Source organism: Nicotiana attenuata, chromosome 1, assembly GCF_001879085.1.
Source record: "Nicotiana attenuata strain UT chromosome 1, NIATTr2, whole genome shotgun sequence".
Taxonomy (NCBI): domain Eukaryota; kingdom Viridiplantae; phylum Streptophyta; class Magnoliopsida; order Solanales; family Solanaceae; genus Nicotiana; species Nicotiana attenuata.
The window spans coordinates 78,997,150-79,050,975 of NC_031989.1; the positions used below are offsets into that span (position 1 = coordinate 78,997,150).

The 53,826-nt window shown below is 39.6% G+C and overlaps 5 protein-coding genes across 9 annotated transcripts in view; 3 read left to right on the forward strand and 2 right to left on the reverse strand.

Annotated features, from left to right (window-relative positions):
* Positions 1-998, reverse strand: part of LOC109229319 (phospholipid--sterol O-acyltransferase) — a 17,685-nt gene extending 16,687 nt beyond the window's left edge. For all 3 annotated transcript variants that reach the window (XR_002068545.1, XM_019394720.1, XM_019394729.1), the window contains exon 1: positions 631-998. Coding sequence is in view for 2 of the 3 variants with exons in the window: in XM_019394720.1 (XP_019250265.1) it covers positions 631-840 (210 nt within the window). In the remaining variant the exon portion in view is untranslated. The remainder of the gene's footprint in view (positions 1-630) is intronic.
* On the forward strand, positions 17,603-22,612 carry LOC109229335 (exocyst complex component EXO84A-like). Its single transcript, XM_019394745.1, has 7 exons — positions 17,603-17,989; positions 18,389-18,486; positions 18,579-19,626; positions 19,990-20,418; positions 20,583-20,756; positions 21,533-21,669; positions 22,020-22,612. The coding sequence occupies exons 1-7, from the start codon at positions 17,819-17,821 to the stop codon at positions 22,303-22,305; spliced, it is 2,343 nt and encodes a 780-aa protein (XP_019250290.1). The 5' UTR covers positions 17,603-17,818; the 3' UTR covers positions 22,306-22,612.
* Positions 24,095-29,699, forward strand: LOC109229352 (BRCA1-associated RING domain protein 1-like). 3 transcript variants are annotated; one of them, XM_019394766.1, is made up of 9 exons: positions 24,095-24,289; positions 25,088-25,422; positions 25,653-25,753; positions 26,234-26,420; positions 26,520-26,638; positions 27,545-27,635; positions 28,327-28,492; positions 28,832-28,950; positions 29,113-29,699. In XM_019394766.1, the coding sequence occupies exons 2-9, from the start codon at positions 25,150-25,152 to the stop codon at positions 29,455-29,457; spliced, it is 1,401 nt and encodes a 466-aa protein (XP_019250311.1). In that variant the 5' UTR covers positions 24,095-24,289; positions 25,088-25,149; the 3' UTR covers positions 29,458-29,699. The 3 variants fall into 3 exon arrangements, with proteins under 3 accessions (XP_019250311.1, XP_019250326.1, XP_019250320.1); XM_019394781.1 differs by having other exon boundaries at positions 29,195-29,374; XM_019394775.1 differs by lacking the exon at positions 24,095-24,289 and adding an exon at positions 24,328-24,394.
* LOC109229343 (protein NRT1/ PTR FAMILY 5.2-like) lies at positions 29,800-44,537 on the reverse strand. The gene is made up of 4 exons (XM_019394753.1): positions 44,405-44,537; positions 31,861-32,078; positions 31,117-31,691; positions 29,800-30,686 (listed from the first exon to the last, which is right to left on the reverse strand). The coding sequence occupies exons 1-4, from the start codon at positions 44,535-44,537 to the stop codon at positions 29,816-29,818; spliced, it is 1,797 nt and encodes a 598-aa protein (XP_019250298.1). The 3' UTR covers positions 29,800-29,815.
* LOC109237634 (flocculation protein FLO11-like) lies at positions 49,076-50,836 on the forward strand. The gene is made up of 5 exons (XM_019403959.1): positions 49,076-49,115; positions 49,218-49,648; positions 49,868-49,984; positions 50,066-50,306; positions 50,571-50,836. The coding sequence occupies exons 1-5, from the start codon at positions 49,076-49,078 to the stop codon at positions 50,834-50,836; spliced, it is 1,095 nt and encodes a 364-aa protein (XP_019259504.1).

Consider the following 53,826-nt stretch of genomic DNA (forward strand, 5'->3'; position numbering starts at 1 on the left):
TGCTTATTTTCTTCTACCCATACCCCCCCCACCCCCCCCCCCCCCAAAATAGTGTTTGGCTAGATTATATATAAACACTTTAGGGACAATATTTTCTGCTTACTAACCAAAAACCAAAAATAAGAAAGAAACCCACTCCTTTTTTTTCAGGAAACATTTTCCTTCATACCAAACACACCCTAAATATCAATCCCAATTTAATTGGTATTACCTTTAAGAATTATTTGCTTCTATAGTGTTATGTTCTTAACTAAATGTGCATTGATCAATATTTTTATTGAGTTTAAGTTCTATGCACCAATAGTATAACAATTATCAGGTCACATAAAAAGGTAATTGCAGGTAAAGTTATTACCTAAGCATTGATTGATAACCTACAACAAATGGTAAGTAACCTCCTATAACAGCAGGTAAAATCACACTGATCGTATGAAATTTTTAACACTCACAGTGTGTAAAACTTAAATCCTTTTACTTAATGCATGAAACTTCCGATTGTACGGAGTACTTATAAACTTTTTACAAAGTGAAACTCAAATACTAAGCTTGCATAAATTAACAGTGAACAATATCATTATCTCCACACAACCAATTAAAGCAACACAATGTCTAGAACTTTTGATTACTTACTTTGGTGGTGTCAAGCCAGACTAAATCGAGAGGATTGAAATCGAGAGGAGAATAAGGGCAGTCCAATATTGACCATGCTCTCAGTTGGGTGGACGCGAACCCCGGGATGATAATTCCCGACAGCTTCGAGTAATCGCCAGCGAACTCCCCGCTAACGGAAGCTAGGAGGAGGAGGAAACTGACGACGATGCACACGTGTCCTCCTCTCATTGTTTAGAAGAGAATTTGTTTTCCGTTTTTTCACATGAAAACAACCACAGGTGTCTGGAAAATTGGAAAGTTTGGGGCCAGAGACTGACTTTTGCCGTTGGGAGTTGGAAACTTTTCAATGTTGCCTTTTTCTTTGCATCTAAAAATGAATTCAAAAGTTGATTTTTCTGAATAAAATAATCATATTTAAAATTATATTAGAAGTATTATACATTAGTATAATTCTATAGTTTGACGTTTTTTTAAATGTCTTAAAAATTAGTCACGAAAAGTTGCTAACTTGTATAATACTGACGTATATTGTATATAATAAAAATAATCATGTGTGTGTATTTTGAACGAAATGATTTGTTAACAAAGTTGTACTATAATGATAATGGTTGACTAGTTAGAAAAATATCATTGTGCAAGACTGCAAGTATTAAGAATATTTTTAGTGCAACTAGTCACGGATATAAAAAATATAATCATGTAAGTTGCAAATGACTATTTAGAATAAATAATAGTCTGATATATATATATATATGTTTGACCTTTTCTTTTTTCCTTTTCAACCAGTCTTTTGACTTTTAAAACCAGCTTTGAGCTGATGTCCAGAAAATTTTTATTCGGGAAAAACAAAAAACAATAACAAAAACTACATCTAATCTTGTCCAATGCTACCCATGATCACAAGGTTAAAATCCTAAGCACAATACACTTTGCGGCTTTTTTTGCTTTTCAAAAATATTTTCAAGAAAGTATACCTCTAACTTGAGACAAGGGGTAGTTGGCGAGGTGGCCTCTTTTCAAACTTGAATTGGCCAAGTGATCTTCAGGTTTTAATTATTGTAGGATTGACCTTCATGTTTAATTAATGGTTAAGTGAAATTATAAAGTGAAGGGGGAAGTTCAGTCTTTATCCCTAAAGTTTCAGTAATTATACTTTGGCTCCAACCTATATAATTGTAATATTACCAGATTTTAAAAAAAAAAAAAAAAAACCATCCTTTCCCGCCTCATCTGCCGCCCCAATCCCTATTTCCCACGGCTGATTCCTCCATTGCACCTTGTTTTTCTTGCATTCAACACACAGAGGTCGTCTCCCTTCTTCCTCATTCCTCTCAATGCTTCATTATTTTGATTTATCATTTACTTAGAAGAAATCGAAAAATTGGGGATTTTTCGGATCCATCAAATTTGGGGAAGAAATTGGTGGTACATTGGATTGATAATTCGTTCCAGGTGGTATATTGTGTACCTCCTTCATCTGGTAAGTGTTCTCATCTCATCTTTTTCGTCATTGTTAATTTGGGTTTCTGCAAAAAGTTTCTGCACAGTTCGACCACTAGTGTATAATAGACCACTGTTAGAATAGACCACTGGTTCACAATAGACTGATGGGAGATTATATATTAGTATGCGGTCTATATTTTGGTGAATGAGTTGAGGGGTCAACTAGTTGGAATTAGAATTCCTATACAAAGGTTACAGTACCTATAATTATACCTAGCAATTATACATTTGACGAATTTGTTGATGTCATCATTAAACGTGAAAAACTAACATGTTCCCCGAGGAATTTGAATATTACATATATGCTTAGCTCTACACCAAAGAGGGACAAGATTCCTCCTTCCTTCATTAAGAATGACAATGATTTGCAATCGTACCTTCTTGATGTTACAATTGATGGTATGAGGCCTTGTTTGAAGATATTTGTAGCTGAAAATGACTTTGAAGAAGGGGCTGAAGTTCCTGTTGAAAGGTCTCATCAAGGTTCAAATGCCGCAGCTACACCACCATCACCAACACAGCCATCAATTTTAAAAGTAGAGGAGGAAAGAATGGTGAAAGATGGCTTCAGTGGATTTAGTGAAGACTTGCATGATTTTGGTGACAATGAAATAAAATCGTACGGTCCAGAAGATACAGATGGAGCGAAAGAGCTCCCAGATATATTCAGTCGGGCAGCTGGAGATGAAGGCTTAATGGACTCGTTAGCTACACAACACAGCCACTCTGATGGTACAGGTTTTTTCCTTGGGAAATATTTTGACAACAAATTGGATCTAATGAAATAGTTGGAGATTGCTTCTGTGAAAATGCATTTTACGTTTCGTATGAGGAAGAGTAGCAGTAAATTAACTTAAGTGGCATGTCGAGATGTGAGTTGCCCGTGGAAGTTACGTGCTTTAAAGTATGAGAGTTCTGATAGGCTTTATATTACCAAGTACATGGCGAGCACACATGCGGGGTCCAGCACATATCAAGTCGCCATCCTAACGCGTCGTCGAAGACTTTGGGTGCATATTACCGGGAACGGTATGTTAATGGAAAAGGCCCATCCCCGTTAGATTTGAAGGATGCTATTTTTGCAGATTTTAATCGAAATCTTACTTAGTGGAAGAGCTTGAAGGTAGGTGAAATAGCTAAGGCTATGATTAGGGGTACTCAGGAAGAGGGGTATGTTTTTTTAGAAGCGTATCGCCATGTTATGTTTTCCTATAATGAAGGAAGTATTGTTAATTTGAAGGTTGATGATAAATTGCATTTTTGATATTTTTTTTTTATCTGTTGGAGCTTTCATTAAGAGATTCGCGCATATGAGAAAGATTACTGATGTTGATGGGACATTTTTGAGTGGCAAGTTTGGAGGCTGCTTGTTGTCTGTTGTGGCACAAGATACAGAGCCAATGCGAGAGGTAAGCTAAGGGTACCCTCCCAGGATTGATAACTAAGTGGGAATAAACACTTGATACATAAGGAGCCAGTACGAGAGGTAAGTTAAGACAAAGGAAACAACCCAAGAGAGATTACGCGGAATATAGATATGAGAATGGACCAACGAGTAGTTAGTAGTTGATTCTGGAAGAGCCTATTTATGGCTACACAAGAGGATACAGATAAATCAGTAGATCATGCAATATAAACCTAGTGAACCCCAGCATATTTAGTCTCGCAGATACGACATCATAATCCTTGAGAAATATTCAGATAGGAGTTGAAGTAGTTATAGTTGTCGTATAAGTGTTACGGAAATAAAAGAGAGTTCCACTAGGGAGACAATTGAAATTTCAATTCAGAATCAACCCTACGAGCACAAGGGCGTGGAGGTAAGTAACTAAGGATAATGATAGGCGAGTAAGAACATCAGAAATTTCGTGGGGTATACAATGTAATAAGCTCGCAACTTTACAAGAGCCAGAGGGTCTTCCCTAAAAGCTACAACGAAAGACTAGCTAAGGAAATAAGGAAGAAGGCTTCAACATAAGTATAGTGACCTAAAGAAGAAATGATCTTGTAACAACATTCTCACTACAATATTGTATGCACTCTATAACAAAGTGGCACTTGTCGTGACTAAGGAACAGGAAGTAAAATCAAAAGTAATATTCGAGATCATATGAGTTGCATGAAATTCCATTAAGTGTCGGCACCAAGATAAGCCAAGTATTCATGCAACAAGTGGCAAAACGACCGGGAAAAGTAGTTGCTTACTTTTAAAGAAAGCTGAGAAGGCACGAAAGGAATTATTCGATCAATGACCCAGAGTTAGTTACATTATGAACGCACTTAAGATTTTGAAGTGTTATCCATACAACATATATGTTGACAATGATACAGCTATAGGAGACTCCAGTATAAGTTAAAAGAAAGAATTGAGTCCACGTCATAGGCAAAAGCTTGAATTGCTAGAAGATTATATCATAGATGTTCCATAGCGTCCACAAGGGGCTAAAGTAATAACTATTACCCTGAGCCGTAGATCAGAAGATAAAGTAAGTCTACTTAAAGCCTGAGATAGAAGAGGAAACTAAAGAGCTACATTAGCTAAGTGAATTAGGAGTCTGAATATTAGACCCCGATGAGTATAGAAATCGTGATTCAGAACATTGTAGAATCACTCTAAATATTAGAGGTACAAAAGAGATAGTACAACGGCCATATTCTATAACGGCTTTACAATAAAGCAAGTTAGAAGATACCAGCCTCATAAGAAGTTACTATGAAGCTCCCGCCGGAATGTGTATGCATCAGAGGTGCAAGTACTATAGTTGGCTTTAAGGTGTGGACGTGAATTCCACCTATGTGGAAGGAAGGTTATGAAAGCGACAGAAGATACAATGCAAGATTTAAAGATAAGAAAGGTAAAGAAGGTAGAGATACTCAAGTGCAGAAGGTTGTGAATAGTCCAAACTTCAAATAGAGGGTTAGAAGCGTTGTGATTCAGTATCCATAAATGATAGTTGTATCGTCAGCGGCATATCTTCTAGCCTATGGTTTCCAGGTACCGAAGCTAGTTAAGAGAGTAAAGAAGAGCTAGAGATGGTGTGATATCTCGCTTGAGCCCCATAATAACATAAGAAAATTTGTGGTGCTATCAAGTTAAAGGAAGTTTGCGAGTAGTATAAACAGATATGTGTAGGTCGCAAGCTAAAATATGGTAGAGCGACAAGGTTTTAGGTAGACGGGAGTAAGGATAAGAAAAGGTAAGTGAGAAGGTGACGGGAATAGGTAAGTCCTCGGGAATAAACACATCAAAACAAGAGAGGTGATGGTTCCTGTAAGTTATAGAAACCCTTGTATAATCTGAATAAACTTGGAGGAGTTTAAGACTAGGAGCATTTGGAAAAGAGGGAATGTTGCCGTGGTAGTAGAATAGGGTGTAATTGTGATAAATGGTAAGAGGATGACATTTAGGCTTTTGATTGAGCAATTATTCAAAGAGAAGGGATTTCATGAATTACATGAGATTAGAATACCCCCATAAGATGAATCACGTTAGGATGCAATGAAATATGGTTATTGAAGTATAGTATCGTCCCTAGGTGGATCAGGCAAATAACTTCAGATATTCCCCTATGAGACGTGAGCCTTAGTGACAATGTATTATGTAAGAGGTTTCAAGTTATCAGTGGTAGATTATAGATCAACATTAAGGTGAATCAACAATAGATGGATGAATGTTCCAAAGTATGAGATGAGATTAGGCCGTCATTCTTAAGATGAACAGTAATGAGGAAGAATTAAAGGACTTAGATTTATACATATAGAATAAACAGCGAGAGAGTAACCTGGAGTTGGGTAGCAAACCTCGGTAATAATAAACTGAAGTAAGTATTATTGTAAAGTATGACCTACCTAGATGTAGCAAATCCATAAGCATAACTAACCGAGGCTATGAAACAAGATATAGCAATAGTCGTGAGTTCGACAAGTACGGAGCGAAGAACTTCACTACACCTATACATGCCTAGAGGGACAGCTTATCATAGCTCTGTATATTTTCATAAAGTGAGGCCTAGAGATTGGCTAAAAGCTAAAAAGAAAAGGAGATAAGAGTCGCAAAGGTGCACATACAAGGTCAGAACCGTACATGCTACATGAAAGAAGGTAGAAACAGTTACGATATTGGAAGAATTTCGACCATAATTCGTGGTGTGAGAAAGAGGCCTAAAGGGGGGAATGCCCTAGCCTTTGGATTTATTCACAGAACAGTTGACTAGATGGAAAGGACATCAGTAAGGTATTTCTAAGAGTTATAGGTTATGAGACTGATAAACTCATCAGTCAACATGCGAGGATGAATGTTCCAAAGGGGGAAATGATATTACACCCCATGTTTCGTATGCAAAAGTATGTCGTAAGTCAATTGATGTAAGCTCAGAAATGAGATCATCCTTGAAAGTATATAACGTAAGTTAATCATGTTATCTTGTGGGCTAAAAATATTTAATATCATTGATAACAAGTACCAAGAGGGTTGAAAGGCTTAGAAGCAAAAAAAATTGAAGAAAAATAAGTTTCGTCGAAAGTCGATAAGTTTGGAATGTTATTACATGCCATTTATGGTGAGACTAGGGTTATTAAAATGATAAGGAGATTATTCTATGATTTATTTTAGGCTTATGATAGCCGTGTGTTACGTTTTGAAGTCAAGCGAGTTGTGGAACAAAAGTTGGCAAAGGTCATCACAAGTTACATTTATAAATGTGCTGAAAATTAGGTCAAACGTAGCAGAGCTTTTCTCCAAACATACTTGGTATTATGGGATTAACCATATATCAAATTGAATATCTATGAGTTTAGTTTCTAACGCATTAAATCGTTTTTCGATACGACATCGGAGTAGAGAGATATTTGCAGTTTTGCAAGACTGCACAGACTGCATAGGTGACAAGTAGGTGGGTCGCTGAAGCTATTTTAGCAATACATTTCATGTATTATATGAAGTCTTTCTGGGACATATTATATACTAAATTGAAGGTCTTTGAATTTAGTTTCCAACACTCTTAACCGTTCGTTTGTACGACATCCGGATAAAAAGATATAAGCGTCTGAAGAGAGCCAATAATAGGGTGCCAAGCTAGCACCTCTTTGACTTTTCAAAAATGGATATATATAGGCCTTATGTCGTCTCTTTCTTCACTTTTACACATACCACGACCAGAATAAGACCCCTAAACTTATCCTCAAGCTCTCCATAAGGGTTTCCAAGAATATTAACATCCCGGGTACGAAATCATGAAGCGATAACACTAGAACGATCCCTACAACGTAAGTATTGCTATATTGCCTCTCTTTTTCTTTGTAGTTTGAGTTTTGAAGGTAATTCATATTTTAAAAAACGTCTAATTTCTGTATTTAAGCTTTAAATACCAATGAATGTTGATAAATTCGTTTCCTAATAGTTAGAACTCGCGGGCGGTGATCGGAAGCCGTGAGTTCGAGTTATTCGACTTGTAGTGGATTGTTTCGTGTTGCTTTTGGGATGTCTATTTTGCTGTTGTTTAATGGAGTTTTGGAGGAGAAATTGTATGGAGAAACATCACATAATGGCAAAATGGTGGATTAATCGTTCTTTGTAACATTTTCAGGGTGTTTAACACTACTATAATTGTCGTTTTGGGTATGAAGTGATTGGAGTGTGTTGGGATGTTGTATGATAAATATAATATGGATTTCGATTTTCATACACTGTAGGAGGTAATTATATCGTGTTCTTTCATGTGCTTAAGGTTATCTTGATATTGATGGATGGACTAGATATGAACTAGTGAATAAAGTTGCTAATTGAGGATAATTGGAGTTGTGGATTATTTTCTTTGTTATAAGCATATGGTATAAGGCTGGAATCATTGATGAATGGATTCATTATTATGTTAATGATACTATTGAGTTAAAGTAAGAAGTCTATAAGGGGTGATATGGGGTATACGAATTCCAATTGGAGCTTGCCGTTTGTCGTGAAGTACTTGTGACTTGTTGTTGTTTTTTGGTGTCTTGTTATTGATAATTTTGTATTGCTGGATTTCTCTGGTCATTGTTGTTGGTATATGGTATCGGAGGAGGCTCTTGTTACAGGAGAGATGCTGCCCAAATTTACATAAACGAGCTACTAGCTTAAGCTACAGACTTAGCCTTTACTCAACACTAATTTTGAATCTCCTTATGGTATTGTAGACTGAGTTGGGTTGTTTGAAGAGTTTCTTGGAAGCTATTAAGAACTCAACGAGGTTAAGGTATGTTAAGTCTAAACCTTTCCTTCATTTTGTCATGATCCAGTAACTACATGTTTTTGATAACGAGACACAAAGAGAAGTTCATATTCCTGAATTTATGTACATTTTCCTAGTCTCATAAGTTACAACATTCTCCCTTATCGGGACTTCATAATCAGTTTAGTTTTATCTTCTTTCAGCCAAGAGAGTAGAGTGTGTGTGTGTGTGTGTATACAATATTATAGTATTTCCACTACCATCGAGCTATAATCGATGGGCAGGCCCCTATTGGGCAACCTCTGATCAGATGGTGCGTTATATACCGAGCCTACACTGGCCGAGCCCAAAATGGCCGAGATACAAAGCCTAGTATGGCCGAGCGCCTATGAACGAGCCTACTACGGTAGAGCAGTTACACATACCGAGCCTTAAAAGGCCGGACAACTATTTTACTTACTATATTGAGAGAGTTGAGTCAGTATCAGCAGGTAAGCATATCTTCAGATTATCTTCGACTCCCAGTTACTTTCAGTTATTATATTATCAGTTCAGTTTCAGCTTTCAGTTATTTTGTTGCCTTACATACTCGATACATTATTTTGTACTAACGTCCCTTTTGCTAGGGACGCTGCATTTCATGCCTGCAGGTCCTCATTGGCAGTTGGACAGACCCTCCCAGCAGACAGATTCAAACATCAGCTTGGTTGGTAAGCTCCACTTCTTCGGAGTTACCAGGTCTAGACCTTGGAGTCCATTTTATATATACAGATTTGATGGGTAGGTCGAGGCCCTGTCCCGACCATGGTACAATCCAGTTATCTCTGGAGGCGTGTAGACGAGTCCTGCATATTATTATATCAGTAGATGTTCATAGCGGCTTCATCGGCCTACATAGTTATATATATCAACTTTTGGGTATGTTTACCCCATAGAAGAGAGAGACGTTATTTTAAGACGATTCAGAATATGGCCTCATCGGCCTAAGTTGAGGGTTACCCCTCCATAGTTTACAGTTACAGAGTGGTACGCTCGGACCTATTACGGCACCGGGTGCCGGCCACGCCTCTTAAAGTTTGGGGCATGACACTGTTGCTCGCCTCCCTGCATTAGAAGCACAAGATTGCCGAGGCCGTTGAGTTGGAGGCGTGGTTGCAGAAAAGCGAGCAAGAGGTGGTGACCCTCAGCCAAGAGGCCGCCCTGTTAAGGGTACAATTTGAAGAGGCCAAGGCAAAGTGGGCCGAGGTCCAAAATGATGCTCTTGCTGTTGTCGATCGCGAGGTTGCCTCTACTGAAAGACTGAATAATTTGGAGGCAACCTTGAACTCCAAAACTGAAGAGGCTGATGCTTTTGAGGAAAATCATGCCCGGATGTAAGAGAGGTGTAGGAAGGACATGGAGCATAATAAAGTTTATAACTCTACTATCCGTGACCTTGACGTTAGCCTCCAGGCCGCTAGATCTGAGCGAAATAACCTTTTGAGCGAGGTTGACCAGCTTAAGGAAGAACTTCAGCACCGAGCGGCTTCCCCCATTGTTGAAAAACATATCATATGTATAGCATGAGGAGAAAAACCTCGGAAAAGGCCAAAGCGGGTGTCATTGACTCTGATGCCGAGACTGCCAAGGCCCATGAGCTGGAGTCAACTGCCCGAATGGGTCTCGCGGTCCAACCTGATGCGATTGACTCTTCAGGTTCCGGTTCCGAGTTTTTGGGAGCTAAGGAGGAACTTGAATGGGATGGTGATGAAGGTCAAGATCTTGAGCCGGCAGCTGATCCACCTACTTCCAGGAGGCGCAAATGCTTTTCTCCCCCCGGGTTCAGGAGATGCAGTAATTTAGCTTTTCTGCTTTCTTTCCTTTTTGTTTTCCACTTCATACTTTTGTACTTGTGCTGCTTGGCATGTTCATTATATAAAAGTACTTTTTCGTTTAAGTATTGCGCAAATTTTTCTTTTTGCGTCGAGTTATGCAAGGTTTCGAGTGTGTTTTTTCCCCGATAGTATTTGGATCCCGGGCATGAATTCTTCCGAAACCAACCCTTTACTGTGAGGGTTTCTTAAGAGAGGGCCCTCTAATGTTTACGATGTTTTTGAAGAGGACGTCTCATGTTCATTCCGGCACTAGCATTTGAAGTACTTGATTAACTTTCAAATGATAACATTAATTCATCGTTCGGACAAGAAACAAGATAAAGATAAAAGGACATTACTTTATTCCTTCCATTTTCAAAAGTACATAAGCATTCGTTGTGCTAAAAAAGAAATTGCCATTACTTGTGGCTAATTTGTACAACTTGTTTCTACGGGGCTAGCCACGCAGTTCCCGATCCCGATGATACATATTTGTTCCCCGATTTTGTAATCCCGGTATATGAGGCGGTCATCTTGCCGTATTCTCGTATCATTCCCCCCAGTGTTCAAATGCGAAGAATGCGAATTTGAACACTGGAAGTCTTGCTTCTTTGAAGATCCCACTAGTGAATGGTTGGATAATCTTTGGTCCGATAGCAAGCTTCACTTCCCATTAGGAACTTTGCTATAGAACCAAAGATTACCTAACCACCCCTCAGTGACTTGCACTCGTGAAAGGTCGGGTAACCTTTGGCTCGATAGCAAGCTTTATTTCCCGGTAGGAACTTTGCTATCGAGCAAAAGACTATCTAGCCGTCCCATAGTGTCTTATTGTTTCCATGCCTTATCTTTTAAAGGTCTTACTTCTGCTGAATCTGCTTTCTCCGTAGTATGCTTTCCGTTGTTTCCTCGTTAAAAACCTTGCCAGAAAAACCCAATTGGGACAAAAACTAGACGAAGGAAAAAAGAGTGCAGCACATACTTTCAGCATAGGCGGTGCTCATCGGCAATAGTGTCTTTTGAGGTGTGCCACTAGGCAATTTTACTCCGTCTTGATTTTCTAATTCGTATGATCATTTTTCTGTGACAACTGAAACCCGGTAAGGACCTTCCCACGTTGGACCCAGCTTTCCTGCGTTGAGCTCTCGGGTATTTTGACTTACTTTCCTTAAAACCAAGTCTCCCACTTTGAAAAAACGGAGATTGGCTCTTCGGTTGTAATATCTTTCCATTCTTTGTTTTTGAGCCGCCATCTTTATATGCCAAGTCCCTGCGTCCGTCGAGCAGCTCCAATATGACAAATACTGCTTCCTTGTTTGCTTCTTCATTCGCCCGGAAGTATCTCATGGTAGGTTCTCCTACTTCCACCGGGATCAGGGCTTCTGCTCCGTATACGAGAGAGAAAGGTGTCTCCGTCGTGCTTGATTTAGCCGAAGGTGTCTCCCCTGTGCTTGATTTAGCCGTTTTACGGTATGCCCATAGCATTCCCGATAGCTCTTCGGGCCATTTGCCTTTGGGTGCTTCCAATCTCTTTTTGAGATTTTGAATGATTACTTTGTTCGTTGATTCCGCCTGTCCGTTTGGCTCGGGTGGTACGGCGATGATGTGATTCTTTTGATTTTCAGGTCTTCAATTTTGTGACATTTGCGCCTATAAATTATGGCCCGTTGTCGCAGGCTATCTCTCTTGGTATCTCGAACGTGCAAATTATGTTCTCCCACAGGAAATCGATTACCTCGTGCTCACAAATTTTCTAGTACGGACCTTCTTCAATCCACTTAGAAAATTAGTCAGTTAAAATCAAAAGAAATCTTACCTTACCAGGAGTCAGCGACAGCGGAAAGACTATGTCCATCCCCATTTCATGAATGGCTAGGGAGATAAAATTGAGTGCAATAGCTCTGCCGGTTGATGCACCAACACTGCATGGCGTTGACACTTATTGCATTTCCGAACATAAGCCTTAGCGTTTTGTTCCATCCAGGGCCAGTAGTATCCTGCCCTAATTAATTTTAATACCAAGGAATCCGCGCTCAAATAATTTCTAAAGATTCCTTTGTGAACTTCTCTCATAACGTAATTAGCTTCGGAGGCTCCTAAACACCGGGCCAACGGGCCTTGGAAAGATCTTCTATACAATTGACCTCCCCTGAAGCAGTATCAGACTGCTTTAGTGCGTAGCGCCCGGTACGCCTTGGGATCGTCGAGTGGTTTTCCATGATCGAGACAGTCAATAATCTTATTACTCCAGTCCCAGACCAAATTGGTTGCATTTACTTCATAATAGTCGTCCACATCCAATAGCGAATGCATAAGCTGTACGACCGCACCGGAGTCTGACCCCTTCATTTTCGTAGACGAGCCCATTGGCTAGCGCGTCTGCTTCCGCATTTTCCTCCCTCGGAGTATGGGTTATTGACCATTCCTTGAATCGTGCAAGCAGAGCCTGGACGTTCATTACATATTGTTGCATGCGTTCCTCTTTGGTGTCGAAGATACCGTAGACCTGATTCACTACCAGTTGGGATTCACAACTCGAGTCCTGCAATCAAGGCCTCATACTCTGCTTCATTGTTAATCAAGGGAACAGTTCTTACGGCATGCCTCAAGGTTTCTCCCGAAGGCGTTATTAGTACTACACCGATCCCGGACTCTTTCACATTGGAAGCTCCGTCTGTGAACAAGGTCTAGACTCCCGACGTCGATTCCGACACCATCACTACTTCTTTGGTGGCCAGAGGCAGCAGTCCAAGACTGAAATCGGTCATAAAGTCGGCCAAAACTTGTGACTTGATCGCAGTCCTAGGTTTATACTCTATGTCAAATTCACTCATTTTGACCGCCCACTTGGCTAGTCGATATGAAAGTTCAGGTTTGTGAAGGATATTCCGCAGGGAAAAGGTTATCACCACGGCTATCAGGTGACATTGGAAATAAGGCCTAAGCTTTCGAGCTACGACTACGAGAGCTAAGGCCAATTTTTCGAGATGTGGGTAGCGGGTCTCCGCTCCCGTTAAAATTTTACTAACGTAATAAATAGGAGATTGCGTACCTTTATCCTCGCGGAATAAGACGGCACTTACCGCTACCTCCGAGACCGCTAAGTAAATCAGCAACTGTTCACTTTCCTTCGGTGTCGATAGTAATGGAGGGCTCGATAAATACCTTTTCAAATCTTTCAGAGCCTGCTAGCATTCCGGAGTTCATTCGAAGTTCTTCTTCTTCTTCTTCAGAAGTGAGAAGAAGTGATGGCACTTTTCTGAAGACCGGGAAATGAACTTGCTTAAAGCGGCTAGCCTTCCTATTAACCTCTAAACCTCTTTCACATTTGACTACTGGTCGGGAATGTCTTCGATGGCTTTAATTTTATCGAGATTGACTTTGATCCCCCTTTGTGACACCAGGAACCCTAAGAACTTACCGGTGCTGACTCCGAATGCACATTTCTCGGGATTAAGCTTCATGTTATGCTTCCTTAGGATGTCAAAGGTTTCTTGGAGGTGTTTCAGATGATCACCTGCGTTCAAAGACTTAACCAGCATGTCATCTATATAAACCTCCATCGTTTTCCCTATTTGCTTTTCAAACATTTTGTTTATGAGCCTCTAATAAGTGGCTCCGGCGTTCTTAAGCCCGAAAGGCATCACATTATAACAATATGTGCCAAAGTTTGTTATGAATGAAGTTTTTTCCTGATCCTCCGGGTTCATTTTGATTTGGTTGTATCCATAATAGGCATCGAAAACTCATCAACTCGTGCCCGGCCGTCACATCAATCATTTGATCAATATTTGGCAATGGGAACGAGTCTTTTGGGCACGCCTTATTCAGATCCTTATAATCTACACGCATATGAAGTTATTATTCTTTTTTGGAACTACCTTTACATTAGCTAGCAAGTCAGGATAGGTTACCTCCGGATTGAACTGATATCAAGCAATCGAGTTACCTCTTCTTTGACAAATTTGTTCCTGACATCAGCAATAGGACGTTTCTTCTGCCTTACTGGAGCGATGTTAGGATTCAGGCTTAACTTATGCACGGCCACCTCCGATGGGATACCTTTCATATCCACTTGCAACCACGCAAAACAGTCAATGTTAAATTTAAGAAATTCTATAAATCTAGATTTGAGCTCGAGGTTTAATCCTGCCCCTAAGTGGAACTTCCTCTCCAAGAACTTTTTGAACAATGCGACTTGCTCGAGTTCTTCAGCTGTGGACTTTGTTGCGTACGTTTTTTCTAGTACCTAGAAATATCTTGGTACCTAATAGGATTCCGAAGACTCCTCCCCTTTTTTGACTTCGTTCAGCTCGGGAGCAAGTGTCGGTTCCTGTAATTGCTATGCCACATGCTCCTTCCCTTCGCTACTAGAAATTGAGATCGCGTTCATCTCCCTTGATGCCGGTTGGTCTCCTCTTATTTGTTTAATTTCCTCCGGAGTTGGGAATTTCAAAAGTTGATGGTATGTTGATGGCACAACCTTCATTTCGTGTAGCCATGGTCTTCCAAGAATAATATTGTAGCCCATATTGCGGTCTACTACTTCAAAAAGGGCCGTCTTTATTACCCCTTCGACATTCGTAGGCAGTAGAATCTCCCCTCAGATTGTCACGCTTGCTAAATTGAACCCGGGGAGGAGCTTTGTGGCCGGAATGATACTTCCGGTCAACTTGGCTTGTTCCAGCACTCTCCATTGGATAATATTGGCTGAACTTCCCAGGTCCACCAAAACACATTTAATTTTAAAATCTAAAACATTAAGAGAGATTACCAGGGCATCGTTGTACGGTAGTAGGAGTCCATTTGCGTCTTCCTCCGTGAAGGTGATGTTGTCCTCGGCGACTTCCCGGAGTGCTATGGATCACCGATACCTTTGTCTTTTTTGCTGCCGAAAAGGTTACACCATTAATCTCGTTCCCCTCGAAAATCATGTTGATTGTTAGACGAGGGGGATCTTCTCCTACTTTTGAGAGTTCTGTGTTATCCCGGTTGCGACCGTAGTTGTTCTTAGACCGGTCGCTTAAGAATTCTCTGAGATGGTCGTTCTTCAGCAATGTCTCCATCTCCTCGCGCAGGTGAAAACAGTCCCTTGTCCGATGGCCATTAGTCCCATGGTACTCGCACCATAGATTAGGATCCCTTTGACTGGGATCGGATCTTATTGGCCTTGGGAACCAAACTTCTTTAATGTTCCTCATAGTTGACACTAGTTCCACTACACTGACGTTAAAATTGTATTCGGACAGCCTGGGGTAAGTAGAGTCCCGAGGGCCCGATACCTCTTTGTCTTGCAACGACCTGTTATTCCGGCAGCGATCAGCTCTCCTATCGGTAGCGAACCTATCCGCCGACCGAAAACCTCTATCTTATCCTTCGGCCCTTTCGTAGGGCAAAAATCGACCTCTGGAAGACCGTCGGTCTGCGTCAAAATCATTCTTCAACTTTTCCTTATTCTTTTCTCTGTCCTGACCCTTAGTTGATGCCGGGAAACAAAGCTGGTCATCCTCAATTCTTATCTTCGACTCGTAGCGGTTATGAACATCTGCCCATGTTGTTGCCTGAATTCGAGCATTCTTTCTTTCAATTTCCAAGAAGCGTCAGAACTCCTCGGATTCAGCCCTTTAGTAAATGCCTCAGCTGCCCATTCATCCCGCGCGTCCGGTAGCAGCATACTTTCCTTCTGAAATCGGGTCACAAACTTCCGTAGCAATTCAAAATCTCCTTGCGCAATCCTAAATATGTCGGCCATTTGGGCCTATATCTTTCTGGCCCGGCATGGGCCTTGATAAAGGAATCCGCGAGCATCTCGAAGGAATCTATTGGGTGCTCGGGCTAACGTGAATACCATATCAGGGCCCTTTTGTGATGGTCTCCCCGAACTTCTTCAACAATACTGATTCAATTTCGTGCGGAGCTAAGTTGTTTCCTTTCACCATCGTTGTATAAGTGGTGATATGCTCCTGAGGTTCCGAAGTCTCATCATATTTGGCACGTCCGGCATTTTGAACCGCTTCGGGATCAACTCCAGTGTCGCGCTTAGTTTGAACGGAAACTGGTGTACTTCTTTGAGTCCGGTCCTTTCAACACTGGTGGTGCGCCCGGGATTTGATCCATTCGAGCGCTTATTTTCCTCATAAATCGCATAAGTTAGATTTTTAAGGGATCATTCTCGTTGTTGTTACTGGATCCACTGCCATTCCTCCCGGCTCTGTCGAAATTTACCTCACCCCTCTGGGTGTTGTTATCAACCCTTTGTGCTGTTTGATTTGCAGGAGCACTAGGAGGAACTAGACCTCTTCCATTTACATTGTTAGAGGCACCCGACAACGCTTGCTTCAACTCTATCATGACCTGATCTTGTCGTGAGAGATGGCCCATAATAGCCCTTTGTTGCTCCCTTAAGATTTTTGTTGTTTCCACAACGTTCTCGTCTTCAACATCATGAGGAGTTGCCTCTCGAACGTGCTGTGGATACTGTCCGCCATCGACTGGCGTGGCTACGCCCTCCTTGTTGCGGGTATTGCTGATCGAATCTTCATGTTGAGGCTGATTTCTTTGGGCCTCTACGTAGTGCGTGTTGTTGACACCGTTATCTGCCTTTTTTTAATTTTTTTTTGCTAAGAGACAAATAATTTAAATAGGTTAGTAATAGATGCAAGCATCAACCCAATTACGCAACTATCTAGGCCCCTACGGTGGGCGCCAAACTGTTTACCCGTAAAACGGTATAGTTGAATTTATAAGCAAATCGATTTGATCCCAAAATAATAAATAAATTAAATAAAAATGTAAGACATAGCATTGAAATCGAGATAAGATTGCAGATAGCTTGGTTCCGGGAGTAGAGCTTCCGAAGGCAACAGTAAACCAATGAACAATAATTAAAGTATTATTGAGCTTAGAATAATGTGCAGCATAAGTTTGTTAGAAAATTCCTGTCCTTACAATGGTTGTTGAAACCCTTATTTATAGTGACACCTAGGGAACAAGATCCTAGGATCAAATCCCTCTTAAATGACAATTATGGGGGCCATTGAAGAATGTGTAACAGCATGCTATGAATGCCATATTCTGTATAACGTACTACGTATTTAATACTGCAGAATATTCTTCATTGAATACTATCGGGTGACAGCATTCATTTGTCTTCATGAGCAACATTCCCTTAGGGGGCTTTCCGGTGCCAACCGAGACTGTTGTCTCCAGTCTTGACTTCCACCTGTCTTGTTTTTCATCTGTGTCTGTTTTTACGTATCGCTCTATTATAGAAGCAATTAATATGAACCCTATACAATGGAATCAATACATATGGTTTATAGATTCTTTTGCACTAATAATTTGAGCCAAAGAATTTGGGTTGGGGGGTTGGGGGGGGGGGGGTTAATTATGACCAAAAGATGCCGGCAGGCCACAAGCACAAGGAAACGAAAAGAGAAAAACAATATAAGAGACATTCCTTTGTCCCGCCAACTAGTCTCCGTCTGTCTTCATTCGGCAGTTTCTAACGTCAAAATCAAAGTTCGCCCATTTACAGAAATTTACAACAAATTACAAGCATGTTTTTCACTCAACACCTCAAACAATATTCCCTTCTACAATTCCCGGCCACCATCATCCTTATAATTGACACCAACAATCCACATGGACGCGGTTACTGCTACTTCAACATCAAGAAGGTTTCGGTTCAGGGATCACAGTCAAGATATCCTCGCCGATCAAGATTATTCAACCGATGCTCATTCCAGCGCTGACTCTTCCTCTGTTTCCAGCGAATTTGATGCTGATCCTGAGCTCCAGTCCATGACTGCTAAGGTCTAGATTTCCTTAAGCTGTTGATATGCTTATTTACTCGGGAAATAGTGTAGAGTATATTTATCCTATCAGTATTAATAACATATTGTAGCAGACTAACAAGTTACTTCTCTTATTTTTCAGGTTAATCGTTCAGCTTATTATGGACTGTGTAGAAATCATTTTAGTGTCAATACATCCAAGTTAAACTCATTTGCTTAAGGATTTAAGATATATACATATGTAATACATTAGTACTGGGAAGAACTTTTACGCTATCTTTGAAATGTAACCGGTTATAACAATTTTTCAATTTATAAAAGTTTCTTGTTATTGTAGGTCACCTTAACCTGATAATGTAAACAATCTATATTCTGCTTGTTGCTGATAAATTCTGTCTAATGATGTTTGATTTTGCAGGGCATTACTCATCTTTGTTCAGAACTCCTTGAGTTGAAAAGAGAGTCTGGGGAAGATTTTCAGAAAATTGTCTTTACCAATTATTCAGCATTTATAGGGTTAGTTAATAGCTATATAAACCGATGTGAAAAGTTATTTTTGATGAATTTCAGTGACTTCTTCTGTTAGCTGACATTGTCTTTCTTAGCAGGATATTTGAAGGGACTAAAAATCTAGAGAGTGATCTATTGCAACTGAAGTACCAGGTTTCAAAGCAGAAAAGGATCATAAAAGACCTTGCAAATGGCGATTTTCTAAAGTTTCTTGCAGAGGAGACAATAGAATCAAAGCTTGAAGAAAGTTTACCAGATTACACATCTTTGTCCAGCATTATTGCTGCTCACACCAAAGAGGTCTCTGAAATCTTGGATGATCTTCTTTCAGAACAGCGATTGGACGAAGCTATTTCTTTCTTGGAGAAGGAAGCTAAGTTCTTCAAAGATATCAAGTTGGCAGAGACTTCATCAGATGAAGTGATGGGCTATAACTCTACGATATCAGAGAAGAGGTCTATGATTGCAGATCAGTTGACACTGGTTGCACAAAATCCTCGAGTTTCTGCACCTGAACTGCAGAAAACATTGGTTTGGCTTTGCAGAATTGGTGATAATAATCTTGCAACTCAATTATTGCTTAAATATTACCATTCACGTATTGCATCTGGCACACATGATTTGTTTTCTTCAAAGGCATATCCACATGGACTATATCTTCGAGATGTCTCCAAGTTTTCGTTTTCCATGATGTCCCAAGCAGCTAAAAGTTTCACTCTCTTGCATGGCGAGAATTCTCCTCACAAGTCAGAATTACATCGGTGGGTGATGGAACAAACTGTGACTTTTGCTTTCTATTTCAATAATTATGTCAAATCCATGGTAGAGCCAAGTAGTGGCCTATCGACAGCAGTGGAAGCTGTGCAATCCACAATGTCTTATTGCTCTTTGTTAGAGGCACAGGGAATTGAATTGCGATCATCTTTGATAGAGCATATCCGTCCCAGTATACAAAAAGTTTTTCAGATCCATATAGAACACTTAAAGAAAGTGATTGGTATCATTACCTCATCTGATACTTGGGTACTTGGAAGATATCTAGTATCAGGAATTCTATCGCCTGATAGTTATTCCGCTAACAGTGGCCAGCTATCGGAGTATTGTCTGCTTGCAAACAGTGGTCGGAAGTTCATAACACTAAGTCAGGTTTTTCCTATTTCTACCTATGATGTATATATTAGCATATAAGGTATCGGAATAGTTCAAAGTGACTTGAGAAAGATCTAGGGTGCTAGCAGTATAAAAATCTGGTTAATACTTGCCTATATTGCTCCTCTACGTTAATCATTTTTAAGACTAAATTGAAGCCATATCTATTGCTACAACTCATTTTACTTGTTTCCACTACTAGATTGCGTCCCGTCATCACTTGCTTGAGAGGAAAACAGCTTTAATTGTTTATCTCAGAGTTGCCTGATTATAAGTTTATTTCCTACTCAAACTGCAGACAGTTTTTAAGTAATTAAGATGTAAAGCAAGAAGCTTATGGCCCTTTGTCATATTTTGTAGGCTATACTTGAAGAAGTTTCTCCTCTAATCGAAATGCATATTGAAGGCTCACTTCTGAGAGGGCTTTTGGATCTTTTCACAGTGTACACTGCTATTCTCGAAAGTGCACTGCTGAATCCGACAGAAACCGAGGAAGTTGATTCAAGAATCAATATTGCAGAGTCAGTGGAACAACAAATTTCCCTTATTGCTAACTTATCAATAATAGCACAAATATTCTCCAGCATGATTAGGAAGGCTTTCAATGACACCTACCACTTGCAGTTTGAGATTGATGATTATGAGCTCTTCATTCATCGAAACTGTGATCGACTAAGATCTCAATTCTGCAAGAAATTAATTCTTAAATCCTTGCCACTTGAAAGTGATTATAGATGTAATCCTTCTCCAGCATGTTGCACTGATCTAGAGCCCTCTTCTTCTTACCAGGTATACCATTTAGAACAGAAGTATTAACACAGTTATGATACATGTCTTATTTAAATCTTTTCACTCACAGGAAGGCCGCTTGTTGGATAATATAATGATAAAAGTATATTATTTGTCCACTTTTATGGATTAAAACTTTTTTGTTTGGGACATCAAACTACCAGGAACTGTATTTCGCGTTAAGGAAACTAAAAGAGCATGCCGAGGACACTGTTATCAAAATGAATTGGTTAAAGGATCTATTCGGTGAGCTGATGGAGATGATTTTGGATAAAGAAGATATTTCGAACATCACTGAAGAGAATTTGCCAAACGAAAGGTGTCGCAAGTTTATACAGGTATATGCATTTTCTTTCTCTAGATTAAGCTTTGATTCCACAACCCTTGCCTTGGCTTTTCTAATTCACAATTGTGGCAGTCAGTCTGCAATCAAGAAAAATTTCAGGTGAATAAGTTCCAATATAGATACAAAATTGACGTTGTACCGACAAAATAATTGTAAATAAGAAAACAAATATAGACGGAATAGGTGAATGTTGGAAATATTGGAATGAAATCACGGAAATTCTCTAATTGCTTGAGGCGTGTCATGGATGACACTGTCCTTGATATTTCACCCGGTTTTGGTATATCCTAGAATTCAACAAGCTCTTCTAGTATAAAACTAGGAGCAGAAACTAACAAAGATTTATTCTTGCTAGAAAATTCAGCAGAAGGAAGGAGAGTTTTTCTGTATACTTGGTTTCACTCACAAAAGGAAAGAATGTATGTATATATAGGTGAATAGAATCAAGAAGTTATAATGGGTGAGTAATGGTGCAACGGCTACAATTATGGAATAATGACCCGTTATTGTGTGAAACAATAAAGATAATAAATGTCCAATAAAATGAATCTAGACACTTTCAGAAAATATGAATCCTGACGCTTCCTTTTGAAATATCATATTCAGTATTTTTTTAACAGTGAATGCAGTGGCCCTATTCTGTTGAAAATAAGAGAAGAATTTAGTTTCTGTTTGTGTAGGGATCATGTGATAGATGGATTTATCTGCTTTCGTGCTTCGCCTTCTTTCACAGTTTTTGAGTGAATACTCATTTTGTATTTTAAACAGCTTAGTCTTGACATCCACTTTCTCCTTGAAATTGCTAAATGGGGAGGATACTTGTCTGATACTGTCATGAATGCCTATTCGGATTATGAATCTCGTACAAAATCTGCATTCCTCTCAGCTGGGATGGATCCTGAAAGGTAACTTTTCTTTCATGATGGCGATCAAAAACTTTTCATCTCCTATGGACAGAATATATTGTTGAGTTTGGTTTCTAGACACGGGCAACGCACAAATATGTTCACACGAACATGTCAACTAAAAGACGAGCACAAGTAACTGTCCATAATAAGTAAAATTAGTAGCATGGAAAAAAAAAGTGGCATTAGCCTGGTGTAATAGGTTAAATTTACACTAATTAGTGTAAACATTCTTTATTTAGATTGTGTTGGCTGAGAACTGGTTGATCCAGTTTGGGAAAAGAGCAGAAAAGGATAGACTTCCTTCGAAAATATTCAGTTTTCCAGCATATTGTCTTGTTATTTTGCAGGCGCATGAGCTATACTGGATGGGCGACAAGGACTGCTATTGAAACACTACAGAAGCTGCATGAAGTTGATAAAAGGGAAATTCATAGCAATGAGATTATTGATGCTACTGAAGAAGAAACAAATGAATCTAATTTACACAACTCTACTGAATCATTTGGGAGCAATGATGCTACTAACTCGGTAGAGGTATTAAGACCCCTGGATGCACCAGAGGTTACATCTTGTACCAAGATTCTGGAAACATGTGTTGTACCTAAGGAAGGTGATGAAGATGTTGAAGAATAAAATGGCCTTTATCATAGTAATATTGTGAATTTTGTTGCTGAGACAGAAAGGTACTTCTGTTGAAGTAGAAGGAAATGAAAGCAAGCCATTATCTCTGGATAATGAACTTTTAAAAAACGGGTTGAATATGGATAAGAACTATATTATCCATTTAGATAATCAATGGATAACTAATGGATTTAACTTTTACATGTGTAAAACCTCAAATTGGGGGTTCCTTAAGTTTGGGATACTATGAATTCTCCCAAAAGTGATCATATTCAATGAGTCATGGATAATGTGGATATCCATATTTTGAGTCGGTTAATCCATTTTTATCTGTATTAAATATGGGTTGGGTCGGATAATTTATCTATTTTTGCATTACCCGTTTTTTGACCCGTCCCATATCCGACCCGACCTGCCTTTTTGCTATCCCTAGTCGTACTTGACAACCAAAGATAAAACAACACATGCAAGATTTATTCTTTCGGTAAGACTTGTGTATTTAACAAGACATGTAGAATGAAGATAGTGCAAATTTATGTCCGTTTGGCAAAACTTGCCAATACTGCGCATTCGACAAGACTTGTGAACAATTTAACAAGATACGTAGAATGAAAATAGTACCAATTGTGCATGTCTGGCAAAACTTGAGAATAATTGAACAACACCTGCAAGATTTGCTCGTCAGATGACTTGTGAATAATTTGACAAGATAGGTAGAATGTAGATAATATCAAGTTATATCCGTCCAACAATTTTTTTGAACAATTAAATGACACAGGTTTGCCCATCCCGCAAGACTTCTGAATAATTTAACAAGATATATTGAATGGAGATAATACCAAAGCTATGTCTCGCCTTACATAATTTGTGAACGAAGCAAGATTCTTATATCCATCAAAATATGAGAACAATTTTACAATAAATGTGGAATGAAGATAGTACCAAAGTTGCGTCCCCGTCCGACATAATTTTGAACAATTGAACAAGCATAATTATTCCATGGTGTAGGATAAAGGCTATTTTTGCAAATCTTTGTTAAAGGGGATAAAATATAAATAGTGACCTCAAGTGGTAAAAATGACACCAAATAGCCGCTTCGAGTACCCCTATCTTAAACCTGTCCAATTTTTAAAAACTATTTAAAGTTTAGCCTGTTTGGCAAATTTCAAGCACACTCATTTCAAATTTGGATCATTGTGTCCGAAGCTATGCTTTGACGGAACCTTGGTCTTATTGAACTGCATGCAACTCAGACTTTAGACCCACAAATTTAACTTCAGACTCGACGTTTTGGAGTTGATTTTGAAATGGCTAAGTTTTAAACAATTTTATAAATATCAACTAAATAGGGGTCTTCAAAACGGCTATTTGTGCACTTTCCCCCCTCAAATCAGGTCAAAATAGCACGGGCTAGCCAGTTTTCGGACTGGTCATTCAAAAATAGCCAGCGTTTGCCAAGTCATTGAAAAATAGCCACTATTTTGCTGCAATAGAGACTGGTCCAGCATAATATACTAGAGTTCGGTGCACCTGTGTATGAACTTCCAGTATATTATGCTGGACCGGTATACTTTGCTGGCTCCAGTATAATATATTGGAGTTCCAGTATACTTTGACGACGGAAATCTCCAGTATATTATGCTGGAGTATTTTTCGGATTTTGAACAGTATTTTCGTTCAGATTTATCTTTACGCGAAAAGTGACTAAATTTCGATGACTTTTGAAACTGTGGCTATTTTTGAATGACCACTTGTAAATTTGGCTATTTGTTCACTTCCCCCCTCAAATCACACTAGAGGGATGAACGAAGCCCATAGTGGAAATGCAAAGAAGCGGGAGACAATTCCTGGAAACAATCAAGCGTCAACTTCCAACGCTGTACCGCTCAAAGAATCTGCAAGTAAAACGGTATTCACCGTTGAATTATCAGCTGCCACAAGAAATCATCAGATCCTGACCGTCCAACAACATTGACCCTAACGAGTATATGTAAAGGTACACTGCAAAATTCCCCTTTTGATTTCTCGTTTGTCCTTTCAACTGACAATTTGCTTCTGTTCTGTAATTTCGTTATATTATGGCAATTAACATCTGCTCAAGGTTGTAATATCGTGGGGGGCATTTGTAGCTTGATTTCTTTTAGTTTCTTGATTTTTGCTGTTGTTGTTTAGAAAATTTCTAGTGTCTATTGCAGACTAACAGTAGATGCTTGCTAACTAATGGTTTGTGATTCTTGGGTTGTGATAATTTTTAGTACTTCTGTCCCATTTTATGTGGTGTAGCTTGACTTGACACGTAGTTTAACAAAGAAAGATTTCTAAAACTTGTGTTCTAAAACAAGCCGTAGACATTTGTATGACTATACAACATCTCATTAAAGGTAAAATGGTAAGTTTTAAGTTAAACTAGATATAAGAACTTGTTACTCGTTTTGGAACGAACTAAAAAGGAAAGTGTGCACGTAAAATGGGACAGAGGGCGTAAATGATTTGTTAGATTAAACGAAGGATGGAACCAGTGGCGAAGCTAGGAATTTTCTCGAGGGTGTTCAAATTTAAAAGAAGTGAAAAAAATTTCCGATAAAGGGTGTTCAATATATGTTATATACCTCTAAAACGTAATATTTTACCTATGTACAGAGTGCAATTTTTCGACAAAGGGTGGTCGGTTGACCACCCTTATATACATGTGGCTTCGCCACTGGATGGAACAAAGTGTTAGTGTTAAATTGTTCTCTCCTATATGTTTTCTTCTTTTTGATTATTTAAACACATGCGATCCTTTCATTTTCAGATTATAGAGAACATTACAGTAAAGAGGTCAGTAGAGGATGATTCAAATGTGGTGGACGTCGAATGCGCTGCATAGTTGGGCATGAAGATATATTTCGTGAAAGGGATGTGAAGAGGCAAAAGAAACTAAGTTCTGGTTCGTCACAAATGAGCTTAGGAAGTCATGGTCATATTCAACTAAGATGTCCTAGTTCTGAAATTGTTGCTAACTCCGACTGCAATATGGAGTATAAAAATAGTGAATCTCCTTCTGTCGGTGAGCCAAAATCAGTTTCAGATCAACATCCTCTGAAAGGAAGTGTTTGTGGTTTCTGTCATTCGCCTAAGACCACAAAGGTGAGTTTATCTGTGCTGTATATGATAGGAGAAACTTCAAACTATCAGCTGCTATTATTTTGTTGTTTTAAGAAATTTTTAACACCCTCTTCCACTGCTATCACTTGGAAAATATCCACTTATTTTGTGTTCCACATCCTTTGCTCATGTACACATGTTTATCTGGACATATTCTGCTACATTTAAGTAATTCTTATTATTAATCTCTCCAGTCTGTTAAATATTTGCAGGGAACTGGACAGTTCTTGTACTATGCTAATGGAAAGGAAGTGGTGGAAAATGTCACTTCTCCTTCCAAAGTCATATGTGTGCACAGTAAATGCATTGAATGGTATGTGGATTTAATCATTTAGCTGTATATTCCAATATAATATTGTTTTATGATTGCGCAACTGATAAGGGAGAGCTTTAGGTATGTAGTTAAGTGGCAGCTCTAGACTGTGCTTCATCTTTATGCTTGAGTTGTTTAGGTAGATGGTTATGAACAATTGGAGCTGAAGAAAAAAAGGGAACTTTTGGAACTTTAGCAACCTTCGACGCAATTGAATAGTATAATCTGTAGTCAAATTAGAATTATCCAGATAGGGCTTGAAATTATAGGGAGCCAACCAGGCAATGTCTGTAGGCTGTTTCCGCTACAATACTTGTACATCCACTACTAAAGCATAATCTCGATTCTTATATTACATCATATTCTTGTTGACCCTTTAGCATTCTGCAGTACTTCGTAAAACTGCATAATTGTTTAATAGTCGATACCACTTAAGTTTTGATTGGGTACCTTTTCGGTACTTAATTTCATTGGTTACAGGACACCTCGAGTATTTTATGATGGAGATACTATAAAGAATTTGAATATTGAACTGGCAAGAGCTGCAAAACTCAGATGTAGTAGTTGTGGCGTGAAAGGTGCAGCACTTGGCTGCTACGTAAAATCATGCCGGAGGAGTTATCACGTTCCCTGTGCATTTGAAATCCAGGATTGTCGATGGGATATGGTAAGTAAATACAGCTAGTTAATAAATTGATCAGATTGAGCACTGTAAAGTTTTTGTCTTCATGTTTTCCATAAAAGTTCACATCTATTTTAATTACAGGACAACTATCTCATGTTGTGCCCAATTCATAAATCTACTAAATTTCCAACTGAGAAGTCAAATTCCAGGAAGCACGTTAGGAGGGAAGTGCATCGAGCGACTTCAGATATTCCTCCTCTGTAAGAAGAGTGTATATAGTGGCACTTCTGTGCTGTTTCTTTACCTCTTAAATTATAGGTGGTTGATGAGAATGAGAAAAACATCATTATAGGAATCTAAATATCTGCGTGTTATCAATTGAATCCAGTCACTCCTCTCAAGCTCCTTGGTTTAAGGCTGATAAGTTAGAAATTGGTGATACCTTCCTAATACCGTCAATATTTTATGCTGATTCTCTAGATATGTAGACTACTATTTTTCCTACATAAATGGTTGTCTTGATATAGAGAAGTGGATGATGATTGAATGACAAAAGTGTTGGTGTCACTTGTCATAAACATGTTGTGGATCTACCTTTGTTGATAGTTGGAAAGTTGGCGCGGTAAAGAACTGCTTGAATTGCTGGTATAATTAGGTTTCAGAATGCTTTTGCTAAGCAAGTGTATCTCATTTGATTGTCATGTAAGCTGAGGCCTGTTAGCATTATTATATCTAATAGGAGTATCTTTACATACAGATGTACATAGAAGCTTTGCTTATTATTTTAAGTTATTGGTCCAGTTATATTAGTCATTGGAATTTACTTGGTAGTCTAATAGGGTTGATCCATTAATGTAAAATGGGGATACTTCTAGTGAAGTAATATCCTTGTCAAGAAGTTGGCTAGATTATCTGTTGGAATTAATTGGATCGGGATGCTCTGTTACAGGAAGGTAGCCACATTTCTTAATTGAAAAACATCATATTGATTCATGAAATACATAACAAACATGCTGTTTGTATTGTCTTACATTTGATTTTAATTCTTTTAAATAAATCAAAGAGCAATTTAGATATGTATATTCATTAGAATGTGCAGGATAGTTGTCCTCATCTGTAAGCAATTCCATAACTATTTTTTTCCCTTTTGACCATTGTGAATGTAGAACCGCTGAGCAATTGAGTTTTTGGGCAAGATCATCAGGTGGACCCAAAGAATGGGTTCTTTGTGGGTCTGCTCTATCCTCAGAAGAGAAGGTTGGTTTATCCTTTCTGCATTGACAATATGCTTTGCTAGTTCTTTAATATGTCCCATGTATCTGTTTTAAGACTGTTTGATCAGTCTCACAACAATGAATGTTGTTACGAGTGAGATGGTCCTTTTTATGGGCAAGCTTTGCCTCTGGCATATTTCGAGGCAGAAGCTGTTTGTTTATTTCAGCTCTCTCTGGTACACTAGAGGAGTCAACTTATTATGGTCATGCATAGACGGTTTAGCTTGGTGTCTGTCAACATTAAGTTAAATTGTCTCAGTCCTGGTTGATGCATGTCCTGGAAAAAGCAGTGTATGAAAGATCCGCTAATTTTGGTGTCTTTACTTTTATTTATTTAATTGTACAGTATTTGTACTTTGACCCACGTCTGAGGCCAACCATTAGGTCCAACTGCAGCCTTCGAAACTTGGGATAATGGCCCTTCTCCACTTAAATACGAGGCTTAGTTCTCACAACGCAGGGCACGACTATGACTTAAGTCACAAGTCCCTCAACCTTTGCCACTTGAACTGAGCCCTGGAGGCATTTGCACATTGTCCCACTTAAATGTCCTTTTATTTTGAGAGAAACCTTTGAAGTAGAAAAAATGGTAGCTTCTTTCTATTTGAGATTTGTTAGTTGAAATATTCTAACATTATTAATTCATCTTAGTGTATTTTTTGATATTTTTGCAGTATGTGTTGGTGACATTTGCTAATATGTGCGGTGCGACTGTGTGCAAGTTTTGGAAACCAAATGTCACACATGTTGTTGCAGCAACAGATGAAAAGGGTGCATGCACCAGAACATTTAAAGTTCTCATGGCAATTTTGAGTGGAAAATGGATCCTAACGATGGACTGTAAGCGCTTTTCCTTTTATCTAAAAGTACTTTTGAAATAGAACGTTCATTTAGTTCTCCATGTAATGAGGGGCATGTTGAATTGCCATAGAAGCAAGAAATGCAATAGGTAGAATGCGTGGTGACATAAGAATAAAGTTTCTTTGGTGTTGAGCGGAGTGAAATATGAGAGAAACACCTGGGTACATGTGCAACTTCTCCAAAGCCACTTGAGGGCATGGGCTTCTTTTGGAAATAGTTTGCTTGGCCTTGGTCAATAATTATCTAGTTGCCTAATGGAAAAGTATGATTATTTTATTTAAATTCCATTCTCCTATCAATGGACTTATTTGTTTGCAGGGGTAAAAGCTTGTATTGCAGCAAATGGTCCAATAAAGGAAGAACTTTATGAAATAAGTCTAGACAATCACGGCTGTTCGGGGGGCCCCAAAGCTGGAAGGCTCAGGGCCTCAACTAATGTAAGTGTCTGGTAATTGCAAGATATTGAGAAGCTAGTTTATTATATTCCTTGTGAATACAATTCAAGGCTAAAGATCTTTTCTTTTTCTGGTTCCAAACTGATGTAGCACATGTTAAAAGCTTTTATGTATACAGTAAACCCTTCTTCCTTTATACTGCAGGCTCCAAAGCTTTTTGATGGTTTCAAGTTTTATTTGAGTGGGGATTTTGTGCCAACTTACAAAGTTGACTTGTTAAATCTAGTTGAGAAGGCTGGAGGCGCTAGCATTCAGAGCAAGGAACAGTTGGTGGAACAGACTCATGCTGCACAGGAAACTCACCCACTTTATCTAGTTGTATACAACTGTGATCCCCCACGGGGTTGCATGTTTGAAGAAGAAAGCGTTATTTTGAAGCAAAGATTAGCTGAAGCTGAGGATCTCGCCAAGCAAATTGGTTGTCAGGTCATTCAGCATACTTGGATTCTGGAGTGTGTTGCTGCATGTAAACTGGTACCTTTTTGCTGATGAGGGATTGTCACGGGTAAAAAGGGTCCTGCTAGATGACTGTATATCTGTGATAGATGAGGGTAAAGCATCTCTGATGTTTGTATGACGTTATACATATTTCGTACCAGGGCAACCTAGTTGAATCTTAACGCCAGATGTCCTTCCAATATTTTGTGTATAGTATGCGAAACAAAAATAAACTTTGATCTTATGTACTGAACATACTGAAAAGAAATCCATTATGAAATAGAGTTATAACAGGCTTGGCTCTACCTATAGTTTTGGAAATGTGTAAGTTACACAAGTTTGTATTACACATTTCTGTAAAGTATGTAGCTGAAGGAGGTTTGCAAACTGGCTATTTAACCGGTGCCTTCTATTCTCCAATTATGGGCTTGCTAAGTGAGGGTTGCATGGCCTCCTGCAACTCTTTGTTGGTTTTGTTGGTCTCGGTGTTATAAACGAAGAATTTTGCTACAACCAGGAAGAAAAGAAGGTTGAGAAAGCTCAAGACAGCATAAAATGCATAATAATAGTCCAAATGAGAGATATTGAGGTTGTCCAAAATCCACCCATGGTGTCCATTTTTCTTGGTAACATCTGCCACAGTTGACAGCAGAAAGCTGCTGAGGAAGTAGCCAACACCCAAGCTTGTTGTAGCATATGCAGTCCCAAGGCTTTTCATGCTCTCTGGTGCTTGGTCATAGAAAAACTCAAGTTTTGCAACTTCCACAAAGTTATCAGCAACTCCCATCAAGGCAAACTGGGGAAGCAGAAAGAAAATAGATAGAGGAACAATCTGTTTTTTCCCAGTAATTCCATGTTCTCTAGCTACACTGAGCCTCTTCCTTTCAACGAACGAGGCAATGAGCATGACTATGATATGCAAGACAAGGCCAATCCCGAGTCTCTGCAACAATGTGATCCCCCTCGGGTTCTTTGTGTATTTTCGAAGAATAGGTACCATGACGCGGTCATAGACAACAAGGGTGACCAACATGGAGATTGTTATGAAGACAGTAAGAGATGCTGGAGGAATTTCAAAATTCGGACCGATTCCTCTCTTCAAGGTTGTCCCTTGCTTAATGAAGAGGGTATGTGTCTGTGCTAGCATTGTGCTTGGTATGAACATTGCTATAAGTATTGGAAGCATTTTTATCATTTGCTTAGCTTCTTCAACTTGGGTTACTGGACAAAGTTTCCAGGGTGAACTAGGCCCTGTTTTCACTGCTGCCTTGTCAAGAGGTCTGCATTCAACATGATCTCAATCACATATAATCCAAGTAAAGAAATTAAAAACCAGCATTAATATGGTCCTAATAATATGGTTAAATCAACTAATCCAAAGTGTAGCTTTTGTACACCTACATTATAAAAGAATTTTTATACTATCCGGTCACCCTAAAAGTAACTGTCCGTAACCTCAAAAATAAAGCACGTTATATGCTACAACAAGTTAAAATACACTAAAGTGCAGCCCGATACATTAAGCGCCCGCTATACGCGGGGTCCAAAGAAGGGCCGGACCACATTAGGTCTATTGGACGCAACCTTATCTTGCGTTTCTCCAAGAGGTTCTTTTCGCGGCTTGAACCCTTGACTTCCTGGCCACAAGCGGAAACGTTGACCAAGTGTAAATTGTCTGTGTAAATGAATTAAATATCACAAGATTTTCACCTTAAAGAAATGGTATGATCAATTCTGAAGAGCCCTGCAGAGGTAGCGTACTCTTCCAAGCTCAGCTCATGAAGCTCCTTTGGGTCATTAGGGACAACAACCTTCCACTTCCTAGCTGCAGCAACAACAACTTGAGCAATCCTAGTGAATGGACTTCCTGTAGGTTTTTTATGCCTATAGTAACGAGTCCCTAACAAGAAAACCATCACTGAAACAGCAAGTCCAGCAGTTGGAAGACCATAACCAGCACCCCATCCCACATTATCTTGCAAGTAAACTAGGAAACTGTTGGAGAAGAGAGTTCCAAGAAAGATACTAAACATCCACCAGTTGAAAAAGGAGAGCTTTTGAAATCTCTCTTTAGGCTCAAAATCATCAAACTGGTCTGCACCCATTGTTGAGATATTAGGCTTTGTTCCACCTGTTCCAATAGCAACTATGTACAAAGCACAATAGAAGATGCCAATTTGGAAAGCAGAAGCCCTTTTAGTACAGTCTATATCTTTGATTCCTTTGCCACAACTTGGAGGTCTCAAGCCTTCCAATGAAACAGCCATTGTCAATAAGCACATTCCCTATTTTTATGTGTGCCAAAGAACAAGACACAGGGACAGGATTAAGCAGGCAAAAGAGTGTATGATGTGAATGAAGAACTAGTAAATGTCAGGTGATTGAATTTTTAATTTGTTATTGTGCAGAAGTTAATTAAACTCAACTCAAAATAAAAAATAAGTTAGTAATTACCAGAATGTAAATAGCAGAAGAGATGAGAAAAGTCGAGAAACGACCAAGATGAGCATCAGCAATGTAAGCACCAAGAATGGGAGTCAACCAAACAGTACCAACCCAGTTGGTCACATTGTTTGAGGATTTCACTGTGCCTTCATGCAGTTCATCTGTTAGATATATCACTAGATTTGTTGCTATCCCGTAGAATGCCATCCTCTCAAATACTTCATATCCTGTACGTATGTGCATAAATATATATTCAAGCATTTAATTTCATCAACATTTTTCACTTAGTACCATACTATATACATATGGGGCACCTCATAATATATCCTAGTATACTACGTTACACACGTGCATGACATGCAACAATATAAGTTGTTCTATATTGGTCGAGCACACGAATTGTTATGTCTCGATCATATTTTTTTTGACAATTCTTACTTCATAAGTTAGTTTTTACGGTTGAATTATACATGTAATCCATTTTCTTAACTGATTTAATCTAGAGCGGACTTTACTTGATCGATCATATATTAGTTATTACACTTAGTTCAGGTCTTTTTGTATGAGAGATCTCGTTCCAACAGTTTTTCCGTGAAGGCTCTCTTTTATTTTCAGGATGATTTTAAGTATCATGAGTTTCCTAATAATCTGACCTTAATGTGAGATGTTTTACAATTTTAAGGAGAAGAAAGTGGGGAAGACACGAATTGTTTTGATTGTTGAGACTTTGAGATTATTTAATTACACCTTTAATTTGAGGCTATCAAGAGATGTTTAGTACCTCACTTAAAAGGTTGTCTAGCTTGTTGTATACGGTCGAAATCAGGTATGCCCGGTTTCATGGGCTCGAAGATTCACTTTAAGCCCGAGTTCAGGATAGACCGAGTTCAAGCCCGATGGACCAAGCTCGAGCCCGATGACAGAGTACAAGGCTCGAAGATCGAAGTACGCAATGAGCACCGAAGACGAGTATGACCAGCCCCGAGATAATGCCGTTATGGATTTGTAACAGAAAAGAGCAAGATTCCCGCCACATCCCCAAGATCATAGCGTAAATTCCGGAATAGATTTATACGAATTAGTACGAATCCGTACTAGGCGGTTAGACAACTGCCCCAGTGAGATTCCTTACTGTAAATAGAAATGTACCTTATTTTAGGATTCCCCTACTATATAAAGGGGACCCCAATCATTTGTAACCCATCATCAATCAATGACAAAAGAATATATTCTCTTACTTTCTTGCTCATTATTCATCATAATTGTCTCTTAACTTTATTGTCTTTACTTTACTGTTCTTGCTGACCTACCTCGAGGCCATCTAGCTCGAGGTCAAGACTTGCTTAAGCACTGGTTTGATTCAACTTTCTTCTCTAGTTTATACGTTTGATTTCTTAGTTATTAATTAGTATTGAACTAAATCACGTATCTTTAAAACCACAAACAAGTTTAATTGTTACTCGTATTTTAGAGGTAAACAGTTTGGCGCCCACCGTGGGGCTGAAGATAATAGTGATTATTTCAGTACTGATTCAGGTAACACACGTTATTTTCACACTTGTTCTTGTCAAGAATTTTTGTTCTCAGGTTAAAACATGTCAAAATCACAAAACGCACCCGTACACGGCAATGATGGTCTTGGATTTCATGGGGAAAACAACAATTTGGCTGCTCCGGGAGCCGGTGTACCACCGATTAACCCTGGGGAAGTGCCAAATGTGGAACCAGTCGATGTTAGTTCACACATTGCTTTGAATGCGTATTTACGCGCAGACCCTGGAGGAAGTATACGCAGGGAAGTCCGATCTGGTGGCCAAGGAACGCAGGGTATAGGAGATAGGGGAGTTAGCCTCCAAGTAATATTCGAGATGCTACAAGCTTTACAGGTTGCTATCGCTCAGCTTCAAAGTCAGTATAAAACTCCAAGTGTGGTCGAACTAGAAATCACTCGCCGTACTAAGTCGGTGCCTGAAAGACCAAACGGTAATGGCTTGGGGAATGACCCCACGATTATGAGGATGCTCGAAGAACTCACCAAAAGAATCGAGTCGGGGGAGAAAAAGATTGAGGATAGTGACAAAAAGGTAGAGACGTATAACTCCCGTATTGATCAAATACCGGGAGCACCCCCAGTCTTGAAAGGTTTGGATGCCAAGAAATTCGTACAAAAACCATTCCCTCCGAGTGCGGCTCCGAAGCCTATTCCTAAAAAGTTCCGTATGCCCGATATACCTAAGTACAACGGGACGAGCGATCCTAATGAACACGTTACCTCGTACATTTGCGGGATTAAAGGAAATGACTTAAATGATGATGAGATCGAGTCGGTTTTGTTGAAATTTTTTGGGAAAACTTTGTCAAAAGGAGCAATGATTTGGTATCATAACTTGCCACCAAATTCTATCGATTCGTTTGCTATGTTAACAGACGCCTTCATAAAGGCGCACGCCAGGGCCATAAAGGTTGCGACAAGGAAATCGGACGTTTTTAAGATAAGACAGAGGAATGATGAGATTCTAAGGGAGTTCGTATCCCGATTTCAAATGGATCGAATGGAATTACCACCGGTCATAGACGATTGGGCCGTGCAAGCTTTTACACAGGGGTTGAACGAGCGGAGTTCGATCACGTCGCGACAGTTGAAGCAAAATCTGATCGAGTATCCAGCTATAACTTGGGCAGATGTGCATAATCGCTACCAATCGAAGATCAGGGTCGAGGACGACCAGCTGAGATCCCCCTCGGGTTCGGTTCATCCAAATAGATTGGCAGTTAAGGCCCCGAGGGATACGGACAGGGAACCAAGATCAAACAGGGAAGGGTATCAGCCATATGTCGCCGATCGGAGAAACAACGCTTCGGGGCGTAACCCTCGTCGGAACGATCGAAGAAATGATCGAGGTCAAAACTCTCGGGGACTTATGAGTAAGAGCCGTTTTGATAAACATCCGATCCAGCGGAAGCACCTCGGTTATCGGAGTATAATTTCAGTGTCGATGCATCGGGTATCGTATCAGCCATCGGAAGGATCAAAGACACCAGGTGGCCTAGACCTATACAAACCGATCCTTCTCAAAGAAATCCAAACTTGAAGTGTAAATATCATGGCACACATGGCCATAGGACCGAAGACTGCAGACAACTGAGGGAGGAGGTAGCTCGATTGTTCAACGAAGGTCATCTTGGAGAGTTTCTCAGTGATCGAGATACGAACCACTTCAGAGAAAGAGACGCCAACAAAAAGAATGAGTAGGAAGAGCCGCAGCATGTAATACATATGATCGTTCGTGGGGCCGATGTTCCATAAAGGCCTATATTCAAACATACCAAGGTGTCGATTACCAGAGAAAAACAAACCCGGAGTTATGTGCCCGAGGGCATCCTATCATTCAATGACGAGGAAGCGAAAGGCATTTCTCAGACGCACAATGACGCCCTGGTAATTTCTATTTTGTTAAATAAAATTCAAGTTAAACGTGTTCTAGTGGATCCAGGTAGTTCAGCAAACATAATCAGATCGAGGGTCGTAGAGCAGCTCGTCCTACAGGACCAAATTGTTCCTGTATCTCGAATCTTAAATGGCTTCAACATGGCGAGTGAAACAATGAAGGGGGAGATAATCCTGCCAGTGAACGTGGCCGGGACCATCCAAGATACAAAATTCCATGTCATTGAAGGCGACATGAGATATAACGCTCTACTCAGGAGGCCATGGATCCACAACATGAGGGCAGTACCTTCAACCCTTCATCAGATGATGAAATTCCCAACAGTGGATGGTGTGAAAACAGTTTACGGAGAACAACAAGCTGCAAAGGAAATGTTTGCAGTTGATGGGGTGACACTGATACCAGAGTCTTCGGCCTCAGAAAAATCGAGCACCAAAGATAAGCAGACGGCCAAATAGCAATCACCGTCCCCAGCTTTGATCGAATCGGAGAAACAGGTAATTGAAGAAGAAGAGGAGGATTTCCTTACTCCTCGAACTTTCGTTGTTCCCGAAGACTCAGATGCAACCAAGTCAACGATCGAGGAGCTGGAACAGGTCATAGTGATCGAGTATATGCCCGAGAGAAAGGTATACCTGGGAACGGGGTTAACCCCCGAACTCAGGAAAAAACTCATTCAATTTCTTATTGATAATATGGATTGTTTTGCTTGGTCCCATTTAGATATGACAGGGATCCCACCAGAAATAACAACACACCGGCTGAGCCTCGACCCCAGGTTCAAGCCAGTAAAGCAAAAAAAAAAAAGGCCCCAGTCCGAGGTGAAGCATGCATTTATAAAGGATGAGGTAACTAAACTTCTTAAAATAGGGTCCATTTGGGAGATTATAAGGATTTGAACACGGCATGTCCTAAAGACTCCTTTCCACTGCCCAACATCGATTGCATGATCGAAGCCATGGCTGGCCACGAGATCCTTACCTTTCTCGATGCCTACTCCGGGTACAACCAAATTCAAATGAACCCGGAGGACCAGGAGAAGACCTCGTTTATCACTAAGTTTGGAATGTACTATTACAATTTAATGCCCTTCGGGCTAGAAATGCTGGAGCCACGTACCAACGCCTAGTTAAAGAAATGTTCGAGGAACAGATAGGTAAATCAATGGAAGTTTATATAGACGATATGTTGGTTAAGTCCCTGCGCGCAGAGGACCATTTAACTCATGGCAGGAAACATTCAAAATCTTGAGGAAGTACAACATGAAGCTTAACCCAGAAAAATGTGCCTTCGGAGTCGGCTCGGGCAAGTTCCTCTGCTTCATGGTATCAAATCGGGGAATCAGAATCAACCCTGACAAAATCAAGGCCATCGAAGATATCAGTATCATAGATAGTGTGAAAGCCGTGCAAAGGCTAATAGGACGAGTAGCCGCCTTGGGTCGATTCATTTCGAGGTCATCGGATCGAAGCCACAGGTTCTTTTCCTTACTCAAAAAGAAAAATGATTTCGCATGGACCCCGGAATGCCAACAAGCATTGGAGGAATTGAAGCGATACTTGTCGAGCCCACCTCTGTTTCACACTCCGAAGGTAGATGAAAAGCTTTACTAATATTTGGCAGTGTCTGAGATAGCGGTAAGTAGGGCGCTAGTTTGGGAAGAGCAAGGTACGCAGTTCCCTGTCTATTACGTGAGTCGAACTCTAGGAGATGCTGAAACTAGATATCCACACTTAGAAAAAATGGCACCTGCATTAATAAGCACATCTAGAAAGTTAAAGCCATGTTTCTAGTGTCACCCCATATGTGTGTTAACCACTTACCCTCTTCGAAATGTTTTGCATAAGCCCGAGCTATCAGGCCGATTGGCCAAATCGGCCATCGAACTTGGCGGGTACGATATCGAATATCAACCCCGAACGGCCATCAAGTCTCAAATCCTACCTGACTTCGTGGCCGGTTTTACGCCGACCCTCGTACCCGAAGTGGAGAAAGAGCTTCTGCTAAAATCGGGTACGTCATCAGGGGGTATGGAACCTTTTCACGGACGATGCCTCAAATGTGAAAGGGTCCGGGCTAGGCATTGTTTTGAAGCCATCTACAGGTAGTACTATTAGACAATCTATCAAAACTTCTAGGTTGACTAATAATGAGGGCGAGTATGAGGCCATGATTGCAGGTCTCGAGCTAGCTAAAAGCTTGGGGGTAGAAGTCATTGAAGCCAAGTACGATTCTCTGTTGGTGGTGAACCAAGTAAACAAAAGCTTCGAAGTTCGAGAGGATAGGATGCAAAGATATTTGGACAAACTGCAGGTAACCTTGCACCGGTTCAAGGAGTGGACTCTAGATCATGTGCCTCGAGAACAAAATAGTGAGGCCGATGCACTTGCTAACTTGGGGTCATCAGTTGAAGAAGATGATATCGTCCCAGGGACTATCGTCCAATTATCGAGATCTGTGGTCGAGGAGGGTCATGCCGAGATAAATTCTACAAATTTGACTTGGGATTGGAGGAATAAGTATATCGAATATTTAAAAAGTGGAAATCTCCCATCGGATCATAAAGAGTCGAGGGCTCTACGAACCAAGGCTGCTAGGTTCACATTGGATGAAGATGGAACATTGTACAAGAGGACGTTCGATGGACCATTGGCGGTATGTTTAGGGCCGGGGGACACCGATTATGTTTTACGGGAGATCTACGAAGGCACTTGTGGAAACCACTCCGGCGTCGAGTCTTTGATTTGCAAAATTATTAGAGCAGGGTATTACTGGGATAGCATGGAAAAAGATACTAAGGAGTTTGTTAGAAAGTGTGATTAATGTCAAAGGTTCGCACCGATGATTTATCAGCCCGGGGAGCAACTTCACTCAGTCCTGTCCCCGTGGCCTTTCATGAAATGGGGAATGGACATTGTCGACCCTCTACCAACGGCCCCAGGTAAAGCTAAATTTATTTTGTTTATGACTGACTACTTTTCTAAATGGGTGGAAGCACAGGCCTTCGAGAAGGTCAGGGAAAAAGAAGTTATTGACTTCATCTGGGATCATATCGTGTGTCGATTCGGGATACCTGCCGAAATCATATGCGACAACGGGAAGCAATTCGTCGGCAACAAGGTAACGGAGTTCCTCGAAGCACATAAAATAAAGAGGATCTTATCAACACCGTACCACCCGAGCGGGAACGGACAGGCCGAATCAACAAACAAAACTATCATTCAAAACTTAAAGAAAAGGTTGAACGACGCAAAAGGAAAATGAAGAGAAGTTCTACCTGAGGTTCTTTGGGCATATCGAACGACATCAAAGTCCAGAACGGGGGAAACCCCGTTCTCTTTAGTATACGGCTCCGAGGCCTTGATTCCAGTCGAGTTCGGGGAACCCAGTGCCAGATTTCAAAATGCATCGGAGGAATCAAATCACGAGACTATGAATACTAGCCTCGAGCTATTAGATGAAAAACGAGAAGCTGCACTTGTTCGGATGGCCGCGCAGAAGCAAAGAATCGAGAGATATTATAATAGAAGGACCAACCTTCGACACTTCGGAACGGAGACTAGTTCTACGGAAAGTCACCCTCAACACTCGAGACCCTAATGAAGAGAAATTAGGCCCGAATTGGGAAGGACCGTACCGAGTCATCGGAGTTATCGGAAAAGGGTCTTACAAACTCGGCACGATGGAAGGCGAATAATTGCCAAACAATTGGAATATATCACTACTCAAACGGTATTATTGCTAAGGTATGACCTTCTCCTTTTCCATTTGTATTTAAGTCTAACTCGTTGCAGATGTTGATCGAAGACGACGAGGGAACCCTTATACACGAAGACCTTAGGTTTTAAAGCACGCGTCGCACTCTTTTTCCCTTAGATCGAGTTTTATCCCAAATGGGTTTTTCCGGCAAGGTTTTTAACGAGGCAACAACTATGTGCACCTAAGGAGAATTCAACAGTATCCAAGGCTTCTTTTTAATCAACCTCTAATACAGGGGGACATCACCCTCAGAGGTTATATTTTCGAGAAAAATACTTCACGCCAAAGAGGGCCTCGATAGGAAAATTTCGTAATGGGCCAAGCGGTCAGATGAACCGTGTCCATATAGAATAGTCGAGCCCCAACGGCAAAACATGTACGCATGCATGAATTATTCAAAGAAGCATTCTTTCTATATCAAACACTTTGTGTCTCAAAGAAATTTGCTAGTATACGAACTCCATACTTGTGATTCTGTGAGAAACGACTCAAGGGCCAAAACGCAAATACATATCGAATACTCGGGGACCGTCATCAACAGTCAACACATCTAAACTCGAATTCGTAAGACCTCAAAGAGGCATCCCTCGACGTAAAGGCCAAGGCCATCAAACTTGGGGACTGACGTTTCGAACAAGTTCGAAATGTTATCGGGAAATAAGTCCAAAAGACATACCCGAAGGCTACGGCCATATTAAAGGCTACGACCGAAATAACGCGGCTCGGAGACGTCCGAATTCCGCAATTAAAAACAGGCCTTCAAATTCTCAAAAAACCGGTGAAATAAAGGCTGCCCTCGGCAAAATAATCAAAGGGCTTCGATAAAATCAGCCCTAAAGAAACCTTAAGAGGTATCAAATTATCCAAAACAAACTTGTGCCAAGGCACTAAAAACAAAGGGTTCCGATCGATATCAAACCCTTAGAAAACCCAATGGCTAAAAAATGCATGCCAAGGCATAAATAAATTTTACTAAGTCTTCTAAGCCGAAAAGGGGAAATAATAGCCATCTCTTAGAGGCCATAATGACCCGATCTAAAGGATCCTAAGGGCTGATACATTTAGGGTTTGAGACCTTGTTCTCACTCGACTCGGACCTAAGGGTCCCGAGCTCGCATCAAATCAACTTAAGCTCAGCTCGAGGATTCATAAAAAAATCTTAAAAGGTATTCCATTATAAGTTCAAAGATCACCCATTGATTACTAGAAAACCTAAGGGTTTATTCTACTCTGAGTTCGAGCCAGAGCTCACTCGATCATTGAAGTTATAACATCAAAAATTTTCACAAAATAAAGAAAAAACAGAATTCGAAAGAAATCGGAGATGGAGCGAAAAGAAAAGGAATTCCTTATATTCATAAAGGGTATTTACAGTGCCCACAAAGGGCCTTACACAAAACAAAAAAAAAAAATCCTAAGAGCCTAGTCTACTTTGGGAGCCACATCCTCGGGAGCTGTATCCTCGGGAGCGACATCTTCGGGAACTTCCTCCTCGAGGACTTCTTCCTCATCTCTTCCACTCTTGGAACCACTAGCAGAATCTTCATCATCAGAGAGTAAAGCGGCAACTTCGTCTTCCAAAGTTTTTGCCTTTTCAATATCAGCTGAGAGGTCAAAGCCTCGGGCGTGCACTTCCTCGAGAGTTTCCCTTCGAGATTGTCGCCTGGCGTGATCGAGAGCATATGACAATTTGACCTCAGTAGCAGTGGAGATTTCCTATACCCGAACATTAGCAGCCTCGGCGTTAGCTCGATAAGAGGCCACAAACGCCTCTGCCTCAGATTTGGCCTTCGCAAGCTCGGCGGCCGATTTAGCTTCGAGCTCCTCAATCTTTCGGCTCCAGGCCAAGCTTTCCCCCTTTACATTTTGAAGCTGGCGTTCGATCGAAAGCAGCTGGGCCCGAAGCGTATCTTTTTTCGAGGCGAGACAATCCATATGTTGCTTCCACCCCAAGGTCTCGGCCTCTTTCACCTTGAGCTCTTCTCGAAGCTGCTCCACCAGCTCGCCCTTCTGCTGAGCCTGCAGAGTTGAAATGTTAATCGCTAAATTAAATGAGCACATAACAAACTCCCAAAGGGTACATTACTTGCTCAATGAGCTCAGTCTGTTCTTGACGAGCCTTCGTTAGTTCAACTCGGAGATCTCTGACCTTCTCCTCTTTCTGTTCATAGAGGCGTTTAAGTCCGTCCCTCTCTTCCACAAGTTTCTTGAGTTCGGCCTCGCATCGGGCAAGCTCGGCTCGAGATTTAGAAAATGCTTTTCAATGAAGCGTCACGGCCTTCGCACAAAGAAAAGGAGTCAGATTTAGAAAAACGAGAATAAAACTCGAGAAAAATTATGGAGGCAGAAACTTACTTGTTTTAGAAGCCGCTGAACCTCATCGAAGATAAACGAAGCGTCAGGGTCGGGACCATCTTCGACCCCCACAAGACATTCCCGAAAAATATCATTCCCTTCATGGGTCGTCCCCACGTCGGGAGTCTTCATGGCCTGGGCATCTCGGAATTGCCCTTCAGAGAACACAGGACCAGGCGGTGATTCATCTACATTAATTATCCCAAGTGATTCACTTGGAACATTATCTTCTCTTTGAAGGGCATAGAAATTAGGCCCCTCGGGCTCGTCCGCCGAATGCCCTCCAAGACGAGGTGCTTTTTTGCCGCCCGATGGCTCGGGGACTCTGCTCGAGCTCCCCTCCGAGATTTCTTCGGTTCGAGATTGAACCGCATCAGCCATCACTGGTTCAGCGGCCTTCAAAGCTTCAGTGCTCCCCTTATTCCGAGCTACCAACAGGCAGTCGTCATCTTCTCCCTCTTTCTCGTCATCCCAAAGGTGTTGGACCGCTTCTGCAGATAGGGCCGCGGGATCGGCCCTAGGCTTTCGAGCCCTATTTTTCTTGGGCTTCGGGGAGCTTGGTGGCGAAGCTCTTTTCCTTTTCTTCTCTTTGGTAGGTTTTGGGATTTCCTCCTCACTGGGAAGGGGCGGCCTCATAGCAACATTATCTCCGAGGCCTGTGTAAGGAGAAAGTAAGTATTTTACAAGAGAAATACCAATATATAAACAAGTGAGCTTACCATGGTTTTTAGCCTCCCACCGACCCTTGGCCAAATCACGCCAACATCGTTTTGCATGTGAAGAAGTGGAAGCCAATTGTCGAACCCAACCTGCGAGGTCCGGAATCGCACCAGGAAACCAAGGGACAACTGCATCATCGAAAGAGAATTAGATCGAGGAAGAATAAGGAATGCAGAGCAATAATCTTCGCCGATAGGTTTTTGCTTACGATTCATGTTCCATTCCTCGGGGAATGGTATCCTTTCAGCAGGAATTAAATCGGAAGTCTTGATTCGGACAAACCGGCTCATCCACCCTCGGTCCTTGTCCTCATCGATGCTAGAGAATAGCGACTTCGTGGATCGATGCTGGAGCTTTATCAGACCGCCTCGATAAAGGAGAGGGCTGTATAGCTTGATGAAATAGTCGAGGGTAAAAGGCATCCCCTCGACCTTGCACAAAAAATACCTGGGCAAATTGACGATGCGCCAGAAAGAAGGGTAGACCTGGCCAAGGCTCACCCGGTATTGATGATAGAAATCGAGAATGATTGGATCTATGGGACCCAATGCTGGATCTACGGGACCCAATGTGAAAGGATAAGTATACATGCTTAAGTACCCTTTCACATAAGTGGTGATGTCCTCTTCAGGGGAAGGAATCATGACGTCTTTATCCTCCCAATTACAATCCTCTATCACCTACTCAAGTTCATCTTCAGTTATCAAGCAGATGTATCGAGACATAGGGCTCGCATCGGCCTGGAACTGACGCCGGCTTATAGATTTTAAAATCGGAAGAAGCTCGCATGGCTCGGGAATGCACTCCTCGATACGAGGTGGCACTGTCGTTCTACTCCCGGTCGGACGTGATGACTAGGAGGCTTTTTCTTTCTGAGGAACGGTTTTAGATGTTTTGGCCATTGCTGCTGAGAAATTCAAAAGAAGAGAAAAAATTGATGCTGTAGCGAGAGTAAGAAAGGATGAACTCGGGAAAGATGAAGAAGCTAGTGAGGTTTTGAGAAAGATTTGAGAAGTAAAGATTGTAAAAGTTGTAAAATTGACCTATTTATAGTGGTCGCTTTAACGGTTTGGGGAAACCAATGGCCGACCATCAGCCGCCTTCAATTAATGGCCTTGCGAACTATGCAGACGCGAACTTTCAATCACTTCAGTCGCTGACGTCACGAGATTGACATCATGATCGAGGCATCGGAGGATCGAGGATCAAATCGTTTCTTATCGTCTTACTCTAAGAAACGCGGGGACTATCTGTATACGGTCGAAATAAGGTATGCCCGATTTCACGGGCTCGAAGATTCGCTTCAAGCCCGAGTTCAGGATAGACCTAGTTCAAGCCCGATGGATCAAGATCGAGCCCGATGACAGAGTACAAGGCTCGAAGATCGAAGTACGCAATGAGCACCGAAGTCGAGTATGACCAGCCCCGAGATAATGCCGTTATGGGCTTGTAACAGAAAAGAGCAAGATTCCCTTCACATCCCCAAGATCATGGCGTAAATTTCGGAATATATTTGTACGAGTTAGTACGAATCCGTACTAGGCGGTTAGATAGCTGTCCCAGTAAGATTCCTTACTATAAATGAAATGTACCTTATTTTAGGATTCCCCTACTATATAAAGGGGACCCCAATCATTTGTAACCCATCATCAATCATTGGCAAAAGAATATACTCTCTTACTTTCTTGCTCATTATTCATCAGAATTGTCTCTTAACTTTATTGTCTTTGCTTTACTATTCTTGCTGACCTACTTGAGGCCATCTAGCTCGAGGTCAAGACTTGCTTAAGCATTGGTTTGATTCAACTTTCTTCTCTGGTTTATACGTTTGATTTCTTAGTTATTAATTAGTATTGAACTAAATCACGTATCTTTAAAACCACAAACAAGTTTAATTGTTACTCGTATTTTCGAGGTAAACACTTGTGTTGAAATTAGTGCATAAGAACCATAATGTCTCAGAAATCAAAAACAAAAATCATAACCATGCATAAAGTAGCAAGTGGATGGATAAATTTCTAAGAATTTAACTATATACACTGAAAGCTAAGTGTAAAGAACTTCTATATATATATATATATATATATATTGTAATTCAACATATTATTGTAGAAATTTAATAGTAAGGTCTGCCAAAAGCAAGCACGTTTTTGTTTTATTTCTTCATTTCTCTTTAAACTTAAATTATAACTTCTGCTCTCACTCTCTATATATATATGTAAAGAAGATGTTATATATATCGATATATGGAGAGAGTATATAAAACATACCAACAATGAAATAACAAGCTCTCCATCTGCCAGTTTTGGATCTGAGAAGAGGTTTGCCTTTGAGGTCCACAGTCCCATCTTGTGTATAATCCTTACTCCCATTAGTAGCTCCTTTCTCTAATTCTTCACTCATCTTGATACACAAATTAACAAGATATCAGATTTTAGTTTGTGCTACATATATATATTTCCAAGTCTACGATATATATAATTTGTGCCAGCTTTTATATATATACATTGAAGGTTTCTATGCGTATCCTCATAATTCCAAATGTTGCTTTCACTTTGCATCTAAAATATACTAATAGCCTATAACTAAAGCAAAACAGTTTTATATTCCAAGTTATGCTAATTTTGTTTTAATTTGAAAATGTGTGTCTTGTCCATATATATATATATATATATATATATATATATATATATATATATATATATATATATATATATATATATATATATATATTGTTGGATGTTGGAAGGTGCAGCATCAATTTTATCGACCAATATTGTAGTATTCTGAAGAGGAGACAAGTTAATGTTATACTCCCTTTTTTCTTTTTTCTTTTTCATATTATCTGTTTTTTAATATTCTTGCATACCTTAGTACTAGCTTTTAATCGTTAGAGTATGTGTTTAAACTATATATCCTTCTATCTCTTCTTTAAACGTCTTACTTAATTATTACTCCGCCAAATATAACAGAAAGTGTGTTAATTAATTAGGAACAATAATCAATATATAAAGCCTTCTTATTTGTCTAAAACATCAAATATTTTAAAACCAATTCAATTTGCCAATACAATTGATAATTTTTCGGACCAAATATAGTGTAAAATATCATTATTTAGTTGATTAATGTATTTTTTAATATTATGTAATATAATGAGTCTTGTCATGTATGTCAGCCTCGTCGTCTTTACGTATGATATGATCATGTTGCATGGAAGATTTCGAAAGCTACAAAATGCATACGATATAAGTAAGACAAAGTTAAAATTTGCCAGGAAACAACACCCATTAATTATTTTATAAATATATTGGGTTTAAAGTATTACTATATACGTTGATATCAATGAAACAAAATGATACGAAAATCTTACTTAAAATAGAGTGCTAGTGACATATTTAGCAATTAGTCATACAACCCAATAACCTTGGAATTAGGACCATTTCCTTAAACAATAAAAAACTGATGTCATTGTGAAGCACAGGGCTTTGCCGGCTTATATTTTTATTTTATTTTATATAGAAAAGGAAAGATGGTTGACCAAGGTCATATATGTCATTTCATAAAAATTTCATGTTTGTATTTCTTAAATGCAAAATACAATTGGACCCCACGTTCCTCTAGCCACAACTCTCCTTTAAATGCACTATGCATGTGTTGATTACACTATTTGTGTAGTACAAATGCTCATTTCCAATCTTTTTCTCATTTTGGAAAATTATTAATTTTTGTTTTATTTAAATAGAAGTTTCCATAGAGAAAATTTTAAATAATACAACAACAAAAAGAAGTATCGATATTTACGAGATTTTCATATTTACCCATACTATCTTAAAGCAATTTGAAAATAAAAATTAAATAATTTTCATCTACCATATTATTTGAAGACGATTTCAAACTAAATATTTTTATATTCAAAAGTAACTTTAAAATATATAGCTTGTTAAACCTCAAAAGTTAATTAATTAAACCCCAACAAATAATAATTTTAATAAAATTGCAATGTTGGGCCCGTATACGGGCCTTTCCTCATCTAGTATATATATATATATATATATATCACAAGACGTAGTAATCGACCGTTTGACTTTGGTTCTGAAACAAATTAAATGTATGTGTTTGGATTCCGTTGTAGACGAATTGTTATATGTTGTATTCTTTCTTAGTTGAGTGATGACTTTTCAATTTTTTAATTAAAGCTCTAATTGTGAAAAAAGAAGAATACATTTGTTATCTGTTACATACAAGAATTATCATTCCCATTTCTCATGAGACACATCACTTATACATACCAAGTATTTTATCTTGGTTCCTTTTTTTTAGATAGTTCTGTTCGCAGTTTCTACTAATTGAACTTTTATTTACAACTGCTTGAACTCAAGCTAATCTTCCCTCCTATAACAGTGTAAATAATCTAGTAAGTAATTTGTTTCCTCATCCCTATAACATAATAGTATGCAGGCAGGCCATTAAATATGAGAAAACTAATAAGGTGATACGTGTAAAAATTATGTGGGGTAGCCACTTTTTAAAGTGGTATTTCACTACTAGAATTCCGGAAAAAAGCGACCAAACTTTAGCGACCAAAGTTGGTCTGTCAAGAAAAGCGACCAACGTTGGTCTCTAAATTCGAGAAAATAATAAAATAATTATTTTAAATACATTAGCGACCAAAGTTGGTCGCTATTTGGTTAATAATTTCGTCAAAATGTTGACCGGACTGGTCAGACTTGCTTGGTCAAAGAAATACTGAGATTAGCGACCAACGTTGGTCGCTATTGTGGGACCCACTTATTAAATTTTAATAATTATATTATTATTTAAAAAAAATTATAAAATATAAATAAATATAATTCAAAGTTAGCGACCAAAGTTGGTCGCTTATAAAATAGAGACCAACTTTGGTCGCTAATATGGGACCCGTTTAACAATTATATTATTATTTTAAATATTATATAAAATATAAATAAATCTGATTTAAATTTAGCGACCAGCTTTGGTCGCTAATTTAAATTTAAGTATAATTAGCGACCAAAGTTGGTCTCTTTTCAGGTCAACAATGGTCAAAATTAAAAATCACTTTTGTATTTACTATCTAATAATATAAATGTAAGCCGTTAACACTTTTGTAACACAAGGGATGAATAGACTAAAATATACTCTAACATGCTATGCACTAAGTATAAGCGTATTAGGTAATATTATATCGAATATGGCTTATATATATGTAATATATATAGTTACGCTGTACTATGCGTATTAGGTAATATTATATCGAATATGGCTTATATATATGTAATATATATAGTTACGCTGTACTATGCGCTAAGTATAAGCGTATTAGGTATTATTATATCGAATATGGCTTATATATATGTAATATATATAGTTACGCTGTACTATGCGCTAAGTATAAGCGTATTAGGTATTATTATATCGAATATGGCTTATATATATGTAATATATATAGTTACTGTTTAACCAAAAAACTGAATATTTGGTTAAAGCTAGAATTTAATAGAGAAATCGGGTTACTGATAATCAAGAAATAAGAGATTTTGTGAACAACAATAAAGCAATGAACAAGAGTATATTTCAGTATAATCGGAATGATATTTCGTGCCCTACAGATGTTGTGACTTTCTCCTTTTATAGTCAATTCTAAGAGAAAGTGTAATACCTTTGTCTTAATGAGGCAATTACGAGCAGTAAATGACATTAAAAGAAACGTTATTCAATCATTCTTTTTAAATACAAATTCTCTAACGTATTTGGCATTTAATGTTGAATTTGGACTCTTTTACGCTATCAGATTCATATCTTCAATTCCTTCTGATCTTCGAGCTTTAAATGGCTCGAACAGGTACGAGTCTCGTTTCATCTGGATACTAGCTCGTACCTTTAAGTATCTTCTCTCCCGCATCTATTGTTGCTCGTGTCTTCTAACTGTTTGTCATGCTTTGACTATTTGACCGGTCCACGTGTCATGACATGTCATCTTCAATATTTAAATTCAGTTTTTTCCCAATACAGATAGTCCCCCCACTTTCCATTTGTTTATCAATTAAATATTTGGGAAGTGGATCTTCATTAAAAAGGGAATTTTTGCCATAATTAATGCTATGACAGTACTAACGCTTCAGTTGTCTTTTCTATTTAATGCATCGCACACGTGTCTCCTTCTCATTAGCTCTGTAATTCTACAGCCTTTTTTCAAGGCTTCTTCAACTCCACTATTCACGAAGTGATAGTTGCCTTTATTATAGGCTTTCCATCATTACACTTCTTAATCTTTGACGGTTGCTTTTATATAAACTTAATCCTCCTTCCACAAATTTTTACCTAATATTTCACTATTTACTTCTATTCACTTCTTCCTCTGTTCAAGCCTTTCTACCATGTCATCTTCAAATCCCAACCCTAGAAGAGTCCCAATTCTTGACAGTTTCCCCAATGCCCCTGTGAGACATAGAAGGGGTAGAGGGGGTAGGCTTCGTGGCCTTGGATCCATTCGTGGTGGTACCTCTGGTTCCATCACTCTTTCACTCCTTATTCGAGGCTGGTACACCCGTTATGTTGCGGTACCCACGGTTGATTTGGTGGGTGAATCAAATATTCCTTTCCCTGAGAAATGGAACCTTGCACGTAAGTATTTCTTTCTTGCCGTGTTTGTTTTATTTCAACTCCTTTTCTCATTTCATTCTTTTTTGCTTTTTTGTAGCAACCATGGGAGATGTGGAACCCGTTCCTAATTTTCGTGGTTGGGTAGATGCTATTTTGAAGGCCGTGCCTATGGAGGCACGAACCTGGAAATCTATTTCTAACAAACATGGTTGGAAAGTAAAAACTCACGGTATGCGTCTCTTATTGTTTCCCGTATGTTAAATTCTTTCCCCTCTTCTAACTTTTTATCCTTCTTTCTGTCAGGATTTGCTATTCGAGGAATGTCAGCTGAAGTAGCTATTGCCCTTCGAGCTTCTTTTGGTACTCCTCTTTCTTTGGAGATAGCACAAGCTACGCTGTCAAAGAGGAAAGTTGTTGAAGAGGATTCCGAGGATGATGAAGATGAAGACACCTCTTTGGCAGTTAGACCTAGAGTCAGGAGACGTATCATTTCTGAAGATGAAGCTGAAATTTCTCCTACCCGTGCCTCCTCTCCGGTTAATATTGTTTCCGATGATGAAACCATCCCCAGGGACACCATTGAATCCACTCAACGTCTCTTCACTAAGGGTTTCGAAAGTGGTGATCTAGGTCCGGTTTTAGATGAGGTTCCTCTTTCCTCTTCCATTCCTATTCCTTCTATTCCTTCTTTAGTTTCAAGTACATCTTTGCCCATTTTATCTGTTCCTGCTTCTTTGCCAATTTCTGCTCCTTTACCTGCTTCGACTCCCTCGACTCCTGTTATTTTCACCTCTTCTACCGTTCCTCCTTCTATAGCTCCCCTTTTCTCTGTTCAGCATGCAGAGGAGGGTTTTAGTAGCAGAAGTTTAGCTATGAGGAGTGTAACACTTGAGGTTCCTGCTACTAACAGTCTTTTAAGGAAGTCTGGTGGAGCAGATGTCTGGCTTAAGCCTTTAATTGGAGATATTGAGAAGAAAAAGATGGACAGTCACAGTTGCTTAACTTTGATGAATGACATAGTTCATTCTACGTTGAAGGTATTCTCCCTCTACTTTTTAATAAGTTTTTTTTTATTATTTCTAGATTCTTATCTTCATGAGTTGTCTTTATAGGCCAACCTTATTGGCACGGAGTTGATGGGAAGAATTTCCCTTTTAGAAAACAAGGCTCGTGAATCTGATAAGACTATTCTCGAGGCTGAGAGGGTAGCTAAGGAAGCCCAGCTGGAGGCAACTAATTGGAAGGAACAATTTAAAAATGCTCAAGACACGATAAAAGAATTGCAAGAAAGCAACCGTAACCTGGAGCAGCAAAAGCGGACTCTGACTTCGGATTTAGCGAAGGCCAAGGCTTCTTCTAGTAAAGCCGAGAAGGACAAGGAGCGCCTCGAGTGTTCCTTTTCAAAGCAATTATCAAAGTCAAGTGAAGAAATCAGAGAACTTAAAGCACTCTTGAACAAGAAAGAAGAATATGCAGGAGAGTTAGTACAAAACTTGACTCAAGCTCAAGCTGATTTGAAGATCTCCTCTGATAAGGTTCATGCATTGGAGAGTTCTCATGCCTCTCTTGAAGCCACCCTTGATTCCACTTTAGCTGAAAATCAAGTGTTAAAGAATGATCTTGCTATGTGGGAAAGGGATTATGAGCTTCTTGAGGAGAATTTTAATATAGAAGTGAGTTGGGCTTTTCTAAACTCTCGTCGTGATGCTTTAACTGAGGCCAGACAAGAAAACTTTGATTTAGAATCGGAATTGGCCAAGGTTTTGAAAACCATTAAGATGACCCAACAACCACTTGACTTTCCTTCTCCGGCAGATGAAGCTCCCGTGACTGAAGAACCTTTAAATGAAGAAGCTGCTGCTGTGACAATTGAAGTTGAAAATGTTGCTATTCCAGCTCCCGAGGGTGAAACTTCTATGAATCGGTTTGAGGAAGCTGACGCTTCCGTGGCTCTTGCTCCCCTCGAAGAATCTACCATTTCAATCCCAGCTGAAACCGCTTCTGTTGCTGTTTCTTCAGAAGTTACCGTTCCTGAAAGTGAAACTGATATCACAACTTCTGATGCTCCAGCCCCTCAGTGACCAGTTTATGTTTTAAAACTTTATTTTTATTTGCTTTGTTGATTGGTGGAAAAAGTCCCCAGTTATCATAATGGGGCACTTGTTGACTAAGTTTTTACTTAGTCTTTTTAACTATATAAAGAAGTTTATTAGTACTTCAAAATATTCTATTCTTGCCTTTTTCTTATCTATTTAGGACTTATAGAATAGTTTTGCATTTTTTTAAACTTTGAAAATGCTTTATGATCCTTCTCATGACTTATTAACATGAGGCTTATAAAAGAGGGCCCTTTTATATATATCGACACTTAATGAAGAAGACGTCTCAACTTCATAATGGTGTTACAATACGATGAAAGAAATAGGAACACACATGTTTCGCTTGAAACCACTTTGACAAGTTTTTATTCACGAACTTTGTCAAGCTTTTGAATATTACATGTATTAAAATACATCTATAACTTTCTCGTAACTGTTTTTCTTGTAACAGATTTTTGCAAAATAAATATTATTCCAACAAGGTTTTTTCTTATAACCCGTTTCAGTATATCGTCATGACCCTATCTTCATGTACTAGGAAGGGTTTGAGAGGTGACTCCATTGTTCCCATGAGTTCGAGCACTATGATGAATGTTTTATATCCTCATTTGTTTTGATGGGAAAGAACACAATGATAAATGTTGAGGTTTCGTAGCTCCTGCTCGACACTTGTCTCTTTGTTTTTCAACTTTCATCTACATATCTGTTTTCCCGCACGTATCTGTGTACAATATGTAGTCCCCCAAGTGTTTGAGCGGTGAAGTATGAAGCCTCGAGCACTTGGTAATCTTCTTCACCTGGTCCTTTTCCTGAAAAGGAAATACATACAGGACTCGAGGGTGCGATTATAGATGAAGACTGCTTAACCCGTGTATACTTCTATCAGAATAATTGTAACCCTGGGCTAGGAATTTTAGTTTATTTCCTTTTGCCTTACAGGTCGTGACTCATCATTTAGTACGGGTTAGCATTTTGCCTATCATCTAAAATTGTTAGTAAAATTTTAACAATTCAAAAAATAAATAATTTAACGTGGTGATACCTGACTGTGGATTTTTCCTTAGAAGTAGTATCTCTTCAAATGAACTGCATTCTAATGTGAGGGAAGCACCTTCCCGTCCATTGTTTCTAATTCGTATGCTCCTTTTCCTGCAATGTCCCGAACTCTGTAGGGTCCCTCCCAGGTTGGACTTAGTTTACCCGCGTTGGTTGCCTTTGTAGATTGAAAAACCCTTTTAAGCACGAAGTCCCCAGTTTTGAAGTATCGCAATCGTGCTTTCCTGTTGTTATATCGTTCGATCACTTGCTTTTGTGCTGCCATCAATTAATGCGGCTTCTCTTCTTCCTTCGAGCAAATCAAGGTTTACCCGCATTTCTTCACCATTTGATTCTTCCGTTGCCTGAGCATATCGTGTGCTCGGTTCTCCTATTTCAACTGGGATTAAGGCTTCTGCACCATAAACCATTGAAAATGGTGTTTCTCCCGTGCTTGTTTTTGTCGTTGTACGATAAGCCCATAATACTCCAGGTAATACCTCAGGCCAATTACTTTTTGAATCTTGTAACCTTTCTTCAAGTTGTTAATAATGACCTTGTTCGTTGATTCTGCTTGCCCATTGCCTACTGGGTGATAAGGTGTAGATGTGATTCTTTTAATTTGCCAGCTCTCAAAAAACTCAGTGACTTGAGCTCCGATAAATTGAGGGCCATTGTCGCAAACAATCTCCTTTGGCACACCAAATCGACATATGATATTACGCCAAATGAAGTCTTTGACCTCCTTTTCTCGTACCTGTTTAAATGCTCCCGCTTCTACCCATTTAGTGAAATAATCAGTAAGTACAAGTAGAAACTTCACCTGACCTTTTGCTTGTGGTAATGGACCTACGATATCCATCCCCCATTTCATAAAGGGCCACGGAGCTATGACGGGATGCAGTAACTCAGCTGGTCTATGCATATTATTCCCGTACCTTTGACATTTATCACATTTAGACACAAAACTGTTTGCTTCCTCTTCCATCTTAGGCCAATAATACCCAGCTCGAATCAATATTTTTACCAGCGACCTTCCTCCCGCATGATTTCCACAATGTCCTTCATGTATTTCTCTCATTACATATTCTGTTTGGGAAGGTCCAAGACACCTTGCTAATGGTCCACCGAACATCTTTCGATAAAGGTTTCCTTGATATAAACAGTAACGAGCAGCCTTTTTACGAAGCGCGTGTGCCTTCCTTTTGTCATTAGGTACGGTTCCATACTGCAGAAAAGCAACAATCTCGTTTCTCCAATCCCAGGTTAGATTATTAAAATTTACCTCATTCTTATCAGGCTCGAGAATGGAATGGAATAAATGTACAACTGAAGCATTTGCATCTTTTGCCACGTCTGCTGCAGATGCGAGATTGGCTAAAGCATCTGCCTCTAAATTTTCATCTCTTGGTATCTGCATAACTTTCCACGTCTGAAACTGCTTTATTAATTCACGTACTTTTCCTAAGTATTCTTGCATTCGTGCTTCCCTGGCCGCGTAAGTCCCCAGCATCTGGTTAACAACAAGTTGTGAATCACTCTTGATTATAATCTGGGTTATGCCAAGTTCCCGAGCCAATTCCAAACCTGCAATGACAGCTTCATACTCTGCTTCATTGTTAGTTATCGAATGACACTTTATAGCTTGTCTAATAGTTTCACCCGTGGGTGGTACGAGAACTATTCCTAAACCTGCGCCTTTTACGTTAGATGAACCGTCATTGAATAAAACCCAAGTTCTCGGGTTTGCACCATTAAAAACTTGTAATTCTTTTTCAGCTTCTAATTGCATCCCCTGACTGAAATCAGCTACGAAATCAGCTAATACCTGAGATTTTATAGCAGTCCTAGGTTGATAAGTGATGTCGTACTCACTTAATTCTATAGCCCATTTCGCTAATCTACCTGATAATTCATGTTTATGCAAAATGTTTCGT

Bases quoted from the DNA above. Each gene is read 5' to 3' on its own strand.
- LOC109229352 (XM_019394766.1), top strand. From the start codon at position 25,150: ATGCGCTGCATAGTTGGGCATGAAGATATATTTCGTGAAAGGGATGTG. The intron at 28,493-28,831 runs GTAAGCGCTTTT...ATTTGTTTGCAG, and splicing joins ATGGATCCTAACGATGGACT to GGGTAAAAGCTTGTATTGCA. The intron at 28,951-29,112 runs GTAAGTGTCTGG...TTTATACTGCAG, and splicing joins GGCTCAGGGCCTCAACTAAT to GCTCCAAAGCTTTTTGATGG.
- LOC109229343 (XM_019394753.1), bottom strand. From the start codon at position 44,537: ATGAGTGAAGAATTAGAGAAAGGAGCTACTAATGGGAGTAAGGATTAT. The intron at 31,692-31,860 runs GTAATTACTAAC...ACATAAAAATAG, and splicing joins CTTCTGCTATTTACATTCTG to GGAATGTGCTTATTGACAAT. The intron at 30,687-31,116 runs GTGAAAATCTTG...TGTTGAATGCAG, and splicing joins GATCATACCATTTCTTTAAG to ACCTCTTGACAAGGCAGCAG.
- LOC109229335 (XM_019394745.1), top strand. From the start codon at position 17,819: ATGGACGCGGTTACTGCTACTTCAACATCAAGAAGGTTTCGGTTCAGG. The intron at 18,487-18,578 runs GTTAGTTAATAG...CTTTCTTAGCAG, and splicing joins AATTATTCAGCATTTATAGG to GATATTTGAAGGGACTAAAA. The intron at 19,627-19,989 runs GTTTTTCCTATT...CATATTTTGTAG, and splicing joins AGTTCATAACACTAAGTCAG to GCTATACTTGAAGAAGTTTC.
- LOC109237634 (XM_019403959.1), top strand. From the start codon at position 49,076: ATGTCAGCTGAAGTAGCTATTGCCCTTCGAGCTTCTTTTG. The intron at 49,116-49,217 runs GTACTCCTCTTT...CCTCTTTGGCAG, and splicing joins TGCCCTTCGAGCTTCTTTTG to TTAGACCTAGAGTCAGGAGA. The intron at 50,307-50,570 runs GTTCTCATGCCT...CTTCTCCGGCAG, and splicing joins TAAGGTTCATGCATTGGAGA to ATGAAGCTCCCGTGACTGAA.